The sequence below is a fragment of the Daphnia magna genome, linkage group LG2 (assembly GCF_020631705.1).
Source record: "Daphnia magna isolate NIES linkage group LG2, ASM2063170v1.1, whole genome shotgun sequence".
NCBI lineage: Eukaryota > Metazoa > Arthropoda > Branchiopoda > Diplostraca > Daphniidae > Daphnia > Daphnia magna.
In genome coordinates, this window is record NC_059183.1 from 10,917,132 (window position 1) to 10,987,398 (window position 70,267).

The 70,267-nt window shown below is 40.5% G+C and overlaps 4 protein-coding genes, 3 long non-coding RNA genes and 1 other non-coding gene across 12 annotated transcripts in view; 4 read left to right on the forward strand and 4 right to left on the reverse strand.

Moving 5' to 3' along the window:
• The first annotated feature begins 23,028 nt into the window (after nucleotides 1-23,028).
• On the forward strand, nucleotides 23,029-23,900 carry LOC116915762 (centromere protein X). Its single transcript, XM_032920887.2, has 3 exons — nucleotides 23,029-23,283; nucleotides 23,352-23,546; nucleotides 23,612-23,900. The coding sequence occupies exons 1-3, from the start codon at nucleotides 23,227-23,229 to the stop codon at nucleotides 23,627-23,629; spliced, it is 270 nt and encodes an 89-aa protein (XP_032776778.1). The 5' UTR covers nucleotides 23,029-23,226; the 3' UTR covers nucleotides 23,630-23,900.
• On the reverse strand, nucleotides 23,586-24,788 carry LOC116915761 (DNA-directed RNA polymerase III subunit RPC7-like). Of its 3 annotated transcripts, none has more exons than XM_045169024.1 (5): nucleotides 24,647-24,788; nucleotides 24,416-24,565; nucleotides 24,168-24,312; nucleotides 23,908-24,101; nucleotides 23,586-23,832 (listed from the first exon to the last, which is right to left on the reverse strand). In XM_045169024.1, the coding sequence occupies exons 2-5, from the start codon at nucleotides 24,537-24,539 to the stop codon at nucleotides 23,645-23,647; spliced, it is 651 nt and encodes a 216-aa protein (XP_045024959.1). In that variant the 5' UTR covers nucleotides 24,540-24,565; nucleotides 24,647-24,788; the 3' UTR covers nucleotides 23,586-23,644. The 3 variants fall into 3 exon arrangements, with proteins under 3 accessions (XP_045024959.1, XP_045024957.1, XP_045024958.1); XM_045169022.1 differs by having other exon boundaries at nucleotides 24,168-24,339; XM_045169023.1 differs by having other exon boundaries at nucleotides 24,168-24,339; nucleotides 24,416-24,584; nucleotides 24,647-24,772.
• Nucleotides 24,789-31,800: 7,012 nt separating this feature from the next.
• Nucleotides 31,801-40,842, forward strand: LOC116917717 (leucine-rich repeats and immunoglobulin-like domains protein 3). The gene is made up of 13 exons (XM_032923310.2): nucleotides 31,801-32,318; nucleotides 32,459-32,530; nucleotides 34,492-34,563; nucleotides 35,601-35,672; nucleotides 35,757-35,894; nucleotides 36,627-36,770; nucleotides 36,905-37,048; nucleotides 37,144-37,287; nucleotides 37,919-38,062; nucleotides 38,130-38,521; nucleotides 38,585-38,902; nucleotides 38,965-39,246; nucleotides 39,314-40,842. Exons 1-13 carry the CDS (start codon nucleotides 32,110-32,112, stop codon nucleotides 40,366-40,368), a joined length of 3,186 nt encoding a protein of 1,061 aa, XP_032779201.1. The 5' UTR covers nucleotides 31,801-32,109; the 3' UTR covers nucleotides 40,369-40,842.
• On the reverse strand, nucleotides 37,576-37,713 carry LOC116918086. Its single transcript, XR_004391398.1, has one exon. It is a non-coding gene; the product is annotated as a U11 spliceosomal RNA (small nuclear RNA).
• Nucleotides 40,732-45,319, reverse strand: LOC116917718 (CLK4-associating serine/arginine rich protein). Of its 3 annotated transcripts, none has more exons than XM_032923312.2 (15): nucleotides 45,097-45,319; nucleotides 44,973-45,027; nucleotides 44,797-44,894; nucleotides 44,481-44,671; nucleotides 43,255-43,491; nucleotides 43,010-43,185; nucleotides 42,846-42,931; nucleotides 42,171-42,725; nucleotides 41,809-42,099; nucleotides 41,695-41,749; nucleotides 41,429-41,489; nucleotides 41,304-41,358; nucleotides 41,190-41,240; nucleotides 41,002-41,122; nucleotides 40,732-40,940 (listed from the first exon to the last, which is right to left on the reverse strand). In XM_032923312.2, the coding sequence occupies exons 1-14, from the start codon at nucleotides 45,138-45,140 to the stop codon at nucleotides 41,026-41,028; spliced, it is 2,052 nt and encodes a 683-aa protein (XP_032779203.1). In that variant the 5' UTR covers nucleotides 45,141-45,319; the 3' UTR covers nucleotides 40,732-40,940; nucleotides 41,002-41,025. The 3 variants fall into 3 exon arrangements, 2 of the variants coding, with proteins under 2 accessions (XP_032779203.1, XP_032779202.1); XM_032923311.2 differs by having other exon boundaries at nucleotides 40,732-40,947; nucleotides 45,097-45,318; XR_004391247.2 differs by lacking the exon at nucleotides 40,732-40,940 and having other exon boundaries at nucleotides 41,031-41,122; nucleotides 41,691-41,749.
• Nucleotides 43,531-44,507, forward strand: LOC116917719. Its single transcript, XR_004391248.2, has 2 exons — nucleotides 43,531-44,127; nucleotides 44,198-44,507. It is a non-coding gene; the product is annotated as an uncharacterized LOC116917719 (long non-coding RNA).
• Nucleotides 45,320-62,156: 16,837 nt separating the features above from the next.
• On the reverse strand, nucleotides 62,157-62,615 carry LOC123469611. Its single transcript, XR_006642858.1, has 2 exons — nucleotides 62,473-62,615; nucleotides 62,157-62,410 (listed from the first exon to the last, which is right to left on the reverse strand). It is a non-coding gene; the product is annotated as an uncharacterized LOC123469611 (long non-coding RNA).
• Nucleotides 62,616-62,756: 141 nt separating this feature from the next.
• LOC116936739 overlaps nucleotides 62,757-70,267 on the forward strand; it is a 17,740-nt gene continuing 10,229 nt past the window's right edge. The window contains exon 1 of the long non-coding RNA XR_004401804.2: nucleotides 62,757-62,888. This is a non-coding gene — a long non-coding RNA (uncharacterized LOC116936739). The remainder of the gene's footprint in view (nucleotides 62,889-70,267) is intronic.

The window sequence follows — 70,267 nt, forward strand, 5'->3', positions numbered from 1 at the left end:
TACTATGACGGGAGCGATAGAATCAAGAGTAGTTTTGAGATTTTCATATAGATTCTTAGTTGAAGTGATGTTTTCCTGCATCTTTGTAGTTATGTCGGGAAGGGGTGTGTATTTCAATAGCTGAGACTTGAGGGATTTGACTTCCACTTGTAGCTTAGTCACTTCTAGCTGATGTGCTTCAATCTGGGCGTCATTTGGAGCTGGTAAGGGTGTGGTGCTTTTTTGCTGGGAGGGAAGTGAGACGGACAACGATTTAGCGGGTGAAGATTGTTGATGAGGTGCATTATTGGACAGAAACTCTTTGGCTTGGTGGAACGACAAATTCTCCGCTTGGGCGAAATTTAGAATTTTTTGTTTCATGCGGTAAGCAGGGCATGATTTGTCGTCAGAGGTGTGCCTATTGCTGTTGCAGTTGCGACAGAGAGTCGGTGCGGTGCAAACCGCCGAGGTATCATGAACTTTGGAGCAAACGCGGCAGCGCTCTTTCTGACGACATCTAGATGCTGTGTGCCCGAGGAGCCAGCAGTTCCTGCATAACAGGGGGCGTTGCCGGGGATCATGGGTGCGAAAGATTTCGTTTGCGATCAGAACTTCGGATGGCGGCGCGCAGCTGAACCACAAAATGACAGCCTCTGTGGTAACATGAACATCTCCAATGCGCTTTCTTAGTCTTGATATAATAAGGATATAAGGGCCTTGATAACTCCGTACCGAGAGAGCTCCGCTACTATTTCCTCTTCTGCATCTTCTTTTGGGACCCCGAAGATGATTTTTTTGCACTCGGTTTCTCGGTTTGTGCGGCTACACTTTACTTCGATATCCCCTAATTTTTCTTGTTGTAACAACAAGTCTCTGGTTGACTGATCATCGGCGTGGACAAAGAGATCCCCGCCAGCGCCAACACGGGTGGACGTGAGAGGGAAATTGATCGATAGGGCTGACAAGATAGATTTACGTTCACTTAAGGATAACTGCTTGAAGCACTTTTTGAGAGACGAGAAAGAAATAATCACGGGTAAAAGGATAGACTGGTTTGAAACTAGGAAAGAGCCTGAGCTGCTGGAGGAGGAGACAGATTGACGTCTGAGTCTTTTAAGAGAACTGGGATGGGAGATTACGGAGCTTTTCTTTGAGACGTCCATTGGCTCCATTGTAGCGGGAAAGAGGAGGTATAGACGGGTCGAAAATTACAAAGGACAAAGGAAGGAAAGGAGAGTGGAAGAGGTAAGAGGGCTAGGGAAGAGAAAATAAGGAAAAAAAAGAGAAAGAAAAATTTTGGCGAGAAAAATACGACACAACTGATCACTAGCAAGATACGAGACGAACTGCTCTTACGAAATCGTTTAGTTCATTCGGTGTCTTTCTTATTCGGCAGACGACTAAACAAACTAAACTAAAAATCAACAGTCAACAGCGTCAACGTTGCCATAGCTTCAATATTTTTGAACCAATAATTTTTAAAATACGAAAAGAATATTAATACTATTGAAATCGAAAATTAAAATGTTACCTAAATTTGAATACGTAGAAGAACACAAAACAATTACTGTCGTGTGTTTGTTGATCTAGATTTTTTAAATGTTATCGATCCTAGTTGAATTACCGCAACGTATGGAGTAAACTCTGGCATCGGTAATTAGCGCTCGGTCCCGCGCTAATCGGGGAGCTTTTTAGTCGATTCGGTGCGGTGACAATTCTTATCGGTGCGGTGATTTCAGTGTTCGGTGCCTTCCCCTATTGCACCTTTAAGGCACTTGGTGGCACTGCCATCTAGCATGCGACCATGTGACCCTAGTCACGTGATTCTCGTTGGCCTATCAAAACACAAGGTCACTGATAAGGCCACTCGCTTATGGCCAGCTATGGCTAAGACGGTGCAATCGGTGCAGCACCAATTCTGACACCGACAAAAAAATCCCCGCGTCAAACTTCCCCGATTAATTTTTATCGGTGAACGTTAGCGGTGTACCCGATTAGAATGTGATCGGGGCCGAGCCCTACTTTTATGATTTTTATTGAAATGAAAAATAAAGTCTTGGAGTTCTACTGTCGGCCGTAATAATTATTTAAATATTAAGTGGAGTTTTACTGTCGGGTGTTTGGGTTCTAGTGTCGGGTGTTGGGGTTCTACTGTCGGGCATTAAATATCATATTTAAGGCATTGGAGTTCTATTGTCGGACAAAAAAATATATTTTTAAAAATCATATTAGTTCTACTGTCGGGTGGTGGGGTTCTACTGTCGGGTGGCGGGGTACTACTGTCGGGTAAATAATGCAATATTTAAATTATTGGAGTTCTATAGTCCGGAAAAAAAAATTACCATAAAGAGTTCTAATGTCGGTTGCTAGAGTTCTACTGTCGGGCATTTGATATTTTATAAAAATCGTTGGAGTTCTGTTGTCGGGCATTGGAGTGCTATTGTCGGACAGAAGAGTTCTATTGCCTCATGTTATTTGTTATTTTTAATTTTTTTTGTGGGGTTCTAATGTCTTTGGAGTTCTATTGTACATGGAGTTCTATTGTACATGGAGTTCTACTGTCGGACTTATCAACAATTTTTAAATATATTTTAAAAAGTTGGGTTCTAATGTCTTTGGAGTTCTATTGTACATGGAGTTCTACTGTCGGATTTATCTACAATTTTTAAATATTGTCACGCGGTAAATTGTCGTCCTTTATACGATTTACTGTACGTGGAAGTTCTCCTTGTTTTCCCTTACTATTCGTAGAAATTCTCCTTGTTTCCCCTTGTTCTTAAACGAGAAAATACATCAACGTGATCCTTACGCTTGTTGTTCTCCGAACAGCACAAACGTTCTGTTGTAAGAAAAAAGGGTAAGAAGAGGAAGGCTCAAGGCGGTTAGACAGAGAGAGTAGGAGGGTGCAGTTTAGTTGTTTTAGTGTGATTAGTGGTGGGATTGTCGAGTTAAGTCGACAGTGGAAGTGTTTTTGGGAGTCTGCGCTTCTTCGAATAGTGCGAGCCAGCTTTCAAAATTACATTTATTGAGACTGAAAACAGCCTAAGTGATTGCGCCCGTTTACAACGTGACATTTGGTGGAGATGCAGGGTAGAAGCTGCTGATTTTACAGCTTTATTCGACCACACAAGAAGACCCGTTAGTCAACATGGAACGCAGAAGAGTACAGTTTCGCGTTGAGGACATGGAACGCAACCCAATACCTCCTTTGGTCAGAGCTCAGCTTTCCCCTGATCCGGAAGTTGTGCGTCGCGACGGAAGACGTGTTAGAGAACGAGAGCCACCCATCTTTCGGAGCGACCCAAAGGAAGATTCCGTCGACTGGTTGTTTCGTTTTGAAGAAATATCGTCCTACAACCAATGGACCCCCAACAGCAGCTCAGTAATTTTGGAATGTTCCTTGAAGGTATAGCACGACGCTGGTATTTAAGTTTAGCGCCACGACCCACCACCTTTGCTGAGATCCGTGACAGATTTCTTCTTGCATTTAAACCGCCGAATTATGACTTGGATTTGGAAGCCAAGTTACGCTCACGTGTACAGGGTGAAAATGAACAAGCAATAAGTTACTGTCATTATGTTATTTACCTTTGTTCCTGTGTCAATCCGCAAATGAGCGAAGGTACTAAACTACAGCATTTGCTACGTGGGTTAAAGGGTTCATTGGTCAAGAAAGTCTACCCATTTCTTAAATAGGATGAACATAATGTTCAAGATTTCATGAGATTGGTTCAAATTCAATGTCAAGCCGTTTTATTGGCTGAACAGTCTACTGCGGAAATATCAACGGGTACCCCTTTAATGACGCTACAGACCCACCTGGCCCCTCCAAGTTCTCCTTTTGTCACCAAAGAAGAATTACAACAGTTTAAAAAAGATTTAACTTATGAATTACGCGGAGAATTAAATTCAACGCTGAAAGATCTAAAAAAAGAGGTGAGCAGTGATCTTAAGGAAATCGGAAGAGAACTCAGCCTCCAGGTCCGTGATATGTTCGACCGACAAGAAAGCCGAAACAAAAGCCCAACCTACAAAAGGACAGTTGACGGACAACCTATTTGTTTTGGTTGCAATAAATCAGGTCATATCAACCGTGATTGTCCGGACCTTAATGAACGGCCTATACGGAAGTGTTTTATCTGCGGAAGCCCTTCTCATTTAGCGAACAGATGCAGTCAACCTCGTGAAAAGAGAACCCCGCTATCTCCCAAACCCACAGCTTCGTCAAACTAACGCCGGTGGTTCAAAGGGATGATACCAGCAGTCCGGTCTTCACAATTCCCTCACCAAATCGTTCTAAATTAGTGTTCAAAAACGTGTTGTGCAGAAACTATTCCATGGAAGCAATCATCGATACTGGATCTGGAATCACCGTCTTCTCCCCCCAAATGTGTCACTATCTACAATTACCGATCAAGAAATGGTCCGGATCCAACGTTTTGTTAGCGGGAGGGAAGCAAATTAGCGTGGAAGGTGCCGTTTATGCCGAGATCCTGATCGACAATGTGTCAGTGTTTGTTCAAGCAGTCGTGTTCGAAATCAACGGCTATGATTTGTTGCTAGGCAACGACGCTTTACGTCAGTTAAAAACGATCAAGATAGACTACGCTGAGGATGAAGCCACCTTCGAATTGGGAAATATTGTCATAGAAGATCAACAGGTTCCGGAAAAAACCAATTTTATTTTTTGTAGGGAATCTTGTCAAATTCCTGCTCATTCCGTCGCAAGAGTCAGAATCGGATACCAATTTGGGGTCGGGAAGCCCGAGACTCTTAAGATGATAGAACCATCACCAAAAGTCATGAAGAACAAAGGATTATCTGTAGGGCGATTTTGCTACTCTTCTGATTCGCTACCCGAGATCGTCCATCTTGTCAACTTTTCGGACTCTCCTCAGTGGATGCAAGAAGGAGTCACACTGGGGAAAATTTGCAACGCCACAGAGTCGGTCGGTATACAGGTATCCACCGGAGAGGAGAAACTCGACTTTGACCGTTCAATCAACAAGGATTTGTCGACGGGTGACCGCCATCAGTTCAAGGGTCTTCTCTCTAATTATGAACGTTGCTTTGCTACGTCGGATCGTGAACTGGGATCATCCAACCTGGTTCAGCATGAAATCAACATAGGGCAACATCCGCCCGTCCACCAGCCTCCTTATAACAGCGCCTGGAAACAACAAGAGATAATCGACACGCAAGTGGAACGAATGTTGGAAGATGATGTCGTCGAGCCCTCACAAAGTCCGTTTGCCGCCCCAGTTGTCTTGATTCAAAAGCCAGACGGAACGTGGCGTTTTTGTGTCGATTATCGGAAGCTCAACGCCATCACGATCCGCGACACCTATCCTCTGCCCCGAATAGAGGATGCCCTCAGTCGACTGGAAGGATCGAAATACTTCTCCATCATGGACATGCAAAGCGGCTACTGTCATGTGCAGATGAAACCCGAAGATAAAGAAAAAACAGCTTTTATCACAGCCAACGGTCTCTATCAATTTAAAGTGATGCCCTTCGGCTTGACGAACGCTCCAAGTACGTTTCAAAGGATGATGGATGTCCTTCTAGCCGGATTGAAGTGGAGTTCTTGCTTAGTCTATTTGGATGACATTGTGATCTTCTCTGGAACAATTCCCCAGCATCTAAGCCGACTCGAAGCCGTTCTCAAGTGTCTTGCAAAGGCTAATCTCAAATTGAAATTATCCAAGTGCTCTTTTGGTGCCACTAATCTTAAAATTTTGGGTTACATAGTCAGCGGTGCTGGAATCTCGCCAGACCCAGCTAAAGTGAATGCCGTATCCATGTTTCCCACACCCGGCTCAGTTAAAGAAATTCAGAGTTTCATCGGACTTTGCTCCTATTATAGACGTTTTATAAAGAATTTTGCCGTCCTCGCGCGCCCTTTAATTGAACTTACGAAGAAAAGTAATTCCTTTCAGTGGACCGCTGAGCAACAGAAGAGCTTCGACACACTCAAGAATGCCTTGATAACTCCTCCCGTTCTGGGGCACCCGAATTATAATTTATCCATGGAAATTCATTGTGACGCGTGTGGCTTCGGAATTGGGGCAGTACTCGTCCAGCGACAAGAGGGAAAAGAGAGAGTTCTAGCCTACGCCAGTCGCCTTTTAAGTCCGGCGGAACGCAACTACGCTATCACGGAACAAGAATGCCTCGCTCTGGTCTGGGCCGTCCAAAAGTTCAAAATCTTTATTTGGGGAACTCAGATCAAGGTGGTCACCGATCATCACGCCTTATGTTGGTTGCTGCGAAAGAAAAATCTAGCCGGCCGACTAGCTCGATGGAGTCTCCAGCTGCAGGATCTTGACATCGAGGTGATACACAAAAGTGGCAGACTTCATACTGATGCTGACGCATTATCTCGTCACCCAATTGAACCTCCGGAACCTGAACTCGAGATACCCATGTTGTTGTGTGAACCTTCATCTTTGGCTTTACCTAGCCTTTCCGATCTTCCATTGCTGCAGCAAGAATGTGTCTGGTGGCGACAGATCATACAAGGGCTTAAGAAAAACAATCAAGATTATCCTACCCGTCGGCTAATCCGCCATTTCCTTCTAAAGGGGAATGTTCTCTACCATCTTTTCATCCGTCATGGCCGAGCCTTTCATCGACTCTGTGTTCCGTCGAAACTAGTTGACCAAGTCCTTCTTGCCTGCCACGATGATGTAACTGCCGGACATTTAGGAATGACCAGGACTCTAAGTAAAATTAGTAAACGTTTTTTTGGCCTAAAATGACTCAACGAGTAACCAGCTATGTTAGATCGTGTGAAGAATGTCAAACTAAGAAGAAACCAAAAGAACGACCTGTCGGATATCTAGAATCCATTCGGATTCAACAACCCTTCGAGAAAGTCGGACTTGATTTAATTGGACCCTTCCCACTTTCGGAGTCCGGGAATCGACACGTTATTATAGCCGTCGACTATTTCACGAAGTGGGTGATCGCGAAAGCTATTCCAAAGGCCAACTCAGCTGAGGTGGTTGATTTCTTCATCCAACGCGTGCTTCTTCAACACGGCGCGCCCCTTAAAGTGATAACGGATAGAGGACGAAACTTATTATCAGGGTTCACTGAAGATTTGTTTCGCGCAATGCAGACAAATCACCTAATCACCACCGCCTACCACCCACAGTGTAATGGACTAGTGGAGAGGTTCAATCACACGTTTGCTGAAATGCTCTCAATGTTTGTTAACTCGAAACATTCCAACTGGGACAGAGTGATTGACCACGTCGTGTTTGCGTATAACACCAGTCGACAGGAATCTACAGGGGAGACGCCTTTTTTCTTACTATACGGAAGAGAAGCAGTTTTACCCATCTATGCAGCTTTGGGTAACAATCCGAATCCTTGTCTTGATGACGATCCCCTTCAATTCATCAAGACTCTACCAATTCTACGAGAACGGGTGAAAAGAAGGATACTCCAGGTTCAACATCGACAACGGAAGCGATATAATCATCGTCGTCAACAGAAAACCTATGCAGTAGGAGATGTCGTCTGGGTACATCGGCCGGTACGGAAAAAGGGGCGGTCTGAAAAGTTGCTCCACTCTTATCATGGACCATTTGTGATAATTCAGAAACTCTCCGAGGTCGTCTATGGTGTTAAGAGTCAACGAGGACAGAAAACAAAAACTGATCGTGTTCATGTGTGTAACCTTAAGCCTTATGTTTCCCGAACTAACGTTCATAAATCACCTACCAATCCTATTCCCTAAATCCCAGCCAGGAGGGCGATGCGATCGTCGCGGAGGTGGACGATGCGATCGTCGCGGAGGTGGACGATGCGATCGTCGCGGAGGTGGACGATGCGATCGTCGCGGAGGTGGACGATGCGATCGTCGCGGAGGTGGACGATGCGATCGTCGCGGAGATGGACGATGGTATCGTCGAGGATGTGGACGAAGCGGTTGCCAAAAACAAACCTGAAATTATCCAAAACCCACCAACCCATTCCTTCTCAGTCCCACGTCTCATCTATGACAACCTGCGATCAAGACATCACTGCTGATGGGTTCAGAAAAAATTTATCGTAAAAAAAAAAAAAAAAAAAAAAAAAAGAGAGAATAATTTGTTCATCCACTAGCTTCCCTTCCCCTCACATTATTTTTGTCTTCAATTTATCCAGTCCAATCGTTATTTATGACTAATCTGGGATTTTGTGTTCAATTGCTTTGTTTTGAATTTCCATGTTAATTCTGTCAAGTTCATATGGCTAACAAACATGGGATTATGGGAATCATTACCCTTCCTTCCTCATTTATGATCGGGACGATCATTTCAGTCGGGGGGGAATAATGTCACGCGGTAAATTGTCGTCCTTTATACGATTTACTGTACGTGGAAGTTCTCCTTGTTTTCCCTTACTATTCGTAGAAATTCTCCTTGTTTCCCCTTGTTCTTAAACGAGAAAATACATCAACGTGATCCTTACGCTTGTTGTTCTCCGAACAGCACAAACGTTCTGTTGTAAGAAAAAAGGGTAAGAAGAGGAAGGCTCAAGGCGGTTAGACAGAGAGAGTAGGAGGGTGCAGTTTAGTTGTTTTAGTGTGATTAGTGGTGGGATTGTCGAGTTAAGTCGACAGTGGAAGTGTTTTTGGGAGTCTGCGCTTCTTCGAATAGTGCGAGCCAGCTTTCAAAATTACATTTATTGAGACTGAAAACAGCCTAAGTGATTGCGCCCGTTTACAACGTGACAATATATTTTTAAAAGTTGGGTTCTAATGTCTTTGGAGTTCTATTGTACATGGAGTTCTACTGTCGGAATTTACCAACAATTTTTTAAAATATTTTTAAAAGTGGAGTTCTAATATCTTTGAGTTCTACTGTCTTTGGAGTTCTACTGTCTTGGAGTTCTACTGTCGCCATACCTTTTTCATTATTTTTTTGTGGGGTTCTAATGTCTTTGGAGTTCTATCGTACATGGAGTTCTACTGTCGGATTTATCTACAATTTTTTTATATATTTTTAAAAGTTGGGTTCTAATGTCTTTGGAGTTCTATTGTATATGGAGTTCTACTGTCGGATTTACCAACAATTTTTTTTTATATTTTTAAATTGGGGTTCTATTGTCTTGGAGTTCTACTGTCTTTGGAGTTCTACTGTCTTGGAGTTCTACTGTCGCCATACCATGAAAAATGTTTGAAATTTTAGAAAAGGAAAAAGTTTGCGATTCTGAGCGCCAGATTGCGAAGGCGTTAGTAGATAAGAAATAAATGAGAGAGAGAGAAAGGTTTGTAATTCTGAACGCCATATGGCGTTTGCGTTCAGTTAGAGTGAAAATGTGAAAAAGAGAGACGAAGTAGTTGGAATTTTAAACTTAGGTGAAACAGTACATTGGTTTGACAAGACCAGCGTGAAACGAAAGAGTGCCTGCCTTGCATGCCGTCGCATAAAAGGACGTCACACGCATGACGTTTTGGCCAAACTGATCGAATCAATTCATGAAAATCAGGATAAATTGCGTGGTTCAAAAAAAATCTAAGATTACCTATTCGAACAATTAAGGTCAACTGTTTTCGAGAAACTTCATAAGATATGGAAGAGGCAAAGTTCCAGTTCTTTGAATTCCTACATTATCATGCGGCACTTAGGTAAACTCTTCGTTATTCGAAACGACACGCGTTGGAATTCGGAGTACTCTGCTGTAAGCTGTTTTGTTCGATTATTGAAGAAGAAAAACCGTTCATTGAAGAAGCTGTTTGAAGAACTGAAGCTTGATTTCATTACTCCAAATGAAAATCAATTTAAAAAAAAAAAAGGTTGTCGTCATGAAATATATGTGTGAATCATTGGCCATATTACAGGTTGACAAACATATTGGAATGGGGTATTTATTACCTAGTTTTACTGTGTTGAGAAAGAAGTTGATGTCTCTTAAGGATGACACTTCTATCACTCTTTGCCAGGCTTTAGTAAATTGTCTATTGGATACGATTCACTTTAGGTAAATTTTTGGTTTTTATAATACCAATTGTTGTGTGGTATTCAGAATGTTTGTATATTTAATTAGGTTCGACAAAATGTTCACTGACAACGAGCTTCGACTAGCAACGATAACAAATCCCATGCTTAAGCTCTCATGGCTAGAGAAAGATGAAGATATTGAACGTGCGAAAAACTTGTGAATATAATCGTCTAAAGGGCATTCCACAACAGTCTTCTTCGTAAGTAAATCTAGAATTTAAAAGATAAAACCCAAAAATTAATGGACAGAAAATTCATTTACAGATCAGATGGCAGCAGTGACGGTTCTTCATCTTCTCTATCTGGCCCAAGTCCAAAAAAGCAACGAAGGAAGAATTGTTTTTGCTTCAATCACAAAGAAAAGAAGCAAGAAGCGATGTGATGATGAGATCGATAACTACCTCAATTTGTGTGACAGCTTGGATAAATTGTATGACTTTCCAATTATCCAACAAATTTATAAGCAACATGTTGATTTTCACTTACACTGTTGTAATGATTCTTATTTCAATTTTTTAAAAGACGCTATAACGTGACACTTCCTTCTTCTGCATTAGTGGAAAGACTTTTCAGCCAAGGAGGTCTGATTTACTCTACAAGACGTATGAAAATGACTGACATACACTTCGAGATGTTGCTGTTCTTAAAAGTGAACAACAAGATTGTCAAAGACTGGTGAGATGGTGATTTCGCGACTAAAACATCGATAAAATCAGTCATCAAAAGTCTTTTTCACTGTTGTCTTATCTCTTGTCTTGATTTATTTCACCAATAAAAACAACAGAAACTGAACGTCCAAGTTTTTAATTTAGGCCTACACTCTATTTCTTTTAAATTTGCTAAACATTAAAAAGTAAAAACCAAATAAATCACACACCATTGATTATTGAATGTATAATACTGTCACACGAGTTGTATTTGAACAAGAACAAATGAATACAACAAGTGATGACTTAAATCTAAACAATGGTTTTACTCGAAGAAAAAGGGATAACCATTACCAAAAGTTGGAGAAGCATCTGAAGACCTCTAGGGAAACCAGGGATTTCTTTTACCAAATGTTACGCTTGTATTTATACTGCTATGCTAATTACGCCCCTTCCGGAGCACATGTCTCCGTATCTACTTCTAGCGCTGATTATCTGCAATGATTCATTCCCACGGTCGCAGCGTAGTTCAATGAGCGGGTGAATCATCTCTGTGAAGAGATAAACATTTACCCTTATTCACCCACGACAGGTCCCCCTTCTTCAAGACAGGCGACCCGACTGTACTAATCTACCTGCGATAAAGCATGAAGGTTATCCTTGTTAACACTAACTATAACACCAATGTAAAAAAGGGAACTGATAGCCAATGATTGTGATCAACGAAGGTTATTGAAACTGAATAAAAATCGGGCACACCCTTTCTGCTGACACAGTTCATTTTCAGTCTTGTTGTGATACAGGTCTTCCAAGATGTTCACCCTTTCCGATGTATTGTCCGATTGGCGGTATTTTGACGTTGCTTTTTTGCGCTTCGCTGATATTGTCTTCCGTAATCCTGTGAGCCGGTACCGTCGCCTCAACGTGAGTGATCGAAGGCTGTTTGCCACACTCCTAAACGAGGCTAAGGAGACGGGTACCTTTTTGGATTTTACACCGTTTTCAGGGGAAGTTTGGGAATTGGACTTCTATTACAGGTATGTTTCCCTTTGTATTCTAGGAAATTTCTTCCTCATGATTTTAACTTGTTTGTTTTTTTTCCTTTTTTTTCTTTAGTACGTATCCCGGCTAGACGAAGTATCGCGATTTTTATTCCCACAACTATGCTAGACTTCTGTGGTGGCTGGAGCCAGGTGAGGATGTTTATCATCCAACCCCACGACATTCCGACTTCCATCCAGAAGTTTTGTTCTCCACGGTGGAGGCTCGGCTGGCAGCCCGCTTGGTCGCGCAGGAAGTTTTGAACCTCTGGGGGGAGAATATGTAATCTGAAGCCTTATAATTTTTTCCTTTGTCGATTGCGATCCGGTATTCCTTTTTTGAAATTTCAATAAATTTTTTTAACACAACTCTTTTTCTCTTGTTTCTACGCTAGAGGGCATTTTAGGCTTAGTTTGACGCAATGGTACATTATTACTATAGGTGCATAATAACTACGGGAAAGTGAATTATTGTTTTACAGGTTCTGCATTTCCAACTCCTCCCTCCCGCGGTCTTCGGGTGGTAGGCTGACCACATCGTGCTGTTTGTGAGCAGCCAACCTCGCACTAAGTAGGTAAAATTTATACCACAAAAATATGATTCCCATGCTCAATACTACAGCTACTATTATTAATTCATAGGGATATCGGGTAGAAGATGTCTCCATCTGTTTATCCACTTCGGTCACGAGGTTGTGAATTTGTTCCCCCGTCATTTCAGCAACTAACCTGGCGTGGTCATTGCGTTGGAGTAATTCACAAATGATGTCTATCGAACTCGTGTTCTCCCGCGGGATTTCGTTGATGGCGTGCTTTCCGCTGCTGTTACTGGTTGGGTCCTGAGAAAAAACGTTGACAGATGGCAGCACCGCCGCTTGAAGGTTCGGGGCTTCTATGCTTCCTTCCATGCTGGCTGGGAAGACCCAATCTTCTGTTCTCGCCGTACAAACCAAAGGTACTTCAAATATTCGAACCACTGGTAATGTTACCGTTCTTAGGGGTGGTTGTCCAACATTGGGTGGGCATGAAAATACTATGTCGTGTGGTTTCGTTGCCGAGAAAGCCCATTGATTTGCTCCAATGTATACGACTTCTGGATCTCGCCAATCTGCAAATTTCTTCCGGCACTGCGTTTTGATTCTAGGTACATCGTTCATGAATGCTGCTATGGTGCAGGACAATGCAGTAAAGCTATTGTTTCCGTTATGCTGATTGTGTCCGTATGGAATTTACATAACGGTCGGCCTATTTTACTGCACTCCGGACGTCGTTTTTGGAAAGTTTCATGAATGTTTCGAGGTCAGCTGCTACTGCAAGAGAGCTTTGTAAGTTGCTAAAGCTGACATTATTCTTTCCATTATCCGTGGCCCCCGGCAGGTTGATGATCTGAAACAGCTTATACTGTTGAGCATGATCGAAGATAGTGACCTGAATGAAGATCCTGAAATGATGTTCCAATGCTACCACCATGACTGTGGATTCACGATAAGTAACCCAAAGCTTATCGCTAGAAATTGAACATCCTCTAGGTAATTGTCGGTTGACATTTTTAATCACTGCGTTAAATCGTGCTGGGGAAACGATTTGAGGGGCTAAATGCCCGTTTGCTAATAGACTGAATCCTATGTTGAGGCTATCGGCAAGTTGGTGTAGCCATTGAGGATTTGATTCAGCGCCTCAAACGTGTCGTCCAGCTGGAAGAAATACTCGAAATGGTCTAAGTCAAACTCTTCTAGCTTTGTATTCTACTCTAATAATTATGCGGTAACGCTTTTCAGTTACGCAAACTGTCCTCGGAGCTCTCTAATCAACTGAGCGTTGGCTCTGGATTCCCACAATTATTCTTTCAGAACGGTAGCTTGCTTGTTCATAATGTGTATCATTTCCTTTTGATTCAGCTTAACCTGTTGCTCTTGACTGTTTAATTCTTCTAGGTCCTGCTGTGTTGAAACGCCAAAAAGCCATTTGAGAGCTGATCCACCTCCGTCGATGAGACTACGTCGGTTTCTTGGGTTGGTGTTTAAGGCTTCTTTCACGGTCGTGAAGTGTTCGGTCACGCCCTCCACTTCCTTCGAGAAACTTCGTAAATTGCTGAAAATTCTTTTGCCTGCTATTTTTTGGGGTCGAGACCCTTGCTGCTTCCACTTGTCTGCCACTGCTTGCTGTTGGAGAACTTGTTGTTGCAAGTAAGCTATTATTGAAGCTCCAGCCGGCCCTAAATCGAGGTCAGTTACGATTGTCCATGCTGATTCACTGAAAGCGACATCTACATGTTCTTTAAAAATTATGTTTTCTCTCAGGATCAGTGCCGTAACCATTGGTGGATTGAAGACTGTAAACAAGAGCATCAGGAATGGTACCAAGCAAGTTAGGTACCTAGGCGGTCGTCTTCTGTTACGGATGGGCCTTTGAGCTGGTGTTCCTTCGGTTGAAGCGGGGTGCGCTACCATGACGCCATCTGCTGTGGGATGTTCGGTAACTGTCTCCTTGTCGTCTGCTAGCGCTTGAGGGCTGGTAACTACTGGTACATCTTGTGATTGAATATCTTGATCTTCCCATTGTTCTTTTTCAGTGGTTTCTTCTAAATTGTTTGGAGCTATTTCTTGTGGGAGCTGCCATTCATTTGAAGCTTCAAAGAATGGCTTCATACGAATGACGTGCACAATATCCGTTTTCCTTCGTCCGGTTGCCGATGTCACCTCATTGTCACTGGCATGGTTTTCCTCAACACTTTGAAAGGTCCCAACCATCGGCGAAGGAGTTTTTCGGATTTTCCCACTTTTCTGAATGGCTTGTACACTAGCACTAAATCTCCGGATTGGAAGGACAGATCCCAATGATGTGAGTCGTACCTCTCTTTTTGTTTGTTTTTCACCTCTTCCATTCTAGTTTTCACTATTTCTCTAGCTGTCGATAATTCGATGAATAGGCGATCTGCTTAATCTTCTGTGGCGCCATCTTCTGTCAACAATGGGTTCGGATCCACGCCCAGCTCCAAGTCGATTGGTAATTTCGGTTCGCGTCCATAGAGGAGAGAGAATCGAGAGTATCCTGTGGATTCTTGCCTGGCTGTGTTGTACGCGAAGCACTCATACTGTAGGGTCTCATCCCAATCCCGCTGGTCAGTACTAACATACATGGAAAACATTGCTGCTAACGTATGATTCATTCTTTCTACAGCCCCGTTTGCTTGAGGATGATAACTGGATGTCGTATTGTGGTTGTTGTGTAACTTTTTTACCACTGCTTGAGTTAACTCAGCAACGAAGCATTTTCCTCGATCAGTGATGATTTGTTCTGGAGCTCCATGGCGAAGAAAAATTTGGTTAACGAAGAATTCAGCGATATCCTCTGCTTTGCCGGCTGGCATAGATTTCAGCTCAACCCATTTAGTCAGGTAATCTACTGCAACAATTATCATTTTGTTACTCTTGTGAGATAGAGGGAATGGCCCAAGCAGATCCATACCCATTTTCTCAAAAGGTCTTTCTAAATTAATGCACTGCAGGAATCCGGAGGTTTATCTGGGACTCCTTTTCTTCCTTGACAGCTCACGCAACTATGAACGTAGCGAGTAATGTCAAGATTCATTTTCGGCCAAAAGAATCGACTGCAAATTTTGTGGAGATTCCGCTTGATACCTAAATGACCGGAAACAATGTCATCATGATAAGCTTGCAAAATTCTTTTACGACATTCCACAGGTACACACAATCTTCTGTAATTTTTTCCATCTTTAAAAGTTTCTTTGTAGAGTTTTCCGTTGCAGAGCACGAAGTTTTTCACCCTTTCTTTTCCATCCTCTAGCTTCGAGATTTTTTCGTTCCAATCACGGTACGCTCCTTGTTTGCTGACAAATGAGCCGTCTTCTTCGGGAGAAGGGATATTCACTGCGTTTGGTCTAATGGCCGCAACGATGAAACATCGATCATCTTCCATTTCTTCTATCTGCTGAAATGGGTTTCGTGAGAGGCAGTTGGCGTTGTCGTGTGTTTTCCCACTACGATATACGATAGTTATATCGTACTCCTGAAGCGAGGGACTCCAACAGGCTAAACGTCCGGCGAGGTCCCGCTTGTTCATTAACCAACACAACGCTTGATGATCGGTGATCACTTTTACTTGACAACCCCACACAAAACATCGAAACTTGGTAAGACACCATACTAATGCAAGACATTCTTTCTCCGTGATAGAATATTTTGTTTCTGATTTAGATAGTAAGCGGCTTGCGTAAGCTACTGGTCTTTCGACTCCATCGATGCGCTGGGCTAGTACACCTCCTATGCCGAAACCGCAGGCGTCCGCTAGAATTTCTATCGGTAAATCATAGTTTGGATGAGCTAGCACTGGAGCTGATGTAAGTGCTACTTTTAGAGCGTTCAAGCTACTAACTTGATCCGTTCCCTAAATGAATGGAATGTCTTTCTTTGTTAGCGATTTGAGCGGACGTGCGATGGCTGCGAAATTCTGGATGTGACGCCGGTAATAGGAGCACAATCCTGGGAAGCTTTGCACTCGTTTGACTTTATTTACTGTTGAAAGGCCTAATGCTGGAGATGGAAAATTCTCCACCGCCTCTAGTTTTTCAGGATTCGGACCAACACCTTCCTTGGTGTTGGTTATCATTAGTTAATCCGAATGGAAGAGCACAGAACTGATATAATCCATCCGCAGTTAAAAGCTGTTTTCGGTCTATCCTTGCTGGCGACTGGCACCTGGTGATATCCGGATTGGAGATCCATGCTGGAGAAGATTGTAGCCCCCTCCAGGCACCTTAATTTATCGGCCACACGAGGCAGCGGGTAGGAATCCTTTACGGTTACTGCATTAAGTTTGCGATAATCAACACAAAAACGCCAAGTTCCTTCTTTCTTTTTTACTAGGACTACAGGCGAAGACCAAGGGCTGTCCGAGTGTTCAATTATTCCCTGACGTAACATTCCTTCCACCTGTTCTTGGATCACAGCTCGTTCCTTCCAGGCACTCTCATAAGGAAGCTGGTGAATTGGAGGGTTAACCTGGTTCCAGGCCTGCAAGAAGAGTGGCAACCGCATCACAAGGAGAAAATTGCCGCATTCCGACCCGTGGGGGACGCAAGAGACAAGCTGATTAGAGTAGCAGGAAGGGTAGAGCTAGCGCTAAGAGACAGGGACATCGAACCCGCCATTTTACTGCCCGCTCACCATCCAGTCGTCAAATTAATCATCCAACACCGAAATGTCTCGCTAAAACACGCTGGATTTAGAACCACCCAATCGGATCTAAGAGAACGTTTTAGGATCATCAAAGGATGCCAACAGACCAAATCAGTCTGGCACGCCTGCGTCAAGTGCCAACGGCTATCTTCACCGCCGTTCAGAGAAGTAGCTGCACCTCTACCAATTTATCGACTGAAACAAGCGAAAGCCTTTGAAATCACGGGTGTTGATTTCGCAGGGCCGCTGTATTACAAACACTCAATATTGCGTAAGAAACGCAAGCAAGTGGATACTACAACCTCCATGGATCCCCCGTCAACGGATGGTTCGGCTTTGAAGCCTACGGTAGAGCCTCCAGCTATGGAGCCCGTTGAAGAATCTCCAGCCACAGAACCAACGGAGGAAAACGAAGAAAACCTCCAATTGGGCGAATCCTCAGCCAAAAATAAAGGACAACAATTAAACAGCCGAAGAGCTATTTCGCCTATTTACTTGCACTGTAACGAAGGCCGTCCATCGGGAGTTAACGAAAACGATGTCCGCGCGCGATTTCCTTCTCGCATTCCGAAGATTTTCCGCTAGGAGGGGTAGCGTCTCCATCATGTATTCGGACAATGCACAGGCGTTTAAGTGCGTCTCCGAACATTTGAAAGTCTTAAGATGCAACCCAGCAATCCATGACCTTCTGGCAATGCGAAAAACCGAATGAATTTTTTCGGCCAGCCTAGCTCCATGGTGGGGAGGGTTTGGGAACGCATGGTGCGGACTATGAAGGATTTACTGAGGCGCTCCAATGGTCGTGCATGTTTGGAATACGACGAGCTGGAGGTTAGTCTTATCGAGACCGAGAGCGTGGTGAATGCCTGGCCACTCACCTACGGAAGGGAGCGACGACCCGCTCCCTATCACCCCGAACCAGTTTCTCAACAACAGGCATTCGAATTGCACCCCGCCGGAGCCAGCAGTAAACCTCGTGGCTCCCGATGCAACAAACGTGAAACTACTGGAAATGGATCATAAACGTAGAGAGTATGTCAGCGACATCTGCGAACGCTTCGTCACTGACTACCTACTCCAAATCGACAAGTTCCATTGTAAGGGAGGACCCGGTCGAAAGATCCGGGTAGGGGAAGTTGTCAACATTCACGATGACAACACCAAGCGCCTTATGTGGACGGTAGGAGTAGTGAAGGAGTTAATCACTAGCAGAGACGGGTTGATCCGTTCAGTAATGGTCAAAACGCCCAACGGAAACCTGATCAACAGCGTTATCTAATCGCTACATCCCTAAGAGCTACGTGAGGACCAACTGGAACACGTCGAGGTTTAACCTACGCCGGAGCTGGAGCCGTAACAAGAAGAGGCATCTCCATCTGTGTCCGCCGCGGATCCAGTAGAACAGGAAGAGCCGTGGACTACGGGCTCATGTGGGGATTGTGTTCTGAATATACCTTATCCCAAACAGTTGACGACGCGAACTGGGCGCCGGACGCGTATCCCACAACGATTCCTAGGTTATGATTTGGGTGGCCCTCGCTAGGAGGCCACCATCTTGAAGTGCAATTTGTATGTAGCCCCGCACCCGGCCTACCGGCTGCTAATATGTACAGGGAAAAGGGCAGTTAGTTACAATAAACACCTCACACAGTCGAGATAACAGCCAGTGCTCCAGTGTTTTCATCTTTCCATCTTTACATTTCATCTTTGCTAAGGTAAGTTCAGTGCACGGGCTGAACTAATTCTTACACAGTGATCGGCCGATTCATTTAAAATTTTGATTTTAATTAAATGCCTTCAAAATCACGTGGTTCACCGAATCAAAAATCACAAATCAAATTCAATTTAACCTATTTGATTCTACAATCAAATTCAAAAATCAAAATCAAAATCAGAATGCAAAATCAAAATCAAACACAAATTTATATTGCGCTCTACCCCACCCGTTGAACGAAGAGGTACACCAATTGGATTTTTCGGGGCGGGTCGGGTCCGTTACCCCGATTAGAGCCAATCCGGGCCGATTCTTACTAAACAATGATTTTCTTTTTCGAAAACCAATTGTTTAAATTGATTCGAATCAATTTTTTTTAAATTGAAAAATCAAGATCAAAAATCGCTTTTCAAAAATATATTCAAATCAAAAATCAAAAATCAAAAATGATTGAAAATTGCTTTAAATCAGTCTTGCCGTTTGATCAAAAAATTTGATTTGATAGAAAATCAAATCATTTGGAAATGACTTAAGCGCACGATCAAATCGTTTAGGAATGATTTTGAATACGAATCAGTAAAATTTTTAATCGACGAATAACGAATAAATATTCGATTTTTTGCGTTATTGTATTCGAAATTTTATTCGTAAGTTTAATTCGATAGAACAGTGAGCACTTCACACCGATTATCTATATCCATCACCAGATATCTCTGTTCGGTTATTAAATGATCGGCGAAATTATTTGATCGGAAATCAAATTTTTTTTATTTGATTGTGCGCTCAAATCGTTTTGATATTATTTTATTTCCGATCAAAATTCATATTTATGTCATGCTGCCGTTTCATTTGTAGTTTTCGGGCGTTTACTAAAACTTGGGGGTCGGGGCTCGGGGGTCAGGGGACTAAAACTCGGGGAACTGACTCGGGGGTCGCCATTTTCCCCGAGCTTTAGTGTGTTCAAACAGGGTGACGGGTAAACAAAAACAGACTAAAACTCGGGCAATGCACTCGGGGTTTTCGTCTGCTATGTTTTTCGTCGAGTCGAAATCGATTATTATGATGAAAATCGGGGAGTTCGCCCCGGTTTCCCCGATAAAAACCCGACCCAAATTCGTAGTTTAAATTCAGGCGCCATTTTTGCAAATGGCGTCGGGGAAAGTGGGTTAAGCTCGATTTTCGCCCCGCCCCGCCCTGGCTGACGAAATGGAACCCCGATTCAGCCCTGATTTCCTTTTCCCGGGGCGGGGCAGGGTGGTTAACCCGATTATGGCTAATCGGGGCCGATCCCTAGTGTTCCCTCGCCTCGTAGTGTTCCTCGCAAGAGGGTACCCCTTTTCTGTAAGGGAAAAAAGCCCTAGTAGAGCAACCAGGGGTCTATGACTTTGGAAATTTTAATCGAAAATTTATTCGTTTTCGAATACTATTCGTATTCGCGAATAAAACGTCCTTTTATTCGTTATTCGTTATTTGTATTCGTTTGTACTGCTTATTCGTATTCGTTTACAAAACGAATCAAGTTTTTTCTTATCCGACAGAACACTGGATCAGTGTTCTGCCGAATAAGGAAAAAATTTATTTGAATATGAATACGAATAAAATGAAAATTGAATCGAATAAAGAATAAGAATAAAGAATAAAAATAAAAAATGAAGAATAAAGAATAAAGAATAAAAATAAAATTTATTTTTATTCGTATTTCGAATAAATTTTCGAATAAATTTTCGAATAAAATAAATTCTAATGATTTTCTTAATAGAGCAGTAAAACATCCTGCGTTGCGCGTTTTCCACAAATGCGAAAATCTCATTTGCGTCCAAGTTTTGTTCTGCTGCAGCTTTTATGGAGAAACCATCTTCTTCACGTTAAAAATTAAGTTTTCATAACTATAATTTAGATTTTCCCCTTTTTTCCTAGCAGTGGGTACCCTATTCATCTTTTCATTTCCCAATATTTTTTCTAGCTCCAGTTCTATCTACTTTATTTTTATTTTATTTTTGTTTGTAAGTTGCTCGTCTCTTTTAGCCGAAGAATTTCGTTTGCTGCCAGAAATTCGTCTGCTACAAGGGGATGAACAACAAACCATTCACAAACAATAGCTAATTAAAAATAAACCAGATAGAATTAGGACTAGAAAAAAATTTGGAAATGAAAAAATGAATAGGGTACCCTCTGCTAGGAAAGGGGGAAAAGGGGGAAAATCTTAATTATATTTATTAAAACTTATTTTTTTAACACGAAGAAGTTGGTTTCTCCATAAGACGCGTGCAGCCGCAGCACCAACTTGGACACAAATGAGATTTTCGCATTTGTGGAGAACGTGCAACGTAGGATGTTTTACTGCTCTATTTAAGGATGATGTTTCGATTTTTGAATCATAAAATTAAAAACAATTAATAGTAAATAATTAAGCAAGTGATTTCTTTATTTTGGTGACACAGCCAGTCCAATCAAATCAAACAAAAAAAACTTCAAAATCAACGGAATCCAGATTCATGGAACAGTAGAAAGCTAGTAGCAGACAATTATTGGCCTCATGACATTTTCAATGGCTAAACGGAAAAAATAACTCCAAACAAAAGAGCAACGGCTAGCGGAAACAAAGATTTTTAAACTTAGAGGAACTTTATTTTTTATTCGATTTTTCCATTTAAATTTTGGATAATCGAATAAAAAATAAACATAAAATAAAGGTAAAAAATATTCGAGAATAAAGAATAAGAATAAATCGAATAAAAATTTATTCGAAATAAAGAATAAGATTTTATTCGTATTCTTATTCAGAATACGTTTTTTATTCGAAAGAGCTTTATTCGGCAGAACACTGCACTGGATGTACAAAAACAATAATTACAATCTAAATTTTTAAACGTTTTTCAGGACACGCTGACAGTACACGATTTACCATTCCTTATCTGTCGTTTGCTGTTGTTAACTTATTATATCGTGGAAAACGACGTTTAAGCCCCTCCTTTTTAGGGTCGGAGAAGGCCATTCCAAGATCGTTTTCCACGATATACCGGTACACGGTACGCCGTACTGTACAGTATGTTCCAAAAAGCCACAGCACAATTGCATCGAGTTTTAGGCCAAATTGAAGAACGTGGTAAAATGTGGAAAAACCATGTAAGAAATTGCCATGGAAACGAGACAATATTAGTGAGCTCGCATTCTTACATCAGTGTGTGCTGGGAATAGAGCAGTAAAACATCCTGCGTTGCGCGTTTTCCACAAATGCACCAAATCACATTTGGGTCCAAGTTGGTCTGCTGCGGCTGCAACGTCTTATGGAGAAACCATCTTCTTCGCGTTAAAAATTAAGTTTTCATAACTATAATTTAGATTTCCCTCTTTTCTTCCTAGCAGTGGGTACCCTATTCATTATTTCATTTCCCTTTTTTTTCTAGCCCCAGTTCTATCTAGTTTATTTTTATTTTATTATTGTTTGTAAGTGGCTCGTCTCTATTAGCCGAAAAATTTCGTTTGCTGCCAGAAATTCGTCTGCTACAAGGGGATGAGCAACAAACCATTCACAAACAATAGTTAAATAAAAATAAACCAGATAGAACTGGGGCTAGAAAAAAAATTGGGAAATGTAAGGAATAGGGTACCCACTGCTAGGAAGAAAAGGGGGAAAATCTTAACTATAGTTTTGAAAACTTATTTTTTAACGTGAAGAAGTGGGTTTCTCCATGAGACTCTGCAGCAGCAGCAGACCAACTTCGACACAAACGAGATTTTCGCATTTGTGGAGAACGTGCAACCAAGGATGTTTTACTACTCTATACTTGCCGTTAGGCATAGCCAAGAATTTTACAAAGTTTTATGATTTTTTACTCTACTGGTCTACGCGAGACAGACTAAAGAAATGGAAGTTTCGTTTCTATGGCAATCAAACATTTGTTGTAGGCGGATTTGTTTAACCAACAAAAACAAAAGAATAGTTTAATTATATCATTATTAAATTATAATAATATAATATAAATCACAATTTATTAAAAAATAACAATTGGAATTAATTAATATATTAAATATATTAATTATAGTAGCGACTTATTAAGTAATATTTTAATAAAAACATTTCAAAACAAAAGAATGCCTAATAATTTACTATTATAATAAATAAATCTAATATTCATAAATAGAAATTAATACGTATATTATTTTATTTCGGTTAAAATTTTCTTATAAATAGTAATTTAAATTATGTTATTATAATTTAATAATGATATAATAAAAGTATTCTTTTGTTTTGGGAGTTGAGCAAATCCGCCTAAAATAAATGTCTGGTTGCGTAGACCAGTAGAGTAAAAAAAATTTTAAAACTTTGTAAAATTCTTTGCTATGCCTAACGATTCCCAGCACACACTGATGTAAGGATGCGAGCTCACTGATGGGTGTCTCGTTTCCATGGCAATTTCTTACATGGTTTTTCCACATTTTACCATTTGTTTCAATTTGGCCTAAAACTCGATGCAATTGTGCTATTTGACAATAGGGGGCATTTTTATTTGAAAAGGGTGGTCGGATTTTTTTGGAACATACTGTAGACGATTATCGGGCCCCACCCAAACGTTTGCAGTTTACCCGGTCCGCAATACCAATCCGCACTTTTCACTGGTCCGTCTGTTGTTAAAATTTAAATAGAATAAGATGGACAATTACTTGCAACTATTTGAAAGAAAGAAATCGTCAACTAAGTTTAAAGAGGTACTTTCATCTTCTTCATAGAATACTTTGATTCTATTTCTGTGAAACTTGTGTCTGTTTTCTCACAGGGGCTGATTCATGAAATTATTAAATTGTACACTGCAGACCAAAAAGTAAGAATTGGGGGCGAAGTCATCACTGCTGTCAATGAAATTGCACTAAGATTTGTTGACGAAATTCTTTGGCGTACCATAAACCAAGCTCATAATGAAGGAGTAAAAGATGTCAACTTGGACCACATTGAAAAAATCATTCCTCAGCTTGTAAGGACATTTTTGTAAACATTCACACCAAAGAGAAAATTAACAAAACAATACTTTTATTCCAGTTGCTTGATTTTGCATAAAAATCACTCAAAATTCTAGAACTGAGCTTCACCTTCATCAAGGTTGTCATCCTCATCTAGATAACCTTCACCATTATCAAAATAATTACTGGCATAATCTGTCCCTTCATCCATTTCTTCATCAATCTCTTCCTCTACATCATCTTCAACTTCAACTTTCTCGTCATCACTTTTTTCCTTTTCATCTTCGTCTTCCTTTCCGTCTATTAAGCACAATAGATGAACAATTGCAAATTCCCAATTTTTAAATAAAGTTTGAATTTTCAAACCACTCATACCTTCACTTTCAACTATTTCTTTCTTCTCCAGTTTGGCAAATATTTTATCAGGATCTTCAGTTTTTTTCTTTTTACCACTCTTTACAGTTTTCAATTTTGTTATAGTTAACTTCTTTGTCATAGATTTCTTTAGCTCAGTTGGCATTCGATTCCAGAGAACAGGTAATTCCTTTTCATAAGATGGGCTGTGGATTCTGCCAACAAGGGTTAAGTAATGAGTTCCTCAACCACCTTTTTACACTTTTTTCCTGTTTTGTTACTTGTCAGAGTATTGCTGAATTTCTTTAATCTCTATTGCTGTATTCAGGTGGAATGATGAGTTTCTCATTCTTGTGTTCAAGTCTTTTTGAGTTACAAGTATGTATTCATACTCGACATCTTTAATTAGTGGAAGGGGCCTGTTTTCTAGGTCATAAATGAACAATATACATACTTTAGCAGAATCAGATAATTTTAAACTATATATATATATTAAATATTGGTTTATTAAGTGGGGGTTGGCTCATACCTAGAGTGGGGAAAAGTGGAGGGGGCTGGGTGACGGATACAGGCACTGCTTCGCCTCTGCCGAATCCCAGCTGTTCGATGTTAAAAGACACGTTTTGCCCTCGGCCTCTTCCTCTTCCAGCCATGAGGCGTTCTTGTTTTCTGTGTTTTTCTGTACAAATAGTATGAGACTATTGAACTTACAGTTGAGTCAATCATTCAACACACACTGCTTTATTTCCCAAAAACAAACCTTGTTTTTGTTTTAAATGGTAGTTACTTCTAAGTCCTCTGCTGCAATTCGCAGCGGAAAACTCCCTTTCAACAATTTCCTACTCGCGGAAAACAACGGTCTTGTGCACGGACTACTATAACTTTAAGGACGGGATTCTTCGACAATTCGTATGTCGGCCATGTTATTTTTTTAAATATTTTTTTTTAAATTTAATTTTAAAAAATAATTATTGACTTACCAAATGTCCCTATATTGAAAATTAACCCTTAACGAGATATTAATTTATTTTCTTTCAGAAAATTGGGGCGGGCCGCCGGTGCCATCTGGGAGCCAAAAATCCTAACTCATTGCTTGTTTTCTTTCTACAATTTCAAGTTCAGTTGTCAATCAGCAAGATCATGCTTTTTTAGTTGATAGATGGCACCCGAAAATTTCGAGTTCAGTTGTCAATCAGCAAGAACTTGCGATTTTTGGTTGACAGTAGCGATCGGCCCCGATTAGCCATAATCGGGTTAACCGCCCCGTCCCGGGAAAAGGCAATCGGGGCTGAATCGGGGTGCCACTTCGTCAGCCGGGGCAGGGTGGGGCAAAAATCGAGGTTAACCCGCTTGCCCCGATGCCATTTGCAAAAATGGCGCCTGAATTCAAACTATGAATTTGGGTCGGGTTTTTATCGGGACAACCGGGGTGGATCGATTTTCATCATAATAATCGATTTCGACTCGATCGATTATGGTTTTACGTCGATCGATTGATTGCAATCGGGGTTGCATCCCCGATTAGGCACCCCGATTGAGATCGGGGTTCAAAAATTTTCACCTTGAACCCCGAATTTCGAAACCCGATTGGCAAAATGCGCCCCAATTAGGGTCGGGGCCGATCCCTAGTTAATAGATAGCAACGGCGGCCCGCCCTTTTTCCCCTCCTTCCACAATTAAAATCGAAATATTTTCTTAAATTATACGTTTCATAAAGAAAAAAATTATGTAGTTAGAATCGCCTTTTCAAGCTGCATTTTATGATATATTTTTTATTATTTTCGAGAAAAGAGCCCAGCCGACAAGTAACACGGCGAGATAGGGAAAGAATCCCGTCCTTAAGTTATAGTAGTCCATGTCTTGTGATGGCAAAGCCAAGGCCTACTTAATGGTTAAGGCTTGTAAACTTGAATACCTCCTATGGCGGGTAGACGCAAGGCCTACTTAATGGTTGAGGCCTATAAACTCGAATACCTCCTTTGGCGATGATCCGTTACCTGGCAACAACCAAACAGAAGAAAAAAAAGGGTTACGACTACGCTATCTGGCGCTTGCTACTGCTACTGCTTCGAAAACTAAATACAAGGTTAAGTAATAACAGGATTCTCATGTATTTTTTAAATTTTATTATGTATTTGTTATGTGTATTTATTATGTATTTTAGAATCCCTAACTTTTAGTTAAAGAATTCCAGCAAGTGTAAAAAATCGCCTCATTGAGAAAGATTTTGGTCCATTTAGTAAATTCTCATAATTTCATCTTCCCGTTAGTACGAAATTTTCAACATGGTCTCCGCGAGTCAACTCGACAGTTCGGGTAGTGAGCGGAGAATCCTATCAGCCATTGTGATGGCTCTCTTCCTCTCCCTACCCTCAATCCTCCATCCTTTTCTCCTTCCCGCTACCATATTTTTCTCGTGTCTTGTGTAGGGATCGGCCCCGATTACGCGAGAACCAGCTTATTACCGGAAGATACTGGCGCTAAGCTGAAAAAGGCACATTTTACGTGTGTCGCGCCAGTACCTTCCGGTAGTTAGTTGGGTATCAGGTAATCGGGACCGATCCCTAGTCTTGTGTGCATCTGTTGGGTTGCCATCTTTATTTGTTTTTGTTGTATGTTATTTACTTACGATAATTGTTTAATTTTTGTTTTTATTAATTTGTGTAATACAATGCTTTTAATCTTTATATAATTTTTCATTTTTAGAATGTTATTTAACTAAGCAACGGCACGCTTTCATTAAAAATTAGTGTTAATTGTGAATTGTCACCCATGGGCATTTGGCTAGTATAACTGGTTCCAATACCCGATTACATTACTTTGAAACCTGTCTACCCCATTTCATGTAATATATTGTATTTTTATTTGTTTTCTTCACTTGCTCACCCTTTTGGAGGTTAGGTTTAGGCCAGGCCGTATCTTTTACACTGGATATTTTGAACCGAATGGAACCGCTTGAAAACTATCTACCCGAGTAATAACCGATCGGCCATTTTCCAGGTAGGTAGGTCGGGTCGGTTTAACGTGTCACGGGAAATCCCCTTGCCTCAGTGGTACACAAAATTAGAATAGCCTCTATCGATAGAAATATAAGGACGAATTAAACAAATTTTACATAAATGGATAATTCATGATGAGAGCTATCCATTTCTGTAAATATTATCGCTTGAAAAATAACTACTTGAGTAGTAAACCGATTGAATATTTTTTGTCTAGGTCGGGCGGGTTGGTGTGGTTTGACGGATCTCAGGGAACTTTCCAGGAATACGTGAAATTAGAATAATTAGAAATTTTTATTATCAGTTTGTGTGCTAGAAAAGTAAATCCCTCAGGGATCATATCATCCATCCCAAAGGGCTCCTTTTTTCCCGATTTTTTGGGACTAAAATCATAATGACGGTGCAATTTAAGGGAATTTTTTATTTATGTTTTAAATTCACCCAATTTTGAAAAATTGCGCCATTTGCGGCATTGCCTAGTTTTCAAAATCATGTTTTGTATTGTATGACTCGACCAGTGAGGCAGTGGCTGTGACTGTGAGTGGGAGAGAGCGGGAGACAGACTCGGTCAATTAGACGTTTTTGGTACTGGCTGACACCGTATACGTGGGGTTCGGCCCCGATCAGTGACCGGGTGACCTTGACCAGCTAACAACGGAAGGGTACTGGCACAAAAGATAAAAAACGCTGAAAAATAGAAATTTTTTTGTCGCGCCAGTATATTCCGTTGTTAGCTGGTCAAGTTCACCCCGATCACTGATCGAGGCCGAGCCCTACGTTTAAGGTATGTTTCTGCTTTGAAATAAAAATCAAATAGAATTAGGCAACGCCGCAAACGGCGCAATTTTTCAAAATAGGGTGAATTTAAACACCCTAACATGTGCCAAATTTTGGCCTCTTATGCATACCACTGTTCACCATAAGTCATATCTAGCAAAAATTCGACTTACAATGCACTGACATTTTGACAGGTCATGTACTATACATATGCATGTATAATGCATATGCCGACATGCTCCATGTTTCAATGTATCAACTCATTTATAATTGATTAAATCAAATCGATTGTTACAGTTCAATAGAGGACACAATTTTCTATAATACTCATATTTTTTAAAAAATACATGCATATCAAGAAATGATATAATTGATGAATACCAAGCCCGCAACTATTGTGGATTTGACGCAAAAAAAAATTTTATTTTCTATTTCCTAAACTATTTGCGATAAAGTTATAACACTTTGCACAAATGTGCGCACGATAAACATCTTTGACCACGAATTATTTCAAAAAAATCTCTTGCACACAATTCTTTCAAATTAAGAATTGCATACTTGCCCTCCTGCCAACGCCCTCCTGCCAACTAGCCCAACTCTCCCCTATTACTGGGAGATGGGGATTACCCGAGACCCGTTAAACCGCACTGACCTACCCAAAAAATCGTGAATTGGTTTACTACTCAAGTAACTACTCTTTGAGTGATCATTTTACAAAAATGGACAGATTTTATCAATAGCTATTCATTTATTTAAATTTAAAACTTATAGTTTACCTAAAAGTAAAAAAAAGGTGTTTTGCCCCATCACCCCTGTAGACGACCGACCTGCTAGACTATCGAACCCAACGGGGAATCCTGGAACCACTTAGTAAACACCCGCCGTTTTCCCATACAGAGAGTGATACGGCGATCGTGTACCTTGCTATTATATCGTGATTGTACCTTGGGAAATTAAGCAGCTTTAATAATAATAATAATAATTACGCTTCTTTCTAACGAAAAACGAAAGCCATTTTTTTTACATACAAGGCCTTTTTGCGTAAACTAAAAATTAAAAGGGATTTTTTTTTTTTTTCGGAAAAACTGTGTACCGACATAATCGAAATAATTAGAAAAAGAGGGGGAGTTGGATAGAGTGGTCGTAAATAATGGGTTATAACTCCAAATAAGAGGGATATCTAGTAGGCCTACTTGCAAATGCAAGTGTCTTTAACACACAAAATCCATCAAATTAAATACAATGCCCATGAAAAACTCCACCCAGAGCTATGTATAATTCGATCTTTATAATTATTTATTCTTTAAAATTTCCCATCTGCTTAAAGTTGAAGTTTGTTGAATCAACCATACCATCAAATTTATTTATTACGGGCTATTCAAATGCAGCAACTATTTTTATCAAAAAGTGAATTTAGTTAGTCTGTGGCACATCATTTCAAAGCATTCAAATTAAAACTAAAGGTGACCTTCCGCTATCTCTGTATCTGGTGGTTAGGTACACCGGGCGCACAGGTGCAAATGAGGCATATCCAGCAATCCACAGGAGGGCGAGGTCATAAGGGAATCACACAAAAAGAGACTCAATTTTTTGTTTTTTTTCTCTCTATCGGACCCTTCTTTTGAAAAAAATTTCGGCTCGACAAAACGAAAAATTCAAAAAGTTGAGAAAGGCATACTTCATTTAAAAGAATGATGAAATGGTGTGAATACATTTACACCTGTTTCGGTGAGGTAAAGGACTCTTTCGCCTCTTTGATTTTAATTTTTTTTTAAGAAAAGAAAAAAAAGGACGTGAAGGCAACCACAAGGCAGACTTGGCAATGAGCTGTCGATTTTTAATTCAACTGAACCAAATCAGTCATATCTTTGGCGAAACGTCGAGTTCCTCATTGAAACGTGAAAACAGATTTGGTGCATTCAATCGTGTATTTTTATTTCTATTTTCACCTTGTAACGAAAGAAAGGAACTGCTTGGATCTACTATTCAAAATTCATTTTTTTTTTTTAAAGAGGAGTTGAGCGCAATGAAAACGATTGAATACAACGACTCAGCAGGTCTCTTTTTATTCTGAATGCAATAACTTGAAATACCACTGGTAAATTTCCTGCCTTTATTCGGTAGATAGCTTCATATACCTGGTCGCAGGTGGATAAAAATGTCTGCGCATGCAAGTCAATTTTTTTAGGACTCCATCTTTTATCCTTCACTTGAAACTTTCTTTGTCCTTTTATGTTAAACCGTTTATTTTCTTCCTTCCATTTCTTCATTTTTCTTATGTATCGGCCCGCTTTAGTGAATCAGTTCAATAGCAGGGACACCTGGCTAGTTCATCTCAGCTGGACATCAATGATTTATGCAGAGAGTTTCCATGACCAGTTATAGCCATTCGAAACGAATGGTATAGTTTGTTTCTATCTATTTCCAGTAGAAGGGGAGTTGTCTCCTTCACCTAAATTTCTGCAATTCAGGATGATTTTTTCCATTTCCCAATATTTCTGTGGTTGAAAAGAAAGGCACTACATAGTACATACAATTACGCTTATGTAAAAATTTCGCACAGTCTTACTTTAACTTCGTCTGATGAAAATCAGTGTAAATCGTTTGCATTTATGGCTTGGGGCCATCAGGCGCAAAACAAACGGCTTCGAAGAAATACACACAAAATTATAAAACACCAATTTTCCGAAATACATATGCCTAAAATCACACTGTTAATTTTTGTTAGCGGTCTTCGTATCCAAAAATAGTTTTAAAGTGATGGACAAGGGAAGTACGGTTTAACCGAGGAAAACTGACGGTGCGTTGTCGAGGGCAAAAATCGTCGGTTTTTTTCCCCAACGATTATCAATACGTTTCTTAGCCGAAAATCATAGTAGAATAGCACCGAAATTGAATAATACCGTAATTGGTATTGGAACCTATAAACGCACCCATACCCTGAATGGATTTTTAAATAAATTTAAAAAGAAAAATTGTTAAGGAAACAACTGTATTTATTATTCGCGATTATTCGATAACAGTCAATAAGAAAACGATCGTCAGAATCACGACAAGTGTAGCACTAGTCCAGCATCATAACAAGTGAAACTGAGAAATGCACAACAAGAAAATTAAAAAATAAGATAAAAACACGGAAATTTCTTGGTTTGTCCCAGAGATGAAGGGGAGATGGGCAAGACAATAGGGAGAAAAATTTAAAGAACATCGACGCCATCTAGCGTCTGAGAGAAGCAGTACGTGGACCGATTGCATGTTTTTGATTTTGTTTACTCGCGTTATTGAAGATTTATTCATTAACTAAATTTAATCCTATCACTGATCAAGTATGAAAAAATTGACAAAGGGCGCCCAAGTTACGCTTCTGAGATTACAAAAAGGGGTGGGGAATGTTAAAAAAATTGTCTCCCAGTCGTAGGATGGCGCTAATGTCAGTCAAAAAGTGTCAAAAACTGCCCACGTTTTTTAGCATGGGGTTACCCATCTCCCCTTCTTCTCTGGTTTGTCCCAATAAAACATGATCAAACGGTATGTTGAGAAAACGAACAATAGTTTTCGAAGGGTAGGTTAAAAATTCGGTATGACACTGCGTCATCTGTCTGGGTCCAACAAAGGAATACTTATTTAAATTTGCTCTATCGAACACAGCGAAAAGTTGATACATGCTACTCCTGTTCCGCTTCCATATCATCTGCATGCAGAGCGCTAATAAACTTAGAAAGGGAATTAAAATGTGATAATTTTAAAATATCAATCGAGAAATAAACTTGTTTAACACGAAGTACTTTTACGATGCAAGCTTTCTAAGTATTTATATTTAATGTTCTGTAGTGCATGGTATGGTGGTTACATGGTATACTGGTGCATGGTGTTTAGTGTGTGGTAGCTAGTGCATGTTAAACAGCTCTCAAAATCGGAAGAAAATACGGTGACGCCGTAGCGACCACTTTCAACGTTCCCTTTAGTTCGCTTGGCCGAATCCCTATGCCGTGGCTCCACCATTCATCTCTTCCACCATAGGATAGCCGTGCAATTAATATTTCATTTTCAGCGGCAAAATAAGGAACTAATATTTTCCCGCCAGATGGCGACCACAGCAGTAAAAAATAAAAATAAAAGACACATTTACGGCCTTCACTTTCGTAGGGAGTTGTGATCAAGATGGACGCTCGTAGTCTATAGTGTTAGACGTCAGAAAGAAAGCTCAACAGTTTACATTGATATTTCGTTTGTGAAACATAAACATACCAACTGGAATAGCATTCTGCGTTAAACAGTTCCATGTTTACTGAGACGATGGATTTTCAGTGTATTGAGTGACATTCGAGGATTATTTGTGTTACCAACGTGCATCCCTTATTCACACTTCCTTTCTCGTCATCTTTCAATATTCGAACAAAAACCACTGCTTTCTCAAAGGAGGAGCACAAAAATAAAAGCTGTGAAAATGGCCTTGTGGCCGAAAGTTCGATTTGGTTTCGGAGATTTTAGTGTTTGGTGCCTCACGTTAGTGTGTCTTCCATTGTTTGCCACTCTCTCGTTGTCTCAATCTAGTGTCTGCCCAGTCACTTGTTCATGCCTTGGTACCCTGGTTGACTGTAGCAAACAGGGGCTTACCCAAGTGCCCAAAGATTTACCTCTATGGACTGAAGTCTTGTAAGTGCATTTTAACTATCCCAGTTTATTAAAAAGCAAAGTCACAAGTGGACTAGTTTCCAGAATGAGCTCTTACTATGGTTTTACCATGGCCAATTCTTGTACTGCTTTTTATGATAATCATTTTTTTCCTTTGCTAGGGAACTGCAAGAAAACCTCATTAATACATTCAGCTCTTACCAGTTTAGTCATCTCAAGAATCTGCAACATTTGTAAGTATTCCACAACCATATGGACATGAGACTGAAAAGCAAACTTTCACAATTTTAAATTAGAAAAATGATGTTATTCTTCCTGGGAATTCATAACATTTTAGTCAGTGTCGTTATTGATAGAAGCGAACCGAGATATCTCGAGGTTTTTGTGTATTCCGACGAAGCATTCGTTACAGATGTTTCTACTATAGTATAAATAGTGAAATGTTGAATGTTTTTTTATTTTTTTTATTTTTATTTTTACCTTAGAAGCAAACTGAAAAGCAAAGAAAAAGCTATAAGAAAGTTTTGTGAGGGTTTAAAGGTGCTCCCCCGTGGTGTCCACGTCCAAGAGCCCGCACCTTTCGAGGGTTTCAAAGAAGAAGGGGAGTCTTTTTCGTGGTGGCCTCGTCGTCTTTTTTAGAGAACTTGGCGCTTTCTTGAAGGTTTTTCTTTTCTTTTCCCATCCTCCTGTTTGGAACGCTCATACTTAAAGTACAAAAGAGAGCTTTCGGGGTTTTTTCCCCTCAAGAGGGAAGAAGTAGAATTGGGTTGAGCCCACCCCACCGCTACACATTGCTATAGAACTTTGAGATGTATAGACCCTCAACATAAGGTGTCGGACGCTTATAAGTTTTACCCCCTCCTCTTATTTCTCCCCCCATGTCTATAGTGATGGGTATACAGGCATTCCAACACCTTCCCCCTCGCCTGTCATACTCTTTTTCTCGGTTTTCCCATTTTGGGAGGAAAATTCTGGTGGATGTGTGCAACGAAATGACTTTTTCAGAGGGAGGAATACGATTTCTTATGGAGGCCATAGAAAAATTCAGTCAGCCCTAGTTTCGCCTACATGCTCAATATTTGTCCTATTTGGTTTTTACAGAAATATAAACTCTCTTCTTTAATTGATCACCAAATTTGCCGTATGAAAATAAGAAAAAAAGAGCTTCTTTGTCCTAACTCAAAGACTTGGCTGGATTGTAGGATCCACTCCATAAAAAGTCCTGGGTTTGGCTAAAACAGACAGCCCACCCGTCGCAACAAAATCAAATTCCCGTTTCCGCTGTATCTACAGACAGAAGGAAATATCCCTAATTAACATCCTTTTTTCACACTTAATGCTGAGAGCCCTCCGTCTTAATCCATCATGTAGGCTTTCTTGGCCCTAGACCTTAGTCGTTAGATGGCCGTATTTGGAAACGCTCTTTGTGCACGTTTCGGTCGGGCATTTTGGCATTGGCATCTACCACGTTCGTTTTATGATTTGTAGTTTTCCATCTTCCCTAGCCCATGAGAGTATGCATTGTAAAAAAAAAAAAAAAAAAAATGCTATCTTCGTTTCCCCCTCACCCCCACACCATTCTTGGAAAACGCTGAAAAGGTGTGCGTTTCGCTGAAGCTATTGAGTGATATAGGCCGTATAGTGTTCACAGCTGCACTTCACAAAAGAAATCAACAGAAAAGAAGGCTTCGACTTTAGCGTCCACTACGCCCAAGCTATATTCAGTACCTTCCAGTCCTTTTTTTTCCTTTTTCCCTTCTTCTTTATCAATTCTTGCGCTAAAAATGAAAGGTTTCTTTATTCTACTGCATTCAATTTCAAAAATGTGAAGAGAAGCCCCTGTACGAGAAAAACAAAAAGAATTGCCAGCCAATTCAATCCAGTCAAGTTATATTTTACGAAAGGCAATAATGTGGAATTACTGCTGAAAGCAAAATTGGCATATTCTAATTACGCCTAGATCTCTCCTACTTGATTGCGCACAAGTTCAAGATAAATAATGAATCTAGTAGAAATGCTTGTTTGTGACAGAGGGTTTTTTAAGACTTAACGCAATTTTGTTTCTCTAGAAATTGATTTAAAACGTTTTATTGTGTTTTGTGAACAGGGAGATTCAAAATTTAGTACCTGTTTGGATACATAACTTACGGCATTTTTGTATATATATATTTTTTTAATTCCTTTACTTCAATAGAGATCTCAGCAACAACAGAGTAAAATTCGTCGTACCCGGCTCCCTGGCAAACTTAATCCACTTAAATGAAGTGTAAGTATATATTCTTTGACTCGCTAATAGGTCCGTCAGCTCAAGTTAATGGCATTAGTTTGGCACTTAGAATGCTGTTGCCCGTTTGTTATAAACTCCCCGTTGTAAGAAATCGTGTGTGTTTAAATGATTGATCTTTTGGTATGAACATGTTGACAGGACGTTTTGGCCAGTGATCCATTTAGAGATGATTGTCGTTTCATTTTTGTAACAATGATAAAAAACTGTCATGCGGCTGTATGAAATGCTCCGTTTTGTCATCTGTGCGCAACGCCATTTGACGGCTTAACATTAATTAGGTCCGCATTAAGTGCATGTTGCCTTATTGAGTAAGCCCGTGAGGTTGTCACGGGAACGGTTTATAGCGTCTCAAAATCAGTAGAAGAATTGCAATAGAAGACACAGGAAATATTGTTAACCCATTCTCTGCCATGTGCACTGCCTGTATTCCACGCGTATTTAATCCTGTGTGCACCACCGGTGGTTCACAGCTCTCCAACCGCAGAGTGCTGCGTGCTTCAACAGTGGCCAATAGAGATTTTTACTCCGAATGCGTAATTACGAGCCTGACTTAACATTTACGAATTGTTTTGTGTGGTATTGTTGGGCATCATGTCTCTTCACGGCATGCTTTTTATCAGTGCGCATATACAAAAAAAAATATCATTCTAATTTCCTTTTGGAACACAGCGAAAGTACTTGTATTTTCTCATGGCACTGCCCGCAAGTTTTGCTTGGGGGAAAAAATGGTATGTTAGCGAAAGGGTTGAAAACGAGAGTCAAATGGCAATCCATAGTTCATCGCATTACCGTATCCTCTGTAGCAAACTCATATAGGAAATGAAGTGACAGTTCGAAATCCCCCATTCAGAATCTGTAATTGTGAGGACTTGAGTGCATCCATTTTGGTTTTGTCAGTAGTGCTTTAAAAAACTAGTACGAGTTAACCAGCTATTTAAAAAGAAAAACCTCTTAAATATCTTTGTTTTATTTATTCTATTATTCTTTCCTTTCTACCTGAAATGTACAAACAACAGAAAATTGAACCATAACCAGATGGTGGAAATCCCTGACCTTGGACCCCTCGTCAATCTGTCGTCATTAAATCTGTAAGTTGTGTTCTGCAATCGTATCGTTCACACACGTGTCTCCAAAAGGAAACGGTCGATTAACTACTCATTTATCCTATCCAGGGCTCACAACGAAATCTTGTCAATGAACAGCACGTGGTTAGCGCAAACCAAGTCTATTAAAAACTTAGACCTCAGCCACAACAAGCTCTCCGAGCTTCCTGCCGGAATATTCGCCAATGGTAGCCGCCTCCAGATCTTGTAAGTTCACAACGTTTGATTTCACTGCGTGTAATGGATCCACTCACTAATGCTGACAGCTTTGTTTCGATGGACAAAGTAAATTGAACCCATCAAGACCGTTTCAAATGATTCAAATAGTGTGTGGGCAATATTTTTTTTTGTAATTGGAGACATTGTTTTTCAAATACTGTAACTACCCCGGCTATCGTGGGAGTGACACATAACAGCGATTTATCTGTACTGAACGAACATTAAGGATCACATACGATATCAGTAAAAAAATGAGGATAAGCGCGAAATGGATGCAAGGACGAATCAAATATCAAAACTCTACGACGCGCTTGATTATATTTTGTTAAATAAATGTATAAAAAGGTTTACGACCTAGTTACCATGTATGTGGGTAGGACAGCCAGTCACTTTTGAGGGCTTTCATTTTGTCTAGAAGATTACGAAAGTTATGCCCTTTTTTTAATATACTTTGCACGGCTCCTTAAGGAGCTAAAGTTGAATCCAAAAAAATCGGAATGGGGACCAAAGAAACTGATCCTTGGTCAGGAAGGGAAACTAATAAAAAAAAACTAATAATGGGATGGAATCTAAAAAGTATTGAACCTATTTTTACACGTTCCACAGTTTCATAGTTTCTTAACTAAAAAAATTTTATTGGACGTTGGATCACGAAAATAGGTTACGTTTAGGTCGGAACTTAATCAATATGAAATTTTAATGCTCCTTCGTCTTTTCCAGGAATTTAAGCAACAACAGACTACAACACATGGATAAAGGTTGCTTTTACAACCTGACGGCGCTCGTTGACTTGAAATTAGGACGCAACAGGATTACATCTCTTCCTAAAGAACTCTTTAAGAGACTTTCGGCCCTTAAAGTTCTGTAAGTTTAACAAACAAGCCATTGATTGACGTGGAAGTCAATAAGGAATGGAAACGTCGAACGAAAAGTCTTATTACTACTAATTTACTATGACTAGTCTAACGTCTCCGTTCTTTTGGTCTCGTTTGTGACAGGGAACTGAATCGGAATCGTCTAACAAAGATAGAAGGATTGACATTCGATGGCCTCCTGTCGTTGACCGCCCTTCGCCTTCGTCGAAATGAAATCAGCCAACTCTTCGACGGCGCGTTTTTTGGGCTATCTTCGATCCAACAATTGTAATTTCCCATCTTTTTCGCAAAAGCGCAATTCTGTTCTTAGATAAAAAGAAAACATTAATGAACTGTTGACTAACTATTTCTTTATTTCGAAGGCAACTTGACTTCAATAATATCACGACCGTCACCAAAGCTTGGTTGTACGGCCTAAACTCAATGCAGCAGCTGAGCTTGAGTAACAACCATATCTCAACTATTGACAAGGACGCATGGGAGTTTTGCCAACAAATGTGGGACTTGTAAGTTGCACAACAATTATCTTATGTTTTTCCCATGTTGAATGATCCCGTGAAATTTTACCTCGATTTTAAGAACTTTACATCAAAAATGCGCCATACAAGTCTTTCATACGAGTATTTCATATAAGCAATCGTGGTGATAATCGTTATCAATTGAACGTGAGTGTAGTAATGTAGGACAGTATTTTGCTGAGTTATTTATTTGTAAAATGATTGCGGGATTGCGACTGATAGTTAGGAGTTTAAAATTACATAGCAGATAAATACAGATTTCTTGTTGCTTATTGAGGGGACGCCGATGCATCATCAACTGTCCCAGGTCCAAATATTACGTGCTGGGTATGTCTTGATGTCCATACCCCACCCACCATCCCTTTAGGGGAATTTCAATGAGTGTACCATTAGGGATAGGTAAGCACCCTTTTTTGAATGCGTGGGGAAGAGGCACGCTATACATAGTGCGTGCCGCTGAAAACTACGATGGTGTTTCACTGAACGGATTTATAGCATTTCAACATCAAAAGCAATAGATAGTCCCCTTAAATGTTTAACTAATCTTTTCTTTGCAGTGTTCTCTGTAATGTTCATTTTTCCGTTTTATAATTGTAAGCTTATTTTTGTATTTTTTTAGGGATTTGTCGCACAATGATCTGGTTTCTGTTGAGAAGTCTTCCTTGACCAAACTGTCAAAGCTGCGGCAACTGAACGTAGATCACAACAAGATCTCATATGTTGAGGAAGGAGCATTTGCTAATCTACCATCGCTGCAAATACTGTACGATAACGTTTTTTCTTAATCTTGTAATCCTGCAAAATGGTTATCTTTTATTTTATGTTTGCAGAGAACTGAATTATAATGAAATTTCATGGACCATCGAAGACACGAATGGGACATTTACTGAGCTGAGCCAAGTAACAAAACTGGGTCTGGCTGCCAATCGCATCAAATCTGTGGCTCGCAAAGCTTTTACTGGAATGCAAGGACTAAAGATTCTCGATCTGCAAAATAACGCAATTGCAACCATTCAAGACGGGGCCTTCTCTGAGCTGTCAGCGCTTCAGGAGTTGCGACTTAATAGCAGCAGCCTTTTATGTGATTGTCAACTGAAATGGCTCCCACCTTGGCTGGATGCGAATGGCGCACTAGCCGCAACAGTAGATCTTAAGTGTGGACATCCTGAACCACTGGTCGGTTCAGTTGTTCAAAATGTATCCATTCATAATTTTACGTGTGGTAAGTTAACGAGTTTAACAGTTTTATCAAGCAATGTTGAGCTAACTGTCAGTTTTTTAAAAGATGATTTTCCCAAACCGTTCATCACCGAAGAACCCATGACCAAAGTTGCTCTGAAAGAAGAAAATGTTACTTTGACATGCAAGGCTGAATCGACATCGGCGGCATCCCCTATGAATGCTATCTGGAAGAAAGATAATCTGGTTTTCAGGGGCAGTCAAGTGGTGACATTCGCCCGTTCGCCGGACGGACGTACCAATCTTATGACGTCGGAGCTTCTACTTCAAAATATTACCGACGAAGACGCTGGGCGTTATCAATGCATTGTGTCAAATGATTTCGGATCGACCTACTCTTCCCGGGCTAAGATAACCGTTCATGGTAATTCACTGCGTAACATGTTCTAAGGCAAACTTCTGATGTATCTTGTATCATATTTCTAGTTTTTCCAACCTTTACAAAAACACCGGTTGATATCCGAGTGAAAGCAGGGAATACTGCTCGGTTAGAATGCCATGCAGAGGGGTCTCCGCCACCTGAGATAGCTTGGAAAAAGGATGGAGGCGATGACTTTCCCGCTGCACGTGAGCGACGCATGCATGTCATGTCAAATGATGACGTGTTTTTCATCGTTAACGTCAAGGCAGCTGACATGGGTGTTTACTCTTGCACCGCTCAAAACGTGGCTGGTGTCATCGTGGCAAATGCGACGCTCACTGTTCTTGGTAATTGTTGCCACCACCCATAATTTTTGTAACAATTTATTTTACTATTTTTATTATTCGATTACAGAAACCCCATCGTTTGTTAAACAAATGGAAGACAGAGAAATCGTATCTGGCGAAACTACAGTGTTGGAGTGTATGGCGGCTGGTTCTCCCAAACCTCGATTGAACTGGACTAAAGATGGTGGGCCATTAGTTGCCACCGAGAGGCATTTTTTCACAGCCGATAGCCAACTCTTGATAATCGTTCACACAAGGGCAACGGATGCAGGTCGATATGAGTGTGAAATGTCAAACCCTCTTGGGGTCGAAAGAGACTCTAGCATGTTGACGGTTATTCCAACGTTATTGGCGTCGGGAGAAAGAGAAGACGAATCGGCCACTATTGGAATCATAATTATTGCTGTTGTTTGCTGTGTCGTGGGCACATCGATCGTATGGGTCATCATCATCCATCAGACGCGTAAGAGAGCGCAAATCAATGCCCTCTCGTCTCCGTCCTCTACATTACCAACCCAACCGCTCCATGCGACGCCAAGCGTGCCGTTCCCCGGAGTCGAATTCATGGCTGCGGAGAGTGATGACCCGGATCTTAATATCGATATAGACAGTATTCCAACGGCAATCTTATATCCCCCGGATTTGGAAATCCTAGCATTCAAAGGAAATGTTGGATCCACCGGACAGCTTTACACTTATCTTGCCGATAATAATTCTGATTCGGAAAATTCGAGCGGCAAAGACAGCGGTAATGGCGATTCCGGTAGACGGAGCAACAGCAACGAGGATGTGACTGCGCTCAACGATAATGCCGTCAATCACAGTTTGCGCAGTTTAAACACTGCCATTACCGAGGCTTCCAGTAGCACGGTATCCTCTCGTTTGCCCTGTAGATCCAATCGTCCACGCCACAACTATTCCAACGCTAACTGTACACGAACACTCAGCACCTTTGTGCCTCAACCAAGAGTGAACATCCACTTTACCGAGCCCGAGCATTCGAACCGACCACCTCATGCACGAGGACGAATGTCACTTTATGAAGACCGATGTGCGCGGAATTCGCATCACTCGATGGGATCCCCGGTTGCCAATTACAGTCTGGCACGGCATGAAGTTTAAAATGTCTGTAATTAATATCTCCCTTAATTCAGGTGTCACCCCCCCCCCTCCCCTAAATCTGTGAATAATTTGTGGCCTTGTTCAAGTGGGCGTTGGTGCATATTTAAAGTTTTATGCAAAAATGTACCGATCAACCTAGTCGCGTTACAACCTTCATCGTATAAGATTGTATAAAAAAGAACTTTTTGTGCTTCAAACAGTCCTGCAATGTAGCCTTGGAAAGTTATCGTTAAGAATACTGCAGTATATGTTGCTGCTGTGGAAATATATTGTTCGTGAAATCTTGTTCGGAAAAGCTTTTAACTGTCCCGCCTTTTGCGTTGATTTCAACAGGCACCTAAGTATATCTGATGTGGCTGTATCTGAAATTTAACCATTGTATTTTATGTGATGAATCATGCTCGCACGTTGAATTTTGTGAATTACGTTGTCCATAAATTTGCCTTTAATGATCGAATAGACTTTATACCAGAGTGTCTAGGTTAATTTTTTGAAGGTCCCATTAGGTGCCTTGTCCGATTATTGCGTATGACACACAAGATTAATTATGGATGTATTTGTCCAACGTTGGTCTGCATCCTAACGACAAATACAGTTATCACAAGTTGTCGAGAAAAACTAAATAACTAGTACCGCTCAGGATAGAAGTGTTATCATTTACGATGGCGTACGAGATGGTGAGCGTGACTGTGAACGAGAAGACGGGCTAGAAGAACCAGATTCTCCTTTTGCAGCATGGCGACGCATACGCTCCCTATTTAGTTAAGAAAAGAAACATTAAGAATTTCGTAAGAAATTGTTTTGTTTTATATTGTACGTACTTGCGACGTAGTCTAAGTGCCAATTCGCGCATTTCTTCCTCTCGGTTCACCCTTGTTGTTTTACGTTAATTGTTTTAATGGGATTTGCAAAAGTCGTTAACGATATAATCTAACCTTTCTTGTTCGACTTTTTGCAGCTTCTCCTTTTCTGCACGTTTATCCGCCTTGTCTGCAACAATAACATGAACAACCGATTAAGTCACGAAGCATGCATTTTATGATCGGCCATAACAACGTACATTGTTTGTTGAGAGCTGCTTGCATCTTGCGCTTTAAGCGTTCTTGTGGCGTCAACGTATTCTGGCAAAGAAAAATAATCATAAATCTATTATAAACTTGATTCGAATAGTTCAACACTTAAAAATATAACTAAGTAGTACCGACGGGCAAGGTTTTCGTTTTACAGAACTAAATTTATGCAACTGCCATGACAAACGACACACATACGGCACGAAAACTGCCTAGCAATAAACTGTGACACTGCAAATATGAATATCTTACTGACTTTGGTTGCACCAGTGCTTGTACCACTAGAACCTGTCACGGTTGAAACAGAAGGCCTGCAAAAGAAACTTCAGATAGAACAAATTCTCTTAAACGAATAGAATGGACGAGATACTTAGGCGTTGAATACGAAGACGCTGAAATCTTGGATGATGGCGTCAACTCTGTATCCGATAGGGACAAATCAGAGTCACTTTTTTGTCGCCCATAATAACGCCGAAATGGAGGGGCAGGAGGTGGATTAGGTATCTCGGGTGGACTAATTTGGCGTATTTCTCGAGTCGGCAGGGCGGACGATAGAGACGGTTGGATGGGTGAAGTAGATCGGACTGAAGGAGGCGACGATGAGGACCGCGAAGATGATGACCTCGAGGAAGATGACGGTGATTTTCTACGACTGCGCTCTCTAAAAATATTTAGAATTATTACTGGTTTCAGCAAAATGGTTCGCTGTGATTTCGTAAAAAATTCCCATACCGCGAAAATGAGCGCTTTCTTTGGCGTCTGCTACTTCGAGGAGAATAAGACCGAGAGCGTGATCTTGAATAACGCGAACGACGGCGAGACCTTGATCGCGAACGAGTGCGACGATGACGTGGTGAACGTGATCTTCGGTGAGAGCGAGATCCAGAGCGCTCGTTTTTGTAGCTATATTCAGTTTTTTTCTCTTTCTTTGTTCTCGAACTGTGCGATACAGGAGATCTAGCGCGACGGCCTACCGATCTCGAGCGGGAACGTCGTCTTTCTTGTACTTTCCATTCATCACGGCCGCTACTTGAAGGACGTCCAGCTCTGTCTCGAGCCGAGGTAGCTGTGGAACCTAATGATCGTCTGCTACTTGATAAATCTTTGTCGCGGGTTTTGTTTCCAGGCCGAGAATTAATCGTTTTTCCTCCAGGATCCGAATCTTCGTCACCAAATGATGTTATGAATTTGATTCCGCCTTCGAATGGCGAAGGCGACCTTGACTTTGACACCGATTTAGAGCGGCGAAACTGCCCATCATAAGTTGGGCTTGCTCGAGTAGCGTAACTAAGGGTCCCAACAAATAAAACCATAAAGTACTATATGAACTTCAACATGCAAGAAGATAAACAGAATTATTCGAGTTGAAAAATTGGATCTCGAAATATTGTATGATGAGGTGTTCACCTTGGTGGACTAAGACACCGATTCATTAGCAAAGCTTGCAGTTTTTGTTCTCTGAATGCCCGCCGCTCTTTCCTAGCTTTTCTTCCCTAGAATTCGAGTTAAAAGACAAGTGATTACGAGAAATTATGGCTAGAAAGTACATCTAAGAAACTGCGCAATATTACGGAATACATCGCTCTTTCCTGTTCTTCCTCCTTGGCAATTCTTAATGACTCTTGTTCGTCCAAGTCACGAGTGAGTAGTGACATGAAGTCCTGCCGGCCTAGTCCATAATGAAGCGCACATTTGTTGACTTCGTGCATTTGCTCAGTGGTCAGTTTGTCCACGGCAATAGACAAATCTATGGTGTAATCAACAGCAAACACTCATTTTAGTTGGCTTTTAATTTTATTTTTATTTTTTGCCTTACCTAAATCGACGTCACTATCAGATTCATCTTCTTCGATTGCTTCCGGAGGAACCAAAGGAATATTATGTGAGGTTGACGCTGCAGCGGCCGATAATGATGGCGAAGAATCATCATAAACAAAACCTATAGCAGCTTTCTTTGGAGCTAGCATTTTTTTCTTTTCTTCTTCGCCTAATTTTTGAACTGGTCCAAATTGCTCTTCAAGCAATATTTGATGTAGAAACTTTTCCTCTGAAACTAGTACATATAACACAAGAAGTGTTTACTAAAAAGAAAGCATAGAAAACAAAAGTAAGAATGCCTCGGGTTCCTGCAAAGATTTTGTTTACACATGCCCTGTCTAGGTCGATTGGTCAACACCCATCGTTACTATTTCGTCCCAATTGGCAAGGCTAAAGGAGAAAAGGCTTTTTGTCAGAAACAGAGATACCATTGCATGCAATCGTCTCCAAGAAAGCGAGCTACGCGGTTTAAGCTCGGGCGGCCTTGTATTGTGAAAACGCCATCTGCCTCGTTAGTCAGAGAGAGCGAGATTTGATTCTCAAAGAAGGGACGGGACTAAGGGACACCAAAAACGTTTTCCAACGTACGCTTTACCGTTCAAAACTTTCTAAAGAGGATACCTATCTATTTTTCCCGTCAATCTAAGTTCTGGAGGCATAGATGCATCATCTGTTCTCCGGTAATGCAGTCAAATTTCAAAAGTGCTAACAGTCACAATCGTTGGGGAAAACCGAACAAGTAGTATTTAAAAAAAAATCTAAAAATTTTAATCTGTCTATCGATGTGCTTGATGAAACTTTGTTATTGTGCTACAACTACAATTATTGCTACTCGATGGAGATAAGAAAAGCTCTTCGCTTCAGAAGAATGGTAACTTTTTGTGACGCTTCTCTTCTTTACAAAAAATATATGATTTAGCATTTTTCCTTTGTCTCTTCAGGGTAGACTGTTGTCAAAATTTATCTTGCTACTATTACTCCTTGCAATGAGTCTCACTGAAGGAGCACCTATTGCCAGTCACTACAACAAGGAATCATTTGCAGAAGATAGGACTTCCTACATCCATAGCTTTATGAGGAAAATGCATAAACTATTGGCCCTAATACAGTTCACTCTACAAAACAATCTTGGCATGTCATGAATGACAAAAGTAAATTATTGTTGTTTAAATCAATGAGTGATCTAGCGTCCTACCATACTGAATAAGTTTTCCAAATGTTTACCTCCAATAAATTCATTTTGCACAAGAATTCTATATCTCTCATAGCTTGCTTGTCTTTCCTCCCACACTTCTTCACTGGGACCAAGATCTGTGTCGCTGTCATCTCTTTTTGGGCGACAAGGGATAAAATCCAGATGTGCTCTAACATCAAACCGGTCAATCAATATATCTGGCTGCCCTTGCCAAGGCATCCTATGAAAGGGTTATGTAAAAAAGAATTACTTCATAGAACTAAAGAATTTATGGTAAAATGAGCAAGATATAAGAATTTCACTGTCAAAACAAAACTATGTTTAAGCTCTATCATGTACACATACATAGTAGCAGGGCTGTCTGCGATAGCTGCAATGCTAGGGTCAACATGGATTTTCATAGGCCGGCCATGAACTTGAAGGAACTGAGCTGGATCTCCTTTCTGAAAATGTGTTGATTGTCAATTATGTTTATTGGGCAGCAAACAGTTAATCAAAAGTTAAATTTTAAGTTAACTAACAGTTTTTTCGTAATATTCTCGACGCCTTTCTGCCCTTCTTCGGTGATCTACCATCCTAGGGAAAAAAATTTGAGTTCAAAATTAGAAAGCCAAAGTTGTATGCCATTGCCTTTTTTAAACATACATGGACTTCAAGAGACGCTCCTGCTTTCTCGCTTCGTGCCACATGTTGATCTATGGTAACTGTTCTTTCTCACTATTGTTATGAACTTCCAAAACTATGTTTTATGGGACGCACATCAATACAATAGCGACGATAGAGTTTGTATATAACCTTTCCGTCAAATCAAAAATCGTCAAACCCCAGCAGACTAATCATTCCTTAAGTTTTCTCTCAGGCAATACGAGATGCAATGGCCATCGAGCGGATGAGGTAAGTACTATAACCGACGGGTACTAAAAGCCCAAAAGCCCAAAAAAAAAAAAAAAAAAAAAACTAAAATCACATGCATGCAAAAACCTGGCCTTAAACTTCAAAAAAAAAATCTGAACTTTCCCTTCTACCGTGGAGACAGACCTACTTTCCAACAGACCGGCGTTTTACATTAACAGCTGTGCGAAAAAAGAAAAGAGGGGCCACTCTCATATTCAAAAATGAATTTTAACTTTTTTATTGTGTTGAGCAGAGAGTACTAGTGTTTATTTCGACATCGTTTTCTTTTGATATAAACTTACAAGTTAACCGTACATCACGTAACTTTCACATTTCTCAACTGTACGGGAGGAAGAAGCTGACGACTCCCCCTTGGGTAATAAAGAAAAATTATCCGTTAATTTATGGAAAAGAAAAATTTGTAAAACACGTTTGCTCTTATCGTTCTGCGGCCATAGCCTAATGCTGACAGAAGAATTAAATAAACTCAAACTGAGACACATGGAATTTCTTTTCTTTATCTACTTTAATGTTAATTACATTGCTGGAAACGTATATCACATGAAACATCATGCTTGAATTGTTTGAATGAATTAAAACAAAGCATAGCGCTCGGACAAGGGGGAAATCATGCTAAATAATGCATTCAGCACAGAACCGAGTTCTTGCGCTAGAGAACATAAGTTAAAATCGTTGGGAATCAATTTCTACTTCTTCGTGCTTTAATAGATTGTTTGTTTGTTTTTTTTTTTTTTTTTTTTGTCACGCTTAACGAACAGCAGTAATGTCATTTAGTCATGGGTATAAGCAGCACAAAATCATGTTATTAATGGGACGTTTGGCAAAAAATCTAGCGGAATTTATTTGGTTTTACTTTATTACTGTATTACAAACGCAAATTGAAAGCTCCTTGCTTGATTGCCTCTCACAACAGGTCTTGTAAATTACTCATATAGACTTGGAATGCTGTAGGCTACTGCGTTAACGATTGCTGACTTGTGGTTGACAGATACTTTAAGATACGCCTAGCCGGTGAAAAGTGGTTAGGAAAGGAGAAACATTGTATTTTATATGCTGATGACCATCCATCAATCTGAGTGAATGTAGTTTACAGCCAGAGGTTCAATGCCGAAGGATGGTAAATTTCTTTTTAATTTCGCCAAATAACTTGTTATTCCCGAAACAAGCACACCATTTGTACCATAAACATAAATTGGCTTCTCCATTAAGTAACTGAAGAAAAGTTAACTAGGGAAGACGAAGGAGCTTAAAATTGACCAATCCAGCATCCAAGTTGTATCTAACGTAATGATGTAACTTTTCGAGCAAGAAAGTATTTCTTTGCTTCTTCTAATTTTTAAAAGGATGAGGATGAGGCATGGTTATTTTTTCCAGTGGTTTGAGGTCAGTTGAATTTACACATTTAACCCATAAACTAAAAAAGAAGGATGGATAAGGCTCTTATTGACAGCCGCTTTCCCAATTCGAATTTATGTTGGGGAACAGCCAAGTCAGTAGAATAACTTTCGGGAAACGGACACATTTTCTAACAAGTTTTTCTCCACATCATGAGCCACCTAGCGTCTGCCTCAGGAACCACCATCAAGCAACCATTGACAAACACCGAAAGGAATATATATATATATATTATTTTAAAAAATAGCCAAAATATCTACTCTCAAGAACTACTGTAGGTCACAGACATTTCAGTTGAGACAACTGCATGATTTCCACGTCCTATTGCATGAAATGATGATTTTTTTTCATACAATGATGCAGAGTCGGGCGGAGCGCGCTCTGAGCTTGAGCGAAAAGGGCGCTCGTTTTCCTGAGCGACGAGCGCGAGCCGCTCAATTTAAAAACGTGAGCTTGAGCTTGGCGAAGACCTGCTGAGCGACTCGCTCGAACGCGACGCCATCTATCAGTCAGCAATAAAACATTTGGTCCAAACTTAGTGCGCTATCTTGAACACAATTTTTTTGTGAAAAAGTCGCACTGTACGACGACCCCAAAATCGTCTTTTGCACTGGGACTCATTTTGTTCCAAACGTTCAATTTATCGGACAGTATTTTGACAAACTTGTGTTTTTGAAACAAATGGAATATCTTTTCGAAACTGGCCTTTGCCATCAAAACTAGCTAATAGCTAGCAGTTGAACTCTTTTAACTTTTTTAAGTGTAGGAATTAGGAATTGTTCCTATAACCTACTGTGATCTTTTAAGGGAGTGGTTTTTGACGATTTTGTTGGCGAGAGGGGAAAACAAGCGCAGGCCCTTTTTTTTTTTTTGCGAGCTGACGAAATCCGTCTTTGAGGCTGGCGAAGCGCCTGTTTGTGCAGCCTCTGCAATGATGCGTTAACGGCCTGTTGACTGCTGAGATTGACTGGACATTGTTGGAAAACAAATTTGTTGGTGTCAAACTTTATGTTCGATTTATTTTCGAACGTGTTTTTTTATGGTTCTCAAGTACAAAGTCTTATTAGCGATGTGCACTGGTATGGCCGTAGCAAAATTCCATCAGTTGGCGATACCAGCTTATTAGGGGGGTTATAAAACTCTTTGGCAAGGTGTACGAGATTCTAGAATCATAACTAATTCTCGAATCAAAAAGTAATTCTTCTGTGATTCTTGAACTAAAGAATCGTGATTTTCTTGCTAATAATTCTTACAGCAAACTGTGATTTCGTCATTGTTTCTGAAGAGAAAAAAATGTGATTTATATGCACGTGTACAAGATTCTTCCGAGTTTAGACCTCCGGCTTATTATAACTAATTACGAATAATAATTTTTGGCCATATTGGACTGGTTTACAGAAACGGAAAATTATAAATATTAATTTTTAAAAAAACTGCATTAATTAATACCATAAAGCAAGGCGCAATAAAAACAAACGCAAAAAAAGAAAGAGAAAAAAATCAAAGTGTAACCCACTAGATGTCAGTTTGCGGAAACAAAAAACAATAATTTGGAAGACACTGAAGCATAACTCTTACGGTGAGTCTATCTGAAGTTGAGATACGTCAAGGCGCCCAAGTCCACTGTTTAATTCATTCTTCGCATTGTAACTTTCTTTCGCCGTCGTTGGTGTAATCCGGGGACCCTTTCTCATGGCAGCAGTGGAGTGGAAAAGATCGAACAGTGAAGAGAGAAGAAGCAAAGAGAAAAAAAAAAAAAACTTATGACTTATAGATGCACGACGGAGCAGCAGCATACGAAACAGAAAAATAAGGAAAAAGTTTTCAAAGTTGGGTAGGTAGTTGGGTAGAAAATGCTGGGTGACAGGGTCGAGCCTGTTTTTTTTTTTTTTTTTGTCAACGAAAATAAAATGCGAAGGGGAAAAAAGCAAGCTTAGGCCCTAATGACGTCGAGTTTCCTGATCTTCCATCCACCCCTTTCACTGTCTCTCTGCTCTCCGTTGTACTTCCCTCGCTGGTTCGATCCCCCTCTCCCCTCAGGGGCCGCTAGCCAGCCTACTTTTTTTTTCAAATTTAAACGTACAAAATAAAAATCAATTGAAATAAAGTTTGAAAAACAAATTCGGCTAAGGATGCTGTAAGAAGGGAGGGGTGGATAGACCGAAAAAAAAAAAAAGAGGAAGAGTCCATACAGGATATAGGTTGGATTGGGGGAATGGCCGGCATAGATGCAGGCAACACAAGGGCAAGACTGAGGGATTGAAGTCTATCGCCGGTGCTCGTCATTTGCATACCAGATGCAATTATCGACGCTCGGTCGCCTACTCCCCTTATTGCTTCTCCTTGCCGTCGATCTCACCCTTAGAGGACGCCTATGGGGTGGTGAGGATGCCATAGGCCTAAAACGGCAAGCTCTCCGCATATCCCAGATGAGAGGAGAACTGCGCGTGCAATATTTATTTGTAAATCCTTATCACCGTTTTTCCTCTTTCGAGTAGTAGGCTTTTAACTGATGATTTCTCGCTGTCTCCCACTATTTTACTCTTTCCTTTTCTCTGAATTCTTTCTCCTTGTCCTATTAAAATCCCTCCCTCCCTCACCCCCCCATCTCCACTCTTCTTTGCTCTATATCGAGTGCGTCCCTCTCGACGGTTCGACCATCCAAACGTGTCCAACGCGTTTCAAAAATTGATCGATGAATTTAATTGGAACCGGCATTTTAGAATTTTCCATTTTTCGCTGCTTTCAAAAAAAGCTGCTGCCTGATTGCCGCGCTGTAACACGGACCCCCTTTGGGGCTACAAGTCTCTTTTCACTCCGTCTAAATCATATCACGTACTATGACGCGGCCAGGCGGCCTGTAGTCGCGCAACACCATACTGAAATTTTATGGCTCTCAACTAATTATGCTCGTCTTCAATCCTTCTACTAGGTTTACCGTTTTATACATGACGTGCGTGGGCCTATGGCTATGCTATTCACCATTTTTATTATGTAAGGGGCCTCATCCGTCCAAACAGCAGGATGAAAGTTTGAAATAAAAAAAAATAAATTAATAAAAAAAAAAAACTCGAATTAATGTTGAAAATAAAAAATGCTCCCCTCTTCTCCCCTTCTTTAAATGCAGTCTGGTTAAAGACTGCATATAGTGTGTATTTGTATGGTCTGTTAGCCTAAACGAAATGGGACCCCACTCTCGTTATTTTTGGCCAGCCGACTCCAATTTTACGAATGGTCCTAATGGACGCCTTAATGATGACTCAGCCTGTGTAGGCAAAGGTTTAGTAAGTCGACGGATGGAGAAGGGGGCGAGTCCTTAACACAACCACACGTGCTGCATCACACTGGATTGCACGCCGATGACCTCGTATAACTCGAACTTGATTGAGCTCATTCTTCTTGTATACCATTTTCCGTCGATTCTCAATCAATGTTTGCAAGGTGATTATCTAGCGCTATCCATTCGAAGCGCAACACTCTCAAGCGATGACAGGAAATGTTACGTAAGAAAAAATTATTTTAAAAATTCAAGCGCACTAGAACAAGAAACAGTCAACACACAGCCACGGCCAATCTATGTAGATATTGTTTATGGCAAGTGTCCTAAAATGTTGCAAAAATCAACGAAGAATTTTTGAACCCCGTACGGCGCTTTACTTTGAATCACCAAAGGCGACATAGTTAAATTTTGTAGTATATCGTATACACTTCGTCTTGAAGTTGCCAACCGCTCTTGCTCTACAATCAGAAATCATAGCAAGTCATGCGAAGCCAATCGGATCAAAAAGTATCCTATTGTAACCTCGGGAAAGCTATCAAACGTGGAAATCGAATCGAGTGCTGATGCAAGGTATACAGAAAGCAATAGGTGGTACGGATCGTGAACTTCACCAGGGTATCCTAGCAAAGGTAAGTCAAGTACGAGTGTACGAGCAAAATATGATACGTCATATTTGACTTGCAGACGACTGGAAGGCAACTAGAAGACCTACGAGGCCGACGCTCCGCTTATGCAAATAAGTTATAAAAATGTAAATAAAATAAAAGTAAAAAAAAAAATGGAAGCAATGGCAGGTGTCGCACGGGTGTGAGAACGCAATCAGTTTGCTTACGAGCTGAGAAAAATAAACATGTTTTTGTTGGCCGAGGACAGGCTCGGGGTGGGAGGAGGGAACGGAAGAGATAAAATATTTGCGTTTAATGACTGAGCGGCCAGTGTGCAGACGAGTGGACCAGGAAAGTCCAACGAGGGTGGCAAACAAAGAGATAAAAGAAGAAAAGATACAGTTCCATTGGCCCGGCCTACCCATTTGCTATTGGTCGCTCTGCCTGATATTTTATTCGAGGGGATGGCCAGCTGCAGGGCTGCCCTGTACAAGTGTACATATTGTATACATACATTGTATATACATAATATATGACGCTGTGCAAGCACAGCAGACTGACACAGGCGACTATAGTTTATATGCGCTGTCGGTCATCCTGCCATGTTGGGTCGCCCAGTTGGGGTAGGGAGGAGGGGGCGGTATCTTTTTCTTTGTTACTCCCAAGCGCCCGCCCAGACGGCAATCGTACACTTTTTTTACTACTTTATTGGCAGATAGAGACATACTGTTACAATGGTTAGTCTACTGTTTTCTTCTCTTATGAGTTTGACGATGCTAAGCACAACTGTCTTGTTGTTTCTAATGAATGCCAAGTAGGTCTTTTACCTGTGGTTTCGGGTTCATACTTCTGCTAAGTTATGTCAGATTTTACAATGACGAGGATGCCAAAGTCCTTTTAATAAGCAGGTGCGCCCTCGCACTTGGCAGGTAAGCAGTGTGTACCGTGATAGATGTTATATTAGTCTGACACAAGAAAGAACAAAATTTCAAATCTGTCAGAATAAATGGTTGTAAGATCCGACGCTCGACAGCCGCGACAACAAACAATAATAAAAGAAACCAAATGTTTCCATACGAGGATAGCTCGTTTTCACTAGGTCGCTTAAAAGGTCTGCAAGAAGAGCTTGTTATTTATCGGCATGGATAAAAAAGAAAAGAAGGAGTTGGGTTGTAATTCAAACAACAACGACAACGAAATTTTGGTACAGCTGGAAAACAGCCCAAGGAAACGAGAGTGAAAAGGGGAGGGAATAAGGGGAAGTAAAATATTGGTCTGTATGTAGAAAGAGGAAAAAAAAACACAGAAATAGATGCGTTAGTTTAAACACCCACAATAATAAGTTTTTGCTGCAACTGAAAAGAGAGGAGCTGTCGGGAAAAGAAACAGCAGGAATAGCAACAAAAATAAAAGAGAATCTCAGCCACGCCTTGTTGAATTAACCAGGGCCCAACAAACATGTCGAGAAAGAAAACTTTATGTTTACATTGCTGCATCCCCATTTTTCCAAAATTTTCTTCTTGGTTTTTTGTTTATTTATTTACGTTCTCCGTTGTGTCCTTCTATATAACGGAGATTGGGGTGGATTCGACGGGATTCGGTGGCCATCAGGGAAAGACGTTTTCTTCTTCATTTTTATTTTATTTATTTTTTACCCACACGGCATTCTTAGGTTGAAACAAAACCATTTCATTCTGTTGATTCCTCGTTTTTCCCTTTGACATTCCTCCCCTACACCCATCTTTCTTTCGATGTACTTTCAATCTCTTGTTTTTTTAAGGGTGCAGAGGACGTTGCGCTTGTAAGTATTGACTCTTCCGTTTGTATATCTGCGCCGAAGGAGAAATAAAGGTAAACTGTGTCTGTGCGGGTGGACTCTAGTTCTATTTTGTTTGCTTTTTCGTTTTGTTTTGTTTGTCTTCTTCATAAAGTATAGAGAATGCTGCATCATTGAAACAAGCACAGCATTCCTACATTCATGCAGTATAGTCTATTCTATTACCAACGTGCATTTGGCGCTTACCAATCTTCTTCCTCTTCGGCTACCATCGTAAGCTAACGCTGATTCAAATTTCGAAATTATTTACTTTTTAAACCAGAAAAAAAAAAAAAAAAAGTATTTAAAAAAACAAATAAATAGATTAAAAATCTAGCCAGGAAATCTAGACAAAGACGTTTCCCAGCCAACTGTCAATCGTATTTCATCGACTATACGTCCATACGATTGCTATCTGGTTATACGAAGCAATACAAGTTGTTGACGTTAACACGATTGAGAAAAGAAGAAAAATCCACATGATTGACAATCAACGCAAAGGGTTCTCATCAATCAGATCACAGTCTTTACTAGTATAGCCAAACCGACGAACGACGCAGTCGCAACACACAAACCATAACAACTATAGCCTATTGAAAAATTATATGCAAACTGCTGTAGCTATATGATTAGAATTAAAAATAAAATATTCAAAGAAGTTTCAAAAATAAAACTGACAAAAACTTGTACTACTCGGCTTAAATGTGACGTGGTGATAACATACGTCATTACAAAATCCGACGAAATCGGTCTGGCTAAGCTAAGCTACTCATATGCGTGATTTGCTTTCGAATACTCACGTTTCTCAATCAGATATGTCTCTACTTTTACTCCAAATATTCGTTTTGAACTGAGGGGGACAATAAACACTACGCTCTTGAAAAACGAAAAAAAAAAAAAAATGTGCTCGTACTAAATAAAATGTGTGAAGTATAGTATAGAATTTAGGTGACCAATGTCTCTAAAGAAAACATTCTTCATTTGAAAACTAAATGTCATTTTTTTACAAGGAAATAGCAATCGGCGGTTGACGAGGTGGCTGGCGCGGATGAGATTAGAGCTTCGCCTTTAAAAAATGTAGATCTCTCTCTTCTTTCAGCATTGCCTTCTTACATATAGCTTTTGCCTTGGCCGTCAAATCGATCAGCAGCCAAAAAGCCAAAAAAATGGGAACAAAATAGGGCAGAAAAAGAAAAAGGAAGACCCTACCAAAAGAGGTCTACCAATCATCGATCAATTCAACGTTCACACAAGCACACAAGCAAGCAGCCTCCTTCATCACGGTCTGGCGCGTACCGCTTGTGAAGTTCCTGACCTTTCCTTCCTGCTGGATCGACAAGATTCAATGCCTCAGCGGACTGTCCTGAATGATTAATGATTCGGATCATTACCTACGTATGTTGTCGTTTACTTTCGATTTTCCTTCATTCACACCTCCGCTCGTACGTCGCACCTCGTAGAAGCACTATGCCGGAGCCGTCGCGACTTGTTACTCTTCCATTGGCTATTCGTGATCGATGCGCTGCTGTGTGTGCTTTTTTCTTTATGTGTGCCTTTGTTTTATTCAACGTTTATAGAACCTTGTTTGGCCATAATTCGCTTTGTTTGGATATTTCATTTGTCTTTTATCATAAAATTGAGAATCATTTCAACTTGAAAACCTTTTGAGACGGTCTTTCCGTTCCACTGATTTCGCACGTAAAATGTAATGTTTTAATTCACTGTTTGAATTCGTTTCCAATCGCCGTGGTAGAGTAGCAGGGTTCGAGATTGACGGTGGCGGCCATGCGCAACGCACCACAGTATAACCCTATTGTGCTGTATAGTTCTGTTTGTATTGCTCGTCAACCACAAAGTTTGGCTCAACTCTTTTGTCAGCCGCCGTGAATGTCGAGATTCAAAACGATGACTTTTTTGTGCATTCGTCAGTGCCATCACGGGCACGGAATGCTAACCACCATACATATACAACAAATGTGATTTCAAACAAACATCTTTGGCCAACTTGGTACAGAAGTATCGGTATTAGAGGACGCGATAAAAACTATAGGACTGTATTTACAGACGAGTGAATTTGAGGGTGCGGGATGTTGAAGTGAAGAAGACCTAAGGCTAACCAAAAGAAAATATGACCGATCACATTGCGGTTCACTCAAATTCAACTCTAAACAAACAATCAAAATAGTAAAATAAAATAAATCAAGAAACAAAATTTAAAAATACGAAACCAAAATTCAAAAAAATTCAGAGATAAAACGACAACGTTTGAATCTATTTGATAGTATTTCTATGTTTACAAAATGCATTGACATTATATTTCTTCGTCAGTTATTTCATTTTGTAGAGCGCAGCCAGCATGGAGGGTAAATAAACTGATGTGTTGTGCGACGGCGTCGTGCCTGGCACCATTGTTTCGCTTCCGACGTGAAATGAAAAATGTCATGACCGGACAAAAGGGTTGAAAAAGACGGGGGTTGGACGCGTCTAAAAAAAATTATAAAAGAGAAGGCCCGACGGGAGCAAAATAGAGGGTTAAAAAAAATGAAAGAAAGAGAATCGTACAGGAGCAATGGAGCAGAGGGGGACCAATCTCGATGGGGCGAAGTTAACACGTAGACAAGACCCCGGCGGTAGCGTCTATTTTCCAATGGCTACCCGACAGACCAAATAGTCATTAAAATCATCATCCCTCCCCTAGTGTGCGATGTAGACTGTAGGCTATACGGAAAAGATAACCCTTGACGTGCTGCTAGAAAGCCATGTTATGTATTTGGCAGCAAGCATTGAATGGGACTCCCTCTGGCTCTATTGAATTTCGTATAAAATTCAAACAATCTCTTCTATTTTTTCTATCGCTCGTTGAGATTTTTTTTTTTTTTTTCTTCTTTTCTTTTTCTTTCCTTTTTTTTTTTTTTTTAATCGAATGAGACTGCCCTCTAGCCTATACCCCTCTGATTGAATGGCTGGAGCCATCGTTTCTTTTCAAACTTGAGAGGCTGCGTAATGTACATATATCCTAGAGCTAGCTGTTTGTGAGGCGAAAATTAAAGAGCCAGCAGCATTCAAACTATTAGAAAAATCTATATACAGTTAGTAAAGAAAACCTTTTTGAATATTTGATGGTTTCGTTGATATCCTCTCAGCCTAGAAATAAGAATACATTTAGCAAACAAAGATTTTGCAACGCACACTTCCCGAGACAAAAATGATTGAAGAATTAGCGCTTTAGGACGGAGAAAATTAAAATGTAAGTGGCGAGATTTCCGAAACCCTTTCGACACATCCGTGAAGCTCACTGAAATCAGCGAGCCAAGCAACTACACATATCCCCCAAAATAGTGTAGAGTCATCAAATTGTAGCAACAGCTGGTTGTGCTCGAATCGACTAAGATCTAAAAATGAATGAATTTGAATCGAAATTCGAATGCGTATTCTAACGGTCGTAATGTGAAAAAAAAAATCATGCATAATTCTTCAATGACCCATTATGTAAGTAACAAAAGGGTCTATAGCCTTCGCTAGTTTCAATCCTTCTAACCCCATTTTCAGGCCTATGCAACACACTTGCATATCCCTTCTAGAGGTGGGTTACCGAGAGCGCAAGAACGGGGTTGAACACCGGGAGAGTCGTGCGGCTCATTGTTCGCCAACGTCTGAATAGGCCGTTGAATTTAGGGAGGGGGTTGTGTCGTTTGCATGTGAGCCTAACATAAGATTGAAAGAGTTGACATAAAAAAATTCGAATTTAAATAGGCCTAACGTTTCTTTTATCTTTCGAGACATGCATAAACATGGTACACGGCACGAGATAGGGAGGATATAACCCCCTTCGAAAAAGGGAGGGAAAAAAAAATTCGAGAGGGTTACATCAGTTTTCGAAATGGAAACATCTGCAGTATTATCCAAATAAGTTTCAATGGTTCCAAATTTGCATTTGCAGGTGAAAACCTCGTCGGCAGCCGGTTTTGTATCACTACTATCAAAGTAAAGCCGCATTTATGTATAGTACATCAGCCGCCTCCTGCCTCGTTATATCTTTCGATTTATTGTAGTGGCTACACGTGTTCTACGAAAACTGTGTCGGCTATACATAAATATAGGCCGTGTACAATCCATGTAAAATTCGTCGTTTCTTTTTCTTGTTTTTTTATTGCATGTTGATGCTTCCCAGCCGGCTGAGACGTGAGTGTCACGCGCTGTACAGATAACCAGGCTAAGCATGAGGCAGACACACACACACACAAAATAACAAATAATAAATAAAAAGTTTGGGCGTCTAGCGGATTTATTGAAACATTTAGAAGATTCGGTCGGCTGCATCGAAAGTAATTGAACGGTACTGGTTGTTGTCCGTGACCGAGTAACGCAACAAGATGCTACGTGAGAGGCGGACAAAATGTGCCTAACACACATAGCAATAACTGTAAAAGGGAACGGGAAAGAAGACACCGAACAGCTTTTTAGAAAGAAAAAAATAATAATAATATATATTTTTTTCTTCTTCCTCATTTCATACTCTAGAAATGCACAGTGGTTGAAGCGGGGACGGTGCTTTTTATTTCTGCTTGGTTGCCACATCGGCACATTGCATATATTGGCTGGATGATTTTAATCATTTTTTTTTCTACTTCCCCGTCTCCGTTTCTTCCAATGCTTCCAGTTTGGTTTCTTTCCGTTGAATCCCTTCTGTTGCTTATTAAATTCGACAAGGAAAAAAAAAGCCAAAAATAGAAAAGAATGCTACTGCTGTGCGCACATGGATATATATATATCCATAAGTTATAAGTATGATATCCTGAATTGAACTGTCGAATGATTTCTTTCCTGAGTGAAGGAGGGTCGTCTCTTTTCATCATCTCCATCCGATTGCGATCTGCCAGTGCACAACTGCTTTTGACTGCATCACACGGCAGTTGTTTCAATAAGAAAGTGCCATGACGGAACACGTCACTTTGAAGACGGCAAAGGCAAAGATAAAAGCACTATAGGGCCAGCGGATAAGAGAAAAAGAAAATTCAAATACAACGATGACGCCACCATCCAAATTGAACCAACCGTATCAAAGGCGTGCCCCCCCTCCTCCTCCTAAAAAAAGAAAACCATAGGAAGGCGGGCGTTTTTTTACATGTTCAACTTTTCTATTCGGAAATTGAGTGGATGACGCGGATCATCTGATGGCACTCCGATATCCATAAGATCTTACATACACGGACGCTGTTCCAAAATATGGAAACTTCCTAAAACAAGATTTGTTTGAACGGTTATGATTTCGTAACGCACTAAGCTACATTTCTTTTTTCGTGTTGGAATGTCTTCTTCCAACGAGCAAACTGTGAGACAAATTGGCTCTAAGGTAAATAGCGTGTTTTTTTTTTCTGTTTTTTTTTTATGTGTTTCGAGTTGTGGTTACCGTTAAAAACATCGAACTTGTTTTGAGAATATCACGTATCATGAACTTCGCCGCACCCGATTGTTTATATAGTATTATTCGTGTATCAATACGTCAGTCAACAGAAATAATGAATGCGGATTTGTACCCTTTCAATTGCTTATAAATAGATCCGACATCGTGTCGTATCACCTAACACATCGGATAGCTTCATCCCACTAGTAGAAAAAGGACTGCCAATTTTTAACAAGCGTTGCTAGATGCGTACTGTACAAACAAATAGGACATGTTGGAAGATGCTGGTGTGCTAACAAAAGCAGAGGAGGAAGGGTGTCTCGTCTGTCACAACATCAAAACAAGTAATAGAAATAAACAAAAAATGGTGCCGTGTTATGTCATCCAGCCGCTCCGAAGAGGGAGATGACAAGAAAGAAATACTAACGTGCGCTACGTGTGTGTACAAGCAAAGTGTACACAAATGAGATTTGAAGATAAATATTTCACACACACACCAAAAGAAAAACTGAAGAACCTTTTTTTTTTTCTTTCGTCTTTAAACCATTTTGACAACTTGAAAGCAGTTGACTAGATGGTATACACTACAAACGATACAGCGATAGCACTAGTGGCTCTTGTTTCAACACTAACAAGGATTTTCTTTGCGCGCCGCTACGCACATACCGGCACCTCCATTGTGTATGGACATCCCATCTCTCATGGTTGCGTCTATTTCGTAAATAATCAGCCAATTCAAAACTACCACCGCCAATTGTTTTGTGTGGCTAGGCAGCTCATTACACTTATTAGTTTCAATGCAATCGAGAAATAAGGTCGAGGACTATATAAACTTTTATAGCGTACTCTAAATCAAAGCTGACCCTGGACAAATCTTGACAACATTTATCAGCATCTAAGTGTGGCACCCGCATCATGCACTGACTTCTTTTTTTCAACTATATACTGAAACGTACACCTTTGATTCATTTCCCTAACTTTGTTTGAGGAACAAGAAACGGGTGGAAAAAAAGCAAAGGAAATGTAAAACATTTGAAGCCATTTGTTCCCTATATATAGATACATAGAATATAAAGCGCCAACAATGTGAAAACCACTGTAGGATCTACTTCACATATCAGGTCGATGAAATCTGAAATCAAACAAAAGGCCAAAGCGGGAAAAGAGACGCTAATAAGAGATCGAACTAGGGTTTGATTTTTTCGCAAAATAAAAAAGCGTAGTTTTGTGTTGTTTATTCATTCGAAACGACGATGGTTGTTGCATTCTATATAGATAAATACTCCAAGAGTAATGAAAACATAATTCAATATTAAATTATTGTTTCAGGCACGTTTATAATTTTGCTTCGTAATGTGATGATCAAACTTTCTCGTTCCTTCTCCCAAATTCGCTAACATAAAACTCATTTATTTCTCAATTTTTTAAAATTCTCGATAATTGATCGATTAGTCTCCTGCCATAGTCTTGCTAGGGAAAATTCCACAGTAAATTAGACAAAAATGATCAAAACCCGAAAAACAAAACAAAATAAGAAACAAACACAGTCAAAATTCGTATTGAAACTTGAATTACGCGCTTGGGTGGACAATTTGTCTGAACATTGTCTAGATCGCGGAGCAGACGTTACAGTGACTACACAGTTCTTTAGTTGTTGCTCAGACAAGTTCACGTGCATCTCAATTTGTTTTCACTGTTCCTGGGCTTCTTATACAATCACGCCCGTTAACCGATGATACTTTTGCTAAGCGACACTTGAACGCTTGAGATCAGCACATCTTGTCTATAGTGCGTGCGCTGCAGATATACGATACATAAAAATACATATTTCTTGACAGCGTATTCGGTGTCACGTAGAACTACAACAACCCGATTTCGAATTGTTCTTTTCGCTAGGACAACTAACACATACCGACTGCGACTGTTGGCTTGTAATCACTTGGTTAAATATTTAAAAAAAAAGAGAATCTCGAATGACAACGCGCACGAACGTAGCCGCACATGACTGGCACTCACCGAGCAACGATGGCGAAGGAATAACGCGTGACGTTAGATTCCCATCAACCTTACGTTTGTATTACTATATAGGCAGAGCAGCATAATACGTGCTATCAAGCGTTCGTGTGAACAGCTGTGAGTTAAAGGCAAATAAGAAACGTATTCAATTCTTGGTATAAATGTTATTATTTAATAATATTTCAAAGCATCAGATTTAACGATTTTTAGAACGTGACCTATACGTTTTTCATTGTGGCATTTATGTAATATCCAGCGTTATAGGCAGCAGATGAATGCAATATCACTCGACATAGTATAGAGCCATAGACTGAGGCGACTATTGAAAACCCGCGAGAGCGTGAAAAAGTGTTGAATTTTTGAAATTTAGCCGCTGATGCTCGTTGCCACTTGAGCTATTTAGCCGTACAAAGGAAAATTTAGATTAAGGCCATCGCCATTGTACTAGACGGCCGTGTGTTTCCCATCTGTTTTAGGATTTTTCTTTTTTACAAGATACTTAAAAGTTTTAGTGGTTGGAAGAACGTCAGAAAAATAGAATCGGACAATGGAACTTGCCGCTTTTCACTGTCGTTTTATAAAAGATGCAGTTCAGACAGACAGTTCATCAATTCCACTTGGCATCACTTAAACATAGGCCTAGTGATCTACTGCGTGATATGCACTAGTATATGTGCTTGGACGTGTCATATCCACTAGTCGTGGGGGTATTATATACAAGAGATGGCCATAACGGATGAAAAGGGAGGATGGAACACACACACACACAAAATAGGCAGTTCCGGGGTCCATTCGGAACACGTGTGAATGTCAAGAGGTTGGTAACACGCTGCGATTCTTTATCCTTCCAACACATATACGTAGACATATGCATCATATAGAGGATGAAGAGCACAGACGAGTTCATCAATGGCAGTTTTGATTCGGGTCGAATTACCCATCAGGGTAGTTGTCTATTAAGTAGCCCTATACGGATCGGCCTTGCAATCTTTTGTTCCCACCCATCAGCAAAGTACCCTCAGCCGAATCATTTTTCGTTTTTTTCGTTTTTTTTTTTTTTTTTTGTTCAAATGATGATGATGCGTCTTCTTTATTTTTTTTCCCCCCCACTCTTGAGTTTCCATTTGTGGAAAAGCTGCCAACAGACTAGGAGAATTAACACTCGGCGTTCTATTCATCGTTTCTATTCATTACTTCCTGTCCATTCTTGGGCGCTGTTCAGTCCTTTTTCGCGTCATTAAGGGGCTCACAACAACTTCCCTGGCGTTTCCGTAATACGCTGTGATTAATACCGGCACCGCTGTGAAGAGATCCTTGAATTACACGAGACCTAATTTCCATTTATTTGTTCAACATCTGCGTGAAGACGTTGTCAACGGAACACTGTTGAATGAATACAACCAAACGGTTTGTTTTGTCTTTCTGTTGCAATTAGTTCGAGATTGTTTCGGTGATAAAAGAGCGGGACAGGAACTCGTTCAATCAACATTGTAGATCTTAGATAGTTTTAAAAAAGCGGTGCTTCATCGCATCAGACCGGCGAGGCCATTTTTATCTGTCAATTTCAATTATGGATGATCGTTTCCGCTTTTGGCGGTCGTGGGTAGATTTCCTTGCGTCTATATTGTACGTTGTATGGGGTGCCGTTAATTCAACTATATACACACAGCACAAAACGAACAGAAGGATGAGAGGGTGAGAGACAGACATAGGGGAGGCCAACATTCTCCCACAGTATTTTTTTTTTCTTTCTTTTTTTGTGCTTACCTTTTCTTCTTCGATCAACCTGGGTCTATACACCAAAACAGCAGCATACACATAGGCTTGTGTAACCCTCTCTTTTCATGATGACGAAACACATCGCACACAAAGATGCTCACCCTCATTCTTTTTTTTTTTTTTTCTTTTATTTATTATTATTATTATTTATTTTTTTCCTCTTCTTCTTTCATAGTAGGCCTAGTGAGGAAGTATATGGACGCCCAGGCATAGGGATCTTCTACCGGTCTTGTATATTTAGTCAACGGTAAGGACAGGGGGGAAGATTTTTGTTAAAAAGGGTTACATGCATATGGGGGACCCTCTAGTGTTCTCATACATTTTTCTTCTTCTTCCTTCGATAATACACAGAGAGAAAGGGGGGAAAAAAAATTCTCCCCTCTTTTTTTTTTTACATTTTTGAAAGCGTTTTGATTTCATCAAAAAATACAACCAGCAGCATCAAACAGCGCGGCAGAGGGTTCGAGTTTCATTAAACAAGATCCATTCTCATGCAAACAATTTTTTTTAAATTTTCTCTTTTTATATTTCATATAGCTATGTGTGAGTAGAAATTGCTCGATCTATCATACATCCATGGAGGATGCAACAGAGAGAAAAAGAGGTAGACATGAGAATGAAGGCTAGGGAGAGGCGTATGCAATCGGTGGTTGGGCTGTGCCCGTCAAGGCATTAAACCCATTCCGGTACACTCAACTCTCCTCCCTTTTCCTTCCTACATTTGCTATACCACCCATCCCTCCTGTCCCCTGTAAAAATGCAAGTAACATTAGAGAGTTATGCATGTAAACCAACGGTGAGAAGCTCGTACAGGCAACGTCTGTCTAGTGTACAATGAGCGCAGACCACCTTGTGGGGAGGCGTTTGTGTGATGGCGTTTGTCGAGCTCCGGTCGTACATCAAAAGGGTTGTAGACTCTGATGAAGAGAGGAAGCCTTGACGATGCGTCCTGACGACTCGGCAGTGAGTCTAATGAGTGAGCGGCAGCCGCATCATTTCCAAGCGACTTGGCTGTTTTTCCTTGTGTCTCGCGCTATGTTCTGTGTTCTTGTGCGCTTGTATCACGTCGTTGGCCTTTGCTCGTCGTCATGTTCTTCATAGTCTGCTAGCCTGCCATGCGCACTAAAGTGTCTTCTCCTCCAAACCTGGTGAACTCGTAAAAAAACCTCGTTTTGGGCCAACCAACATCCGCAATCACCGATGGCCCCCCTTTCCGCCATTCCAATGGTAAGACAATTGTCTCAGTTGCCCTTTTTCTTTTGGTTTTTATTCACTGACTCTATTTATTTGACGTCTGTCACTGTTATGACGTGAGATCGTAATGTGTCGATTAGCGATTCCGCTCATTTTCATGTTAGACGAACTTTGTTTCTATCCCGTGACAAATGTCATTAAGATGCAAAGGCAAATATTCACTTAGTCCAACTATCAAAGCTTAATTAGGTTGGCTCGTTGGCAAATGTGTAACGTCATTCGACACTTGCATTTATAATTGCACGTGCTTTACGGATCCACAGGTTGTGGTGTTGCCCAATTTTTTTAAAATATCACACAGGTGTACTTAATTAAATGAGTGACGCGTAAGATTATAAATGAGATCGAGGCAAAAATAGTGGTGCTTTTGTACTTTGCATTCGATTTTTCAAATGATGTTTCACGCTGCTGTAAATGCAATAAACCAGCATATTTTTGAAGAAAAAAAAGAATCTTAGCTTGGGGTAGATAACAGAGAGGGTTACGGCGTCGAATAATTTATCGACCAATGCAACATATGAATTGTGAGTGCGCTATACTTGTTATATGCGTTTTACATGTGTACAGCAAGACATAACGGAAAGCATGGAATAAAACAAATTTTGGGGTCAATCCCGCCCGACTTTTTCCTTGTCCCTGCGTGTGATTGTGTGGGGGAAAGGGAGGCGTTGCAAGCTGCGCCATACTGGCTCTGTCTAAGAAAAAAATCTATTGGGGGAAAAAATATTGCATAAAAAAGCGCATGCGTGCACGACTCAGATATTGTCCACTCCACTTGCGCTCCGACCATTTTTTTTTTTCTTCTTTTTTTTTTTTTTCCTTTTCCTTAAAAACAAAATGAAACGTAGTTAACTTAAGGCGTAAAGACATTATTGACAGCATCCGCTAATATTTTCCCCCCTTTTTCGCATTCTTGCATTTAATTAGGGAGTTGGTCTTCGCAAAGCCAACTCTTTATAGTCTGCACTGGTGTTGGAGTCAAATTCTGACATGGCCTCAGGAAAATAGGAAAAAAAAAAGGCCACATGGAGTGTATGTGTGTGTGTGGGGGGGTCTTTTGGCCGGCTGAATTATTGATCGCCATATCCTTGACGCCCACAGCGTTTCTTTTCCTTTCGTTTCTTGGATAACCAATTCCACACTCACACTAAAAACTTATACCCTTCCACGCCGGTAGACAAAACAAAAAATTACTAACGAAAATATAAAATAGAATTATGTGATGGAAGTAGTACGAAAGCCATTAGATATTTCGGTTTTCTTTTTAAGCAGGAGGGACATTGAAAAAAACAAAAAAACAGTGTAGGTGATATGCGTCTTTACAAAATTGGACCGCACCAACTGAAGTTTATTAGTGGTACTTCTTTTCAAAGTAATCAACGATGGCGTCTTGGTGTTTCGATGAATGCCAGCAAATCAACGACTGCACACGAAAGCTATTCACCAAATTGTGTCGATGAAATGCGAGATTTTGCATATAGACATTCAAAAGAACTGACTAAAAAAACATGGGAGGACCGGTGCAATCAAAAGGTTTGGCACGTCCCTTATTAAGTGAGTGCTCTCGTATACCGTCCGTCGTTGTTAACAATAATAATTTTTAAAAACCACAGCAAAACGCTGATAAATGAGGGGAAATAGTTGGAGTGCGTGCGGCCGTTAGTCATTATTTGTACGCTAAAACTGTTAGTCCATCGCGGCAGCGAATAATTCATGAAACTACAGCGTCGAATGCGCGGCTTTCGCGGATTGCCCCGCCGCAACATCCTCAACAGCCTGACGCGGATTAGTTTGTAACATTGCGTGTCGCTGCATATGCAGCTGCTGAGAGTGAAAAAGCATTGTATGTTGCTATTTTGTGTTGATGCGCGATTTTTGAAATGAAGACAATATACGGTGCCGGATAAGCAGAAAGAGATGGTCCATCGAGAGGGGTTGCCAAGTTTGGTTGGGCCGGCCGTTGCCAAGAAGACCACAACTGACAAAACCACTGGTGATGTAGCGCTAGTTTTTTTTTGTGTGAAAGACTCGCGCCATTGAGTATGTAACCAGTGAATAGGATTACATTAATGACGTATACAAAGCCGAGCGAGTTTCAAATTGCCCTATTTTCTTTGCGTCGACAAAAGGCCCAAACGTCTGGTCTGTGTAAGAAGAGGATGTGTATAATCATGGCCAATTAGGCAGATCTGGCGGGATCGAATCGTCGGCACGACCTATAACCGCCGGAGTATTCATCCGCGTTGCCGTGCTGCACATACAAAGATAACAACCAATCGAAGAATAACACGGGACCACGTTCGAATCTGTTGGTTGCACTATAAAAGCCAATTTTCCCTCTGCGTTGCCGTGGTAACGGCGATGAATAAATTCGTTGAAGGAAACAATCACAAAAACCTTAGAGCCTTATACCACAGCGGTTCATTTTTTTTTCTTTCTCCATTATAACCTTTGATAAAGACGTTTCCTATTGGTTCGTCTGTCACATGTATCTCTCTATAATGATGACAAACAGCAATGGTATTTCGATGTGCTGGTTTACCGAGTTTCAAGGTTGAAATGAAACTTTGCGTCTGACTCTGACGAGATGCTTCATCCCATGGTTTTAATATAGACCTTATACTATACGAAGAAATGAGGATAAATTTGCGTCTCGTCATTATGTTCGACCGGCATTATTTGCTAGTTTTTCTCACCAATTTGTATTGGGAAAGCGCATCAATAACTTCATCGACTATAGGCTACTGATTCTAATTTTCCGATGTGATGCATAGGTTTTTTTCGTTATTTCCCTTCGTTTCATATATTTGTTTTGTAGTTGGGGTGTCTTTTTTTTTTCTTCTTCTTTTTCTCTTTGCTGAAAAGAAGATTATGTCGTCGTGGAGGCAGAAGCGAATCGGATCATGTCGGTGACAGTTGCCTTATTCTTTTTTCGTCTAGTTTATTTCTTTCTTTTTTTAGATATTTCATACGCTGAAAACTCTGTGCAAAAGTGATCGGACGTGCCTTTGCATTTTGTGTATACGCCACACTTATACTAGCCAGTCTCTTCCCCACCATTTTTCAGCCCCCCCGCAATTTTAAGAGAGTCTAATATTTGAAGTTTTTTGTGTGTGTGTCATAATGCGACGCAAACCCCGTGATATTATGCCACTAGGATGATGCACTTCCTTTTGTATTCCTCCACTTACGCAACAACAACAACAACAACCAGCAGAACAACCATAAACTCAATTTTTCCTTTTACATATTGCCATACATTTTTTTATTACTCAGTCGAAGAATATAATAGAAATCTATAATATCTTTTACGTATTCCCCTCGCCTTAAAAGTGCTCGCGAGAGGGGAGTGTTTAATCAAAACGAATTTGAAGAAAATCTAAATTTATATATTTTCTTTTCTTATCAAATCAAATAGAGATGAAACCCGAGGGAAAAAGGAAATAAACGAGAAAAAAAAGAGAGAAGCAAATCCAGCTGAAGCTATTGGGCCGTACGCGTATTCGTTGGGGACGAGAATCCATATAGAGTATAGGAAAGTAGAAAAGTATAAGGTGGATATATAGACGGAAGAGGCTGTATCCACGGCAACGGAATCAGGCCGAGTAAAGAACATTTAAAAAGGAAGGGCATAGACGGAACCAATATGTCAGAGGAGGGCCTGCCAAATGTGTTTGGGGTGGATGAAATGGATGGGATGCAAAGTTCGGGTGGGAGGAGGGAAAAAAAGGGTGTGCGGGGGTGAGAAGACTTTTTTCTTTCCCCCCCTGTGTATGGCGTCCACATAGGCTGTATAGTCAAAGCGGGGGAGGAAGCGGCCATGCACGCTGCACCAATGGCCGGTCGGATATGTGAAAATAAAGGGGAAATAAAAAAGAAAAAAAGGTCTTTTGCTGAAAGACTTATAGCCAGTGCCGAATAGAAGAAAAATAGTTCCATGGCTTCCCATCCTCGTCACCTCCTACCCTTTCAACCCTCTCTTATATAAAAAGCTTAAATGATCCCTCCTCCCGCTCTGTTATCCCTCTGTCCGTCATTGCCCTTAAAGTCGTCGTGAATGTGAATAGACATTAATCAATCGATAAAACTGAAAAATGGACGAGGGAAGGGGAAAAAATGTACTGAAGCTTGATTGTGAAATAATGGCTAGACAAGAGAGTCGGACCAAAACAAACAATGAATAATGAGCAACGGTGGTATTCCACATGAATATTTTGCCTCTTGCGTAACACCGTGCATGTTAATTCTTGGTCTTAAACGGCAAGGTTGGAGGCGTGGGAATAGAGCGCAGCTATATTATAAAGCCTAACTTTGCTTCAATGTATTTGCACAGTTTTCTACACCTCTCATTGCCATAATCAAGTCATTGCTTCTTTTTTCCCCACCAATGTTGCCGGAACATTGTGCTAATTAAACAAATAATAAATGAAATCTACATTTCTAGAATGGTGATTCGGATATTCTGCTAAACTGTAGCGTCTACTACATTTATTATTTTTATTAGTCACGTCATTAAAGTGCCCATTTTGCGATTCCTGCGTTATAAGAAGCTTCTCACCAGCCGAGCCTATTATCATAGTAGCAATCCCAAAGTTGGCATTTGTAACGCGTCTGAGCATCATGTTGACGCCCGCTTATTGGCAAAAGCCCTTGAAAAACATTCATGCACTACAAAATACATCTCTCTCTTTTTTTCTTTTTTTTTTTTTTTCCTTTTTTTTTCTTTCTTAACGCGCTTTATATAAAATGTTTATGTTGAGTTGTATAAGGTTGTGCAGTAGGGAAGAGTCGCGACGGCAAAGCGCGACCCAAGGAGATCGGAGAGAAGCGCAACGATGCCGACTACGACCGAGGGGATTTAGACGAGGTGATGGCGCGTAGAATAAAGTCGGCGAAAAAAAAGAAGTGTGCGACACAAGGTTCGTAGTTTGGCGCGTGGAATGGCTGCTAAAGAGTACATATATAAGGAAACAGGCGGGCCCCGACTGGCCGTGATCGTCTATGGAGACGGAAACTGCCAAAAAAGAAATGCAGATACAGTTGGCTTTGTCAACTTTGCAACCTGCGAGAACATTATTGATGCAGTCAACAGCAGCTTATATCCGCATCAGCTATATAAGCGAACGCTAATTGGATTTCTATATACCTGAGTTAGTTTTTTTTATTTTTTTTCTCTCTCTCTCTTCTTCCTTCCGGTTTTTATTTGATTTTGATTTCAGTTTTTCACCTTTTCAAAGCGATCGCGTGTGTCAAGAAGATGAGATAAAAAGGAAGACAAGCTAAAACTGAGACCTACAGAAACACCATTATAGGGTGTCAGGTTTCATCAGTTGATTTCCAATCGCTTATGAGTTATGACACGCTTATCCTTTTTTCAGTGCGGAAAGATGTCGACAGTTGCCAATCAGTGCTTCTCGCTCTCTTTCTCACAACATCATGCTTCATGCCTACTTATACGCCCACTAAACAGTCTTCTTCGAATTAGTCCCGCTTCCTGGTAGCGGGAACGCTTAAATATCCGCTTTTTTTGTTTGCTTTCTTGCATGCACAAAGAAAACGTTATGAAACTGGCATTCGTTTTATCGGCTTTTCCAATTTTCATTTTTTCACTTTCCCAAATGAGAAACGGGTTTCGAAAATTTAATGGACACTCGCCATCATCCTTATTTACTGCCATTCCTGGCTGCGCTGCAGCCGGCCTTTAGAGTCACGCCGACCGTTGGCAGCCTCAACATATTTTACAGCATCAAAAAGACCAGAATCGATCGGTTGCTGCTTGCGTGGACGAGGCAGTCGAAGCACACCCGCACATTAAAATAAAGAAAAAGGGGAAGTAAAAAAAAAAAAAAGGATGTAGCCTTATGTTGTATTAAAAGCACGAAGAAGCACAGAATCGGGACACCCTTTAGCCTCCCGTTTTTTCTTTTTTATTCTTGGAAAGAAAAATAATAATAATAACAAGAAAAAAAGGCGGAGGGTAGAAAAAAGGAGCACATAAAGAAAAGGCGAATTCAGTCTTTTAAAGCCATGCAACGATTGAACAGGCACGTCCACTCTTTATGCGCGAGCGGCTTTGGCTCTATATTTATACTCACTCCTCTTCCTGCAGATTTAAAACGAGCTCAATCTCATTCTACGCCGTACATAAAGTAAAGGGAAAAGCAAAAGAATAAGACGCGGTCCGCAGGATCTGGATTTCTCTGTTGAAAAGAACGGGGGGGGGCAGAATGTCGGTTTTATGTCTTGCGGTACGCGCGTAACTGCCGTGCTACATGCGTTTATGTCAAATAGACATCGGCGTGTGTAAGTTATGTCTGACAAAGAGAAGAGCAGATGACATTCTTGGACAGTTTTTTTTTTTTTTTGCTAATGGCGTTTGGGCGTAAATTGTTCTTAAGGATAGCTCTTTGAAAGAAAAAGACTGCAGCATTTTTCAAAATAAATAACAACGAAATTTGCTTCTTTTTGATTGATTGCGATTGAATTTTGTATTGCTCGCTGGGCGTTAAAAATGATGGATCCGTTTTTGTTTTTCTAGCCGAAAGCGATGATGTGTTCTCGTGTCATTTAACAGTCGAGTGATACACTTGCCCATTGTGCCCCTCTTTTCGGGCCTCGCTCTCGCTCCAATTCCCTGTCTTTTACGGCGGCACTCTTCAGCTCCTTCTGCATACGATGGCTGGCAAAAAGCTTCTTTCTCTTCCTGTCTCCCCTGTTGGGGCCCTTCAATCTAATGTCTAGTGCTGTGCGCTACGAGAGTAAAGATAGAAAAAAGAGAGAAAAACTCACGACTATATGCTATATGTCAAGTGCACTTGGACCAAAACCTGCCACTGTTTTCTACTTGTACATTCTCGCGTTTCACTATTTTTCTCCGAAAGCGGACATTTGCTACTTGTTTTTTTTTTCCTTCTTTAGCCATCTTTATTTATCCCTCCCTTCCCCGTTTTCTTATGTGACGTTCAATTCCAACGTGTATATACCTCAACTAACGCCAATCTCGAACCGTAATTCTCGTCCATTTCTTGGCTTTTCTTTTCGGCACGACACTGGCGCGAAGTAGGCTAAAACGATTTTTAGCGTGCGCCGGATAGATCCCGAGTCTTACAATGTCATTTTTTTTTTTTTTTTAGGGTTACGGAAATATGAGGAGTGGAGTGTCGTATAAAGGGCGCGAGATACGTTCTGTGTTGAATTTTCTGGCCATTTTCAAAGATCGAATTCTGATCGATTTTTTTTTTTTTTCGAGGCCATTCACCACCAAGGCTATAAGAATAGACTTAAAAAAAAAAGAGAGAGAGACTATAAGTTATGATAACAAAAATCCCAAAGGATTGCCAAGTGTTTCATTC

Bases quoted from the DNA above. Each gene is read 5' to 3' on its own strand.
- LOC116915762 (XM_032920887.2), top strand. From the start codon at position 23,227: ATGGACAATTACTTGCAACTATTTGAAAGAAAGAAATCGTCAACTAAG. The intron at 23,284-23,351 runs GTACTTTCATCT...GTTTTCTCACAG, and splicing joins CGTCAACTAAGTTTAAAGAG to GGGCTGATTCATGAAATTAT.
- LOC116915761 (XM_045169022.1), bottom strand. From the start codon at position 24,539: ATGGCTGGAAGAGGAAGAGGCCGAGGGCAAAACGTGTCTTTTAACATC. The intron at 24,102-24,167 runs GTAACAAAACAG...CCTTGTTGGCAG, and splicing joins ATTCAGCAATACTCTGACAA to AATCCACAGCCCATCTTATG. The intron at 23,833-23,907 runs GTATGAGTGGTT...TGTGCTTAATAG, and splicing joins AGAAATAGTTGAAAGTGAAG to ACGGAAAGGAAGACGAAGAT.
- LOC116917717 (XM_032923310.2), top strand. From the start codon at position 32,110: ATGGCCTTGTGGCCGAAAGTTCGATTTGGTTTCGGAGATTTTAGTGTT. The intron at 34,564-35,600 runs GTAAGTATATAT...TACAAACAACAG, and splicing joins TTAATCCACTTAAATGAAGT to AAAATTGAACCATAACCAGA. The intron at 38,522-38,584 runs GTAAGTTAACGA...GTTTTTTAAAAG, and splicing joins CATTCATAATTTTACGTGTG to ATGATTTTCCCAAACCGTTC.
- LOC116917718 (XM_032923312.2), bottom strand. From the start codon at position 45,140: ATGTGGCACGAAGCGAGAAAGCAGGAGCGTCTCTTGAAGTCCAT. The intron at 43,186-43,254 runs GTAAGGCAAAAA...ATTACACCATAG, and splicing joins TGATAGTGACGTCGATTTAG to ATTTGTCTATTGCCGTGGAC. The intron at 42,100-42,170 runs GTATGGGAATTT...AAATATTTTTAG, and splicing joins AGAAAGCGCTCATTTTCGCG to AGAGCGCAGTCGTAGAAAAT.